At 42.6% G+C, this 72,089-nt stretch overlaps 3 protein-coding genes across 3 annotated transcripts; all 3 read right to left on the reverse strand.

The window, feature by feature from the left end:
* Nucleotides 1–30,179: 30,179 nt before the first annotated feature.
* Nucleotides 30,180–31,173, reverse strand: LOC118937815 (trace amine-associated receptor 13c-like). The gene has a single exon (XM_036939495.1). The coding sequence runs from the start codon at nucleotides 31,122–31,124 to the stop codon at nucleotides 30,180–30,182; it is 945 nt and encodes a 314-aa protein (XP_036795390.1). The 5' UTR covers nucleotides 31,125–31,173.
* Nucleotides 31,174–45,938: 14,765 nt separating this feature from the next.
* LOC118937816 (trace amine-associated receptor 13c-like) lies at nucleotides 45,939–47,317 on the reverse strand. The gene is made up of 3 exons (XM_036939497.1): nucleotides 46,603–47,317; nucleotides 46,112–46,178; nucleotides 45,939–45,968 (listed from the first exon to the last, which is right to left on the reverse strand). The coding sequence occupies exons 1-3, from the start codon at nucleotides 47,013–47,015 to the stop codon at nucleotides 45,939–45,941; spliced, it is 510 nt and encodes a 169-aa protein (XP_036795392.1). The 5' UTR covers nucleotides 47,016–47,317.
* A 2,727-nt stretch (nucleotides 47,318–50,044) lies between these two features.
* Nucleotides 50,045–52,789, reverse strand: LOC110536822 (trace amine-associated receptor 13c-like). The gene is made up of 2 exons (XM_021622498.2): nucleotides 52,283–52,789; nucleotides 50,045–50,050 (listed from the first exon to the last, which is right to left on the reverse strand). Exons 1-2 carry the CDS (start codon nucleotides 52,787–52,789, stop codon nucleotides 50,045–50,047), a joined length of 513 nt encoding a protein of 170 aa, XP_021478173.2.
* Nucleotides 52,790–72,089: the final 19,300 nt, after the last annotated feature.

The following is a 72,089-nucleotide window of genomic DNA, read 5'->3' on the forward strand; positions in this document are numbered from 1 at the left end:
GTTCCCAAGTATGTTGAGCACTTGGTGGCTGCTTTTCCTTCACTCTGCGGTCCAACTTATCCCAAACCATCTCAATTGGGTTGAGGTCGGGTGATTGGGGCCAGGTCATCTGATGCAGCACTCCATCACTCTCCTTCTTGGTCAAATATCCCTTACACAGCCTGGAAGTGTGTTGGGTCATTGTCCTGTTGAAGAGCAAATGATAGTCCCAAGCGCAAACCAGATGGGATGGCATATCGCTGCTGAATGCTGTGGTAGCCTTACTAGTTAAGTGTGCCTTGAATTCTAAATCAATCACAGACAACGACACCAGCAAAGCACCCCAGCAGAATCACACCTCCTCCTCTGTGCTTTATGGTGGGAACCGCACATGCGGAGATCAGCTGTTCACCTACTCTGTCTCACAAAGACACAGCAGTTGGAACCAAAAATCTCAACTTTGTTCTCATCAGACCAAAGCACAGATTTCCACCGGTCTAATGTCCACTGCTCATGTTTCTTGGACCAAGCAAGTCTCTTCTTCTTATTGATGTCATTTAGAAGTGGTTTCATTGCAGCAATTCAACCATGAAGGCCTGATTCACAGTCTCCTCTGAACAGTTGATGTTGACATGCGTCTGTTGAACTCTGTGAAGCATTTATTTGGGCTGCAACTTCTGAGGTGCAGTTAACTAATGAACTTATCCTCTGCAGCAGAGGTAACTCTGGGTATTCCTTTCCTGTGGCGGTCCTCATTAGAGCCGGTTTCATCATAGTGCTTGATGGTTTTGCGACTGCACCAGATTAAGACATGAAGGTCAGTCAAAGTAATGATGGACTGCCAATGAGGACTGCCACAGGAAAGGAAGACCCAGAGTACCTCTGCTGCAGAGGATAACTTCATTAGTTAACTACACCTCAGAAATTCTCTTTGCTTATTTGAGCTTTTCTTGCCATAATATGGACTTGGTCTTTTACCAGATAGGGCTATCTTCTGTATACCAACTCTACCTTGTCACAACACAACTAATTGGCTCAAATGCATTAAGAAATTCCACAAATTAACTTTTAATAATGCACACCTGTTAATTGAAATGCATTCCAGGTGACTACCTCATGAATCTGGTTGAGAGAATGCCAAGAATGTGCAAAGCTGTCATCAAAGCAAAGGGGAGCTACTTTGAAGAATCTCAATTATAAGATATATTTTGATTTTTTTATACTTTTTTGGTTACTACAAGATTCCATGTGTGTTATTTCATACTTTCATAGGTTACCAAACTTTTGACTGGTACTGTGTATATATATATATGTATATGTATATATATATTTGTGTGTGTGAATTTACTGTATGTCGCTATGACCCAGCACTCCAGTCCAGAGTGGTTTCTGAGAGAGTCGTACCGTGCTGCTCCCTCTACTGTATGGCAGATGGGGGTGCTGCTATATTACATGCTGTGTGGCGACCATCCCTTCAACACACAGCGACAGATCATCTTTTTAGCGCCTTTCATACTGTAAGGGACGAGCTGCAACATAGAAAAGACCAGCAAGGGGACCCTCAGCATCACCAGACCTGCCCTCGCTGTGAGCATTCTTATAAATGGACCTGGTCAAAGGTCAAAACAGTTTCAAGTTTTTTTCCCAATTCACCTTCATAACCTAGCCTGGTGGAACCAGCCTGATCGCTGCTTTAACCATTCTATTTCACTTCACATATCATGTTATCTGAAGTGAAATAGAATGTTGAATGCAGCAATCAGGTTGGTTCCACCATGCTAATCATAACCACCATTGATAATGTAATCAGTGCTTCATATGTGTGTTTGTGTGTGACCAACCAGTGTCTTTGATAAAGGGTATTGAGCTGATCTATGCTGCCATTCCCATCAATGGGGCGCTGGCAAAGACCTTACCTCCAGCCTCACCTCTTGCCTGCTCACCAACGGTCATTGATGGGGAGACGAGCATTATGTAGGTTTAGTCCTGACCGACAGACAGGCTTGATACTGACATCTTTGAATGGAGAGTGACCTGGCACTCAATACATCGACAATGTGGGACTGAAGGTGATTACTAATAATACAGTACAGAAGAAGAGTCTAGTATTTGCAACACCCTTTTCATTCCATGCGTCACTGATGAACTCTGCCTCAACTCTGCATATTTCGACAGATGGAGAGGACTTTAGATGCTATTGCCAGATGCCAGGTCGTTTGATGGGGAGACCATAATTGGGTAGGTTTTATGTGATCTGTTCAAACTTCAACGTAGTACCTGTTTGTGTGTAAGATATGACTTACCCTAACTGCCATTGGTAATAGCTTATGCAAAAGCGCATTTTTCACTGGCGGTCCACTGGTTTCAAAAACAATGATTGATAGGCAGCTTAAACTTATTGAATTCAACCATTATTGGGTTCAAATATACATGTATATTTGTAAACAGCCATCCACAACAAACACTATCAGTGAGGCGCAAGTAGCTAAATGAGAGAGCAGCAGTGTGATTCACACCAATGCACTATGTAGATATCAACTATAAGTGATATTTGTATCATCGTAGACTCCACCACTGCTGTCATCCTTACCTCCAAGCGTTTTTTCAAGTTGGATAATCTTTGGATGCCGACAGCAGTCACACCATTGGAAGACATAACTCGGGCTGTAGCCTACTAATGCCCATTCCTGCTCTTTTCCCGTTATCAATCAAACACATTTGGTGTGTCATCATAGTGGTCTCTGACTTGCTATTTTTTTCAATGCTGATTTGAATGTCATTGAGAAAACAGAAGTGTCAAATATTTTTTCACAAACATCCTAACTGAATTTAAAAGTAATCCATGTTACTCCCCGACCCTGCACCCAGGAAACAACCATATCAAACCACACCCCCAAGCCAATTCACCTTTGGCTTCCGCCAGCATTTCTTGAGGAGCAAGCCAAAAACAAGGCCAAATTCAGCAATTACAGTTCCCCTTTAACTCTTGAAATTTACAGAACACATGACTAGGAGATGGTTGAGTCTTGCCAATGTCCAAAAATGGATGGAATGCTGCCTTGTAATGACTTTACTGGTCGGCTGAAATTAGTGCTAGCCTAGCATAGGCATGTGCAAAGAAGTAAAATAAAAGGCTCAGGTAGGAGGCTAACAACAAATAATGACTGCCATCTCACTACTGCCACAATCTTTAGGCTATTATGAGTTTTTCAGTATGTATTATTTCTCAACGTTTGTAACAACTATATAACATCTCCCCTAGCTGGTGTGATTGTTTTGACCCCTTGAATGTTTTTAGCATCATTGAAGCATTATACTGTGTGTCATTGAACCAATTATTTGAAAATTGCACACAGACGAAGTTATAAGGATAATTTAGTTGCTAATGGCAGCCTGCAGTACCCGGTCAGCCTTCAATTTGAGATATTCAATGAGATGGAGCAGCACTTAGCTAGCCTACAACATCACTTCCTAGAGTAGCTCAAACTGCACATGCGATATTTCCAAAAACTCCTCAATGAAGCAAGATGGCGACACGCTTAAACAACACTTCCTGATCTTCAAATGCGCCACTGAGATTTCACATACGAAACAATGGGGTGACATCACCGAGGGCCCCATCCATTTTGTTTTGACAGTCTATGATTATTTCAGCGGAAATGCATTTTATGTACTGCAGATGTGTGGTCTGAATGCTATGTGTGAGTTGAACGTGGTGACGAGCGGTGTTGATTTGCTAAGTGTTGAGTAAGGTGTGAGAGGTGCACCCCATTCCTCTCTCTATCCCCCTTAGGTTCCATTCCCCAGGCCATCGAACAGCATGTCTCTCTCTCTTGCAGCCACTGTCCCAAAACACCCCACTCTCTGTATTCAGGGAAATACGGTTTTAATTGCATTTCCATGTAGGTGTTTTTCTGAGGTTGACCCTCCCCAGGTGGATGGCAAAGTGCTCTGAGACCAGTCCACCAGTCCAGGCAGCTCCATCCAAGTTGAAGGGGGTGGGAGTGGAGGGGAGAGGGCAGCAGCAGGCTGAGCGATCTGTACTGTGGGGACTCCTAAAAATGGCAAACAGCCAGAGTACAAATACATTCATGGGGAGAACATTTCCCTCATGGATGAAATGGTTTTAACCTTTTGCTTAACCTAAGAGCTGGCACAAAGTCCACGTTATCCTTTCATACTATAAAACAGACACCTCATTCTATTTTTGTCTCAATTGATATTGATTTTTATAATTTCAAGGCCCTCTGAGCAATCATACTGTAATCCCATTGGAAGCACAGACAGGGTTGGGGAGTAACGGTTTACATGTAAGGGATTATAAAAACGTTAACTGTTATCCGTTATGTTACCACCACAAATATTGTAATCAGATTACAGATACTTTTGAAAAACTAGATGATTACTTAGAGGATTACTTTTAAATTCAGAAAGGATGTTTGCGAAAAAAAAATATTTGACACTTCTGTTTTCTCAATGACATTCAAATCAGCATTTTAGGTTATAGTTAATATAGTATTTATAGGACTATTTCTCTCTATACCATTTGTATTTCATATACCTTTGACTATTGGTTGTTCTTATAGGCACTTTAGTATTGCCAGTGTAACAGTATAGCTTTCGTCCCTTCCTTGCCCCTACCTGGGCTCGAACCATGAACACATCAACAACAGCCACACTTGAAGCAGCGTTACCCATCGCTCCACAAAAGCCGCGGCCCTTGCAGAGCAAGGGGAACAACCACTCCAAGTCTCAGAGCGAGTGACGTTTGAAACGCTATTAGCGCACATACCGCTAACTAGCTAGCCATTTCACATCGGTTACACCAGCCTAATCTCGGGAGTTGATAGGCTTGAAGTCATAAACAGAGCTGTGCTTGCAAAGAGCTGCTGGCAAAACACACAAAAGTGCTGTTTGAATGAATACTTACGAGCATGCTGCTGCCTACCATCGCTCAGTCAGTCTGCTCTATCAAATATCAAATCATAGACTTAATTATAACATAATAACACACAGAAATACGAGCCTTTGGTCATTAATATGGTCGAATCTGGAAACAAAACATTTGAAAACAAAATGTTTATTATTTCAGTGAAATACAGAACCATTCGGTATTTTATCTAATGGGTGGCATCCCTAAGTCTAAATATTCCTGTTACATTGTACAACCTTCAATGTTATGTGATAATTACGTAAAATTCTGACAAATTAGTTCGCAATGAGCCAGGCTGCCCAACTGTTGCATATACCCTGACTCTGCGTGCAATGAACGCAAGAGAAGTGACACAATTTCACCTGGTTAATATTGCCTGCTAACCTGGATTTATTTTAGCTAAATATGCAGGTTTGAAAATATATACCTCTGTGTATTGATTTTAAGAAAGGCATTGGTGTTTATGGTTAGGTACAGTCGTGCAACGATTGTGCTTTTTTCGCAAATGTGCTTTTGTTAAATCATCTCCCTGCGTTGCATCGATTATATGCAACGCAGGACACGCTAGATAAACTAGTAATATCAACCATGTGTAGTTAAATAGTGATTATGATTGATTGATTGTTTTTTATAAGATAAGTTTAATGCTAGCTAGCAACTTACCTTGGCTTCTACTGCATTCGCGTAACATGCAGGCTCCTCGTGGAGTGCAATGAGAGGCAGGTGGTTAGAGCGTTGGACTAGTTAACCGTAAGGTTGCAAGATTGAATTCCAGAGCTGACAAGGTAAACATCTGTCGTTCTGCCCCTGAACAAGGCAGTTAACTTTTTATGGCTGCACTACTACACTATAAAGTTTCCAAAACTGTCAAATTATTGTCTGTGAGTATAACAGAACTGATATTGCAGGCGAAACCCTGAGGAATATCAAGGGATTTTGAAAACTTCAAAGGCTTCTATTTTGAAAACTCCATGTTCCATAGCCTCCCTTTGCTGGATTGAAAGGGATATGAACCAGATTCCTTTTCCTATCGCTTCCTCAAGGTGTCAACAGTCTTCAGACAGTTTCAGGCTTTTATTTTGAAAAATGAGCCAGAACGATAACATCACGTCAAGTGGTCACATGAGTTTTGCTCGCGCAACAGAGTTTGGACAGCCATTGTTTTCCCCTCTCCTACTGTGAAAGACATTTGCGGTTGATTATATTATCGATTTATATATTTTAAAAACAACCTGAGGTTTGATTATAAAAAATGTTTGACATGTTTCTGTGGACATTATGGAAACTATTTGGAATTTTCGTCTGCGTTTCCGTGACCGCTCTTTCCTGTGGATTTCCAAACCAACAAAGGTATTTTGGATGTAAAAATAATCTTTATGGAACAAAAGCAACATTTGTTGTGTAACTGGGAGCCTCGTGAATGAAAACATCCGAAGATCATCAAAGGTAAACAATTAATTTGATTGCTTTTCTGACTTTCGTGACCAAGCTACCTGATGCTAAGTGTACTTAATGTTTTGTCGTGTGATCGATAAACTTACACAAACGCTTGGATTACTTTCGCTGTAAAGCAATATTTCAAAATCTGACACGACAGGTGGATTAACAAAAGGCTAAGCTGTGTTTTCCTATATTGCACTTGATTTCATGAATATAAATATTTTTAGTAATATTTATTGAATGTAGCGCTATGCTATTCAGCGGTTGTTGATAACACTTATCCCGTTAGTGGGATTGCAGCCATAACAAGTTAAAACCTGTTAAAGATATGGCTGACTACTGCCCCCTTTGGAGAAATTGCGTGCCCATAGTAAACTGAAAAAAAATCTGTCAAAAATTGCTAATATATGCATATAATAATTATTATTGGATAGAAAACACTCTAAAGCTTCTAAAACCGTTGGAATTATGTCTGTAAGTATAGCAGAACTCACAGGGCATGCATTCTTCCAAACTAGTTTTGTGGTCATGAAAGTTGGAGCAACTTTGACATCATCGCCCCCACCCTTCCCAACCAGCTATGGATCTGGGGACACTTTCTATGTCTTCCACTAGATGTCCTTATTCAGTAGAGTGTTTAATCGTTCAAATCCCGCGAGAATTGGCCCTATGGGAGTGAATTGAGTGAGTGCCGCGAGAAAATACCTGTGCGTTAGGGCGCGAATTGGTCCCAGCCATTCCTTTGTTCCAGCACTCCGGAGAAGGACAAACAATGACCGGTTGAATAGAAAATTGTTTTCTATGTTTATAACATCCTAAAGCTTGGTTCTGCACTTAGTTTGACCTGTTTAGTTGACATATAATATGTAATTTTGAAGTTTTGATGCGCAACTTTTCCGGACCAGAGGACATTTTGGGTGCATTTCAGCTGATGTTATTAGCAGTAGCTAATACAAAGACGCAAGACTTGAAACCAAACGATGTTTTGGGTAAGTATGAACCCTTCCAGAACATTCTGAACGAAGACCATCAAAGGTAAGGGAATATTTATGCTGAAATCTGTGTTTCTGTTGACTCCAACATAGCGGAGAAATATAGCTTATATCTGAGCGCCGTCTCAGAATATTGAATAGTGAGCGATTTCTGTAACGTTAAAAATAAATGTAACAAAGCGATTGCATTAAGAAGCAGTGTATCTTTCTAACTATATGTAGAACATGTATATTTAGTCAAAGTTTATGATGTCTATTTACGTTATCTTGCGGCGCTACCTATATTTTCTGCTGACATTTTTGAGTATTTTCTGAACATGAATTCAATGTAAATGGACATTTATGGATATAAATGGCATATTATTGAAAAAAAAATGTACTGTGTAACATGTCCTATTACTGTCACCTGATGAAGATTTTCAAAAGGTTAGTGAATGATTTATTTTTTAATCCTGCTTTTATAATTTTATATTTTCTGCGACAAAATGGCTGCCTCTTGTCTTGGTTTCGGTGGTGGTCTACTATAAATATGTGGTGTGTTTTCGCCGTAAAACATGTAAAAAATCTGACATGCTGGGTAGATGAACAAGGTGTTTATCTTTCATTTGAGCTATTGGACTTGTTAATGCGTGGAGGTTAAATATTTCTAAGAATATTTTTGCGTTCCATGCGCCACGGTTTGAGCTGAACAGGGGGGGGGGGGGGGGCGTCATGGAAAATAAGATTGTGTTCTTAACTGACTTACCTAGTTAAATAAAGGTGTAAAAAAATATATTTAAAAAATCGGCATCCAGAAATACCGATTTCCGATTGTTATGAAAACTTGAAATCGGCCTTAATTAATCGGTCGACCTCTAATATGCATAGTCACTTTAACCATATCTACATGTACATACTACCTCTATCAGCCCAACTAACCGGTGACTATATGTAGCCTTGCTACTCTATATAGCCTCGCTACTGTTATTTTTCACTGTCTTTTTACTGTTTTTTTTCATTTCTTTACTTACCTATTGTTCACCTAATACCTTTTTGGACTGTTGGTTAGAGCCTTTCACTGTAAGATCAACACCTGTTGTATTCGGCACAATTGACAAATACACATTTGATTTGAGGAGTTGTTTTATGGGCTGAACAGGGAAGGGTGTTGCGGGCATAATCCACCCACACCAGCTGTTGGCTCCAGGAGGTGGGGTTGGCTGAGACCAGGCATCACGGAGGGGTTTCGTAGTCCTGGTTGGCTCGCTCTGACTGGCCGTTAGACTGGGGGTGGAACCCGGACGACAGACTGGCTGATAACCCAATGAAGGTGAAGAACGCCTTCCAGAACCGGGACGAGAACTGAGGGCTGCTGTCGGAGACCATGTCCACGTGCAGTCCATGGATCTGGAAGACGTGCTGCACCATGAGCTGGGCCGTCTCTTTGGCAGAGAGTAACTTGGGGAAAGGAATGAAGTGGATGGCCTTGAAAAAGCGATCTAGCATGGTCAGGATGGCCGTGTTCCCATCAGATGGGGGGTGACCCATGAAATAGTCCAGAGAGATGTGAGGCCAATGGAGATGAGGGACGGGCAGAGGTTGGAGGAGGCAAGCCGGTGCTTGTTGAGGGCTCTTGTTCCACGCACAGACATCGCAGTCGGCAATAAAGATGGCGACGTCTGGAACCATGGTAGGCCACCAGAAGCGTTGTCGCACTAAGACGATCGGCGGGCGCCCGGGTGGCAGGCAAGCCTGGCGGAATGGGCCCACTCCAGAACTGTGTGCCGTCACCAAGCACATGGTGGGAAGGATAGTCTCGGGCTCTGGGCTAGTAGCCGTGGGGTTATAGTGGCAAGACAGGGCATCCGGCTTGATGTTTTGGACCCCAGCCAGTAGGAGAGGGAAAAGTTTAACTGGGTAAACAGTAGGGCCCATCTCGCCTGCCTGGAGTTGAGGCACTTGGCGGTGCAGAGATACTCCAGGTTTTTGTGGTCGGTGCACACAATCCCCCTTCGAGCCAGTGCTTCCATTCCCCCAATGCCATCTTCTTCGCGAGAAGCTCCCGATTCCCCACATTGTAAATCCTCTCCCTGTGGTGTTGAGGCTGTGGGAGAAAAAGGTGCAGGGATGCAGCTTAAGGTCAAGGGCAGAATGTTGGGACAGGACAGCTCCCACTCCAACATCCAAAGCATCATTCTCCACCACAAACTGACGGGAAGGGTCCGGATGACCCAAGATTGGAGCTGTGGTGAAGCTGTGTTTAAGGTCCCAGAATTCCCAGTCAGCAGCTATGGACAACATGAACAGAACCTTGGTAGAGGTGAGGGTAGACAGGGGGGATGCCAGGGTGCTGTAACCCCGGATAAAGCATCGATAAATTTGGCGAACCCCAGGAAGCGTTGCGGCAGCACCCTGGATATCGGCTGAGGCCAATGCAATTCACCTTATCGGGATCCCTCTGGACAGCAGAGATGATGTAGCCCAGAAAGGGAATAGTGGAGCGATGGAACTTGCACTTTTCCACCAGAAGGCGCTGGAGAACCGGCCGGACATGGAGCAAGTGTTCTTGGGGGGATCGGGAGTCATCAAGGAAGATGAAGACAAACCAGTTCAGTATGTTGCTGAGAATGTCATTAACCAGAGCCTGTAACACGAAGGGGCATTGAAGGCGGATTTCCATTCCTCCCCATCTCCTTATCCGCACCATGTGGTAGGAGTTTTGTATCCAGCTTGGAGAAGCTCGCGGCCCCCTGGAGCGGTTCGAAGGCCGAGAAAATGAGTGGTAGCGGGTAACGGTTCCTCACTATGATGTCATTGAGGCCCCGGTAGTCAATACACTGGCGCATGGTCTTGTCCTTCTACTCAAAGAAGATCCCTGCGACCAGCGGGAGAGGAGGAGGGAAGGATAAATCCTGTAGCTAGGTAGTCCCCAATGTAGTTCTCCATAGCCTTGTTCTCTGGTCCCGACAGCGAGTACAGACGTCCCCGGGGTGGTATGGTACTAGGGTGAAGGTCAATCCCACAGTCATGGGGCTGTGCGGCGGAAGTGAAGGGGCATGGGCCTTGCTGAACACCTCCCGGAGGTCCTGGTACTCTGCGGGAATGTCAGAGAGGTCTGGAGCCACCTCCGAGGGCCCAGGAAGACGTCCCACGGCAGGTTGTGCCGACTTTAGACAATGGGCGTGGCAGAATAGACTCCAGCCGATGATAGCCCCCGTAGACCAGTTGATGAGTTGAGTTTTATTTATTTATTTATTTATTTATTTCACCTTTATTTAACCAGGTAGGCAAGTTGAGAACAAGTTCTCATTTACAATTGTGATCTGGCCAAGATAAAGCAAGGTAAAGGCAAAAAAAGGCCATGGTGGCGAAGTAAATACAATATAGCAAGTAAAACACTGGAATGGTTGATTTGCAATGGAAGAATGTGCAAAGTAGAGATGGAAAGGAGCAAAATAAATAAATAAATACAGTAGGGAAAGAGGTAGTTGTTTTGGCTAAATTATAGATGGGCTATGTACAGGTGCAGTAATCTGTGAGCTGCTCTGACAGTTGGTGTTTAAAGCTAGTGAGGGAGATAATTGTTTCCAGTTTCAGAGATTTTTGTAGTTCGTTCCAGTCATTGGCAGCAGAGAACTGGAAGGAGAGGCGGCCAAAGGAAGAATTGGTTTTGGGGGTGACCAGAGAGATGTACCTGCATGGGGAGCGTGCTACAGGTGGGTGCTGCTATGGTGACCAGCGAGCTGAGATAAGGGGGGACTTTACCGAGGAGGGTCTTGTAGATGACCTGGAGCCAGTGGGTTTGGCGACGAGTATGAAGCGAGAGCCAGCCAACGAGAGTGTACAGGTCGCAGTGGTGGGTAGTAATAGGGCTTTGGTGACAAAACGGATGGCACTGTGATAGACTGCATCCAATTTATTGAGTAGGGTATTGTAGGCTATTTTGTAAATTACATCGCCGAAGTCGAGGATTTGTAGGATGGTCGGTTTTATGTTTGGCAGCATGAGTGAAGGATGCTTTTTAGTTTTGCTTGTATTCAAGAGCAATTGGAGGCCACGGAAGGAGAGTTGTATGGCATTGAAGCTTCCCTGGAGGGTTGTTAACACAGTGTCCAAAGAAGGGCCAGAAGTATACAGAATGTTGTCGTCTGTGTAGAGGTGGATCAGAGACTCACCAGCAGCAAGAGCGACATCATTGATTTATACAGAGAAGAGAGTCGGTCCAAGAATTGAACCCTGTGGCACCCCCATAGAGACTGCCAGAGGCCCGGACAACAGACCCTCCGATTTGACACACTGAACTCTATCAGAGAAGTAGTTGGTGAACCAGGCAAGGCAATCATTTGAGAAACCAAGGCTGTCGAGTCTGCTGATGAGGATGTGGTGATTGACAGAGTCGAAAGGCTTGGCAAGGTCGATGAATACGGCTGCACAGTATTGTTTCTTATCGATGGCGGTTCAAGATATCGCTTAGGACCTTGAGCGTGGCTGAGGTGCACGCCATGACCAGCTCTGACCAGCTCTGAAACCAGATTGCATAGCGGAGAAGGTATGGTGGGATTTGAAATGGTCGGTAATCTGTTTGTTGGCTTTCGAAGACCTTAGAAAGGTAGGGTAGGATAGATATAGGATAGATAGATATACAGTGGGGCAAAAAAAGTATTTAGTCAGCCACCAATTGTGCAAGTTTTCCCACTTAAAAAGATGAGCGAGGACTGTAATTTTAATCATAGGTACACTTCAACTATGACAGGCAAAATGAGAAAAAAAATCCAGAAAATCACATTGTAGTATTTTTAATGAATTTATTAGCAAATTATGGTGGAAAATAACAACAACACAACAAAACAATAACAAGCTCCTACAAAACACAGTGGGAAATGGCTGCCTAAATATGATCCCCAATCAGAGACAATGATAAACAGCTGCCTCTGATTGGGAACTATACCAGGCCAACATAGAAAAAAACAACCTAGATAGGAACACACCCCTCCCTCCTTGTCACACTCCACCTAACCAAAATAGAGAATAAAAAGGCTCTCTGGTCAGAGCGTGACAGTACCCCCCCCCCCCCCCCCCCTCCCGCAAAACCTGAAAACAACCGGGGAGGTCTAGTGTCGGTGGCGGCTCCGGTGCAGACCACAGGTCCGGCCCATGGAGCCGGGTAGAACGCTGTGCCTGGACAGGGCACCGGCGCCGAGGAAGACTCCGGCCATGGAGCTGAGTTGGTCGCCGTGCCTGGACTGGGCAATGGCGCAGAGGAAGGCTCCGGCCTTGGAGCTGGACTGAACGCCATACCCGGACTGGGCCCCAACACAGAGAAAGGCTCCGGCCTTGGAGCGGGACTGCATGCCATGCCCGGACTGGGCACCGGCGCAGAGGAAGCCTCCTGCCATGGAGCGGGACTGGCCGCCATTGCCTGGCCGCCGTGCCGTGCCTGGCCGCCGTGCCTGGACTGTGCACCGGCGCAGATGACGGCTCCGGCCTTGGAGCAGGACTGAATGCCGTGCTTGGACTGGGCATCGGCGCAGGGGAAGGCTCTGACCATGGAGCTGGAGGTTCCGGACCGTGGACCGTTGTATGAGGTTCCGGGCTGTGGACCATCGCAGGAGGTTCCGGGCTGTGGACCATCGCAGGAGGTTCCGGACTGTGGACCGTCGCAGGAGGTTCCGGACTGTGGACCGTCGCAGGAAGTTCCGGACTGTAGACCGTCGCAGGAGGTTCCGGACTGTGGGCCGTCGCAGGAGGTTCCGGACTGTGGACCGTCGCAGGAGGTTCCGGACTGTGGACCGTCGCAGGAGGTTCCGGACTGTGGACCGTCGAAGGAGGTTCCGGACTGTGGACCGTCGCAGAAGGTTCCGGACTGGGGAGGTGCACTGGAGGCCTGATGCGTGGGGCCGGCACAAGTTGCACCGGACTGGTGACAAGCCCTTCAGGGCGAGTGCGAGGGGCTGGCACAGGATGTACTGGGCTGTGGAGGCGCACAGGAGACCTGGTGCGTAGAGCAGGCACAAATTGTACCGGAACGATGACACACTTCGCACGGCAAGTGCAGGGAGCTGGTACAGGACCTAATGGGCTGTGGATGCGCACTGGAGCCCTGGTGTGTAGAGCCGCCGCACATGGTACCGGAAAGATGACGCGGGGAGATGGCACAGGACCTACTGGGCTGTGGAATGGCACTGAAGACCTGGTGCATGGAGCCGGCACAGATTTGACCAGACTGATAGCAGGCTCCTCAGGACGGGTACGGAGAGCTGACTCAGGTGGCATCAAACTGATAACACGCTCCTTAGAGCGAATGTCGAGCATCATACACCAACACAACAACTCTCTCATTTCTCTCTCCTCCAATTTCTCCAGCAACTCACTGACTGTCTCTGACTCTCTCCGTTCACTCTCCTCCATCTTCTCCCAGACTAGCTCTGGTTCACTCCTCCGCTCCGCCGACCACCCCTTGTGCCCCTCCCTCCAAAAGAAAATTTGGGCTATTTTTAGGGCTTTCTTTGTGGCCGCGAACCCCGGCGTCGTCGCTGTCCTCCCTTATCTAATTGCTTCTGCTTCCAAGGAAGGCTTTTGTGTCCTCCCATGATTTCCTCCCAAGTCCAGGATATCTTTTCCTCCTTGATCTCCTCCTAACCCCAGGATAACTTCTCCTCATGGGCATGCTGCTTGGTCCTGGTTTGGTGGGATCTTCTGTCACGATCGTCGTAAGAACATTCGGCCCAAAGCGCAGCGTGATATCGGTTCCACATGTTTATTCAATGAAATGCACAATAACAATAAAGAACAAACGAAACATGATGTTCTGGAGTGCTCACAAGCAACAACACAAAAACAAGATCCCACAAAACACAGTGGGAAAATGGCTGCCTAAATCTGATCCCCAATCAGAGACAACGATAAACAGCTGCCTCTGATTGGGACCAGGCCAACATAGAAATAAACAACATAGATAGGACCCCCCTCCCCCCTAGTCACACCCCGACCTAACTAAAATAGAGAATAAAAAGGCTCTCTATGGTCAGGGCGTGACAACAACTCCACAGTGTCCCCCTCCCAGAGTGCAAAGAACCTTGGCGTGACCCTGGACAACACCCTGTCGTTCTCTACAAACATCAAAGCAGTGACTCACTCCTGCAGGTTCACGTTCTACAACATCCCCCCCAAAAGGCACTTGTCTTTTCCTACTAGCACTGACTTTTCTGATAAAAACTTTGTTGAGGAAAAATGTACTTTTATATGATTGCGATGTGTTGTTGACTCACCTAGCTATCTTAAGATGAATGCAGTAGTTGTTCGTCACTGGATAAGAGTGTATTCTAATTAACTAAAATGTAATGTAAATGTCAAATTATTCATGGCTCCACATTGAGGGCAATTATGAAGTTTACACCAGACTCACATTTAAAGTCTGAGAGATTGCTGACAGCTGAGACACAGTGTGGGCATTAGTCGAGATAATTACTCATTAAACATTGAGGTGGCGTAACATTCTCACTTCTCAGTGGTGTATGCGTTGCCTGTAATTGCAGACTACAAGGATTCTAAGCGATTGGCGACCTCTACCGCAACCCACAGTCAACAGATCTAGACATGGTCCACTCTGACAACATACAATTAACAAAGCCGAACAACAATGATTATAGTGTCACCAAATAGCCATTTAACTACATAATCATATTAAACTGCTACAGTATATACTGTACCTGTACATCTGGTGTAATAGAAGCAATTATTGGTACCATGATTGTCTTCAAAATGTTTTTTTATTCACACTAATATTCACGACGAAGATTGGCATTTCCCAGTCACTATAATGGGGGACCTTGCTTTCTGGAAACAACCGCCTGTAGTACCACGGTCGGCCTTGAACTTTATGGCTTCAATGAGAGGGGGGAAGTCGTTCTCCTGGAAGTAATATAAACTACGCATTATACACACACTTCACCATACCAGCCACCATTTAGCAGCACCTGCTAAAATATTTTTAAAAGCACAGGATAGGGCTACAATAAAGATATTGCAAACATAGCTAAATGGCCTCACCCTAACCTGTGTTCCTAATTCCTGAAAGCCCCTGTTTGGCCAAGTTTCTATTCAACCCCTTCGTTACACAACCAAACACCCTGACCCTCCTTCAGTTACATTTCTTGCTTGGTGAATTACCGTGGCCTTCCTCTTCACTGTAATTGCTCCAAATGCTAATTGGACTGTGGAAGCAATCCCCTGAAATGCATTGGGGATTTCCACAAGTATGAAGTTAAAAATAACAAGCAAAAAAAGCTTTTAAATTCCAATTGCTACTAGACATCTGGATGGCCTTGCCCTGAATGCATTTTCATAATTAATACAAAGTCTAGAAGAAGGTGCCTTTTTTGATTGAAAGGTCCTTATGCATTCCCCTGGCATAGAAAATGTAAACTTGGCATTCACAGAAGATGACATTTGAAACAGCATGCAATATTAATTTAATTTCAAAGTAAGGGCCTAACACAATATATCTGCAAAGCCTATAGCCGAATGTGAAGGGCCAAATGCCCTTTGGAAGTGCTTTTGCTTTTGTTATGCTTCTAGCACTTCAACCCCATCATGAGGTTGCCACTTCTCTCCTCAGAGTATTTACTCTTGTCTCATCTGGCAGTCCTGCGTTCTCCAAACAATAATAATGACCTTTTAAAATTAAATAGCTGTCTTTTCCCACCTGGATGGTGTACACCTAGATGGTTCAAACTATCTTCATCCACCTTCACATTATATCCATGGCTGTGGAAAGATGTATTGGGTTGGGGGTGCTGTCAAAAAAATTGACGCTCATAGAGGAGTAATAAAGGCCTAGTTCACAAATTTTGAATTGAAAATATATGTTTTATGTATTTATCAGGGGGTGCTGAAGCACCCGCAGCACCCCTACTTCCTGCAAGTATGTTTATGCCACATAATATCAGACTTGGAGAAAATTGCTTTGTTAAAATTCTGTTCAAACAGTAGGGATAAGAGGGCTGAAATTATTTGAATTTGAACCGTTGCACTTCACACATGTCTTTGACCTATGAAGAGAAGACGCTGATATGAAAACAATGGGACATATGTCAGGAAAAAAAAGCCATGGGTTTCAGCATGTGGAAAGTGATGCACCAGGTAAAAGGTCTTTGTGACGCTATCCAAACACAGGGCAGGGAAAGCAGATGCTCAGGCCATTAGGAAAAGGGCATATGGTGCTGCCACTGCCTCTGTTCTTGGAAAGTGTAGCAATATGGTTGCAGTGGCTGCAGTCACTGACTGGCGTAACAGAGAGGCAGAGCAGTCTGATGGCGACTGGGCCTGTCCTTTAAGACACCATCTGCTCCACTGAACAATGCTGCTGGCAGGTTCATCTGTTGGAGGGAGAGCTGAAGATCAGAAGGAAAGGTTTCAATCCCTCTGCTCTCTAAAGGCCTGATTGAACCACTTACTGTACACCTCAGAGATCTGATAGCCCAGACTGAATTATTCTGTGTTGAGAATAGACCTGTCTGTGTAGGCTGAGGCACTGGTGGCCTTCTGCTCACTGGGTGTTCAGACTTCTCAGGCCCGGCTGTTTACAGCTCTGCTGAATGCAAGCATGTCATGTGTGTGCGAACTTGATTGGTCAGTGGAAGCAAAACATTTGAATGTGTTTATTTTTCATCACATTCACTGATATTTCTCATCATTGCAAAGTACAGGAAACAAAAAAGTATTTAAAACAAATTAAGTGTGTGTTAGGGTGATCATTTCTTACAGGGAAAAAAATGAACATGAAAACGTGTAACGGGTTGGACATAATGTGGTGATTTTGGATAAGGATTCAACTGTAAAATCGTGTTACTTCATAAAACATTTATTTATCCTAATTCCTCCAGCAGAAACCTTTGAGCGGTAATAACGTGTTTCTTTCCACTTGGCCGTGCCGGACAAGCGACAGATAGACCGTAGGGCATAATTATCCTGTTTGTTCAGAGGGCCAACGCATTTTATTATATAAATCTCGGGAAAGGAAAGCGCTGAAAGGGAAGCCTTTGTGAGCATTAATGCTACTCTGTGTAATTTGTTGATTATTGGTTTTCTCTGAATTCATCTAGAATGAGAGATTGATGGATTCCCCATGAGAGAGGTAAGTGGTATCATGGACAAAAAAATGTAACTGCTACAAATTGCCTGATGTGGGCAAAAAGAGGGGTGAAGGAGGGACATAACACCACAGTGTTATGGGGAATCAAACCTTGCACGCACACAGAACTGGCAAGCTCTCTAGAACGGATCCCACACTTTCTCCAGGCCCTATGGTGGTGGCATTTCCCTCCTGATATCTCCACCATACAGAGTTGTTTTGTCAACTGTCTCTCTGCCCTACAGCCTGATTTCACTATATTCTCCTCTCTGACATACATGTATCTCTGCCCTACAGCCCTATAGTCATAGCACAGATGAAAAGGGAAGCTATCTAATATAATAATATTTTGTCATAGTCTACGAATAGGACCCAGACTTTGTCATGAGATCATGAAGATCAGGAAAACCTCCAGGCCCCAGAAAAGACACGTACAACTTTTGCCACAACATTTTTGAACCTGTGGTGCCAACTCTGTACTGTATAATTTATTTCAGAATCTTTCCTCCTACAAGGCATTCATTCACATACCTACACACAGAGCCCACTACGTCATTTCAACGTGGATAATGAGGTAATATTTGGTTAAGACGTTATTCAATGAGATTACAACCTACAGTATATCCACCCACTCAAAAATGTGTTATCCCTATGCTTTCAACCATCTAAAAGCAAAACCAAATTCCAATGGAAAATCTGTCTTATTTGTTGTTTAGCTAGTCACCTACTGTAAATGTGATATTAATGAGCTTTCAACCATTTCAAAGCCCAGCAAAGTTCAAATGGGAATACAATGTCAGATGTGTTGTTTATTTATACAGATTCATGTGATATCACTGTGCTTTATCTAAGAGCAGAAGCAAATGAAAAGGATTGCAGTTGACATTACATTAAAAGTACATGCCGTTCGAGATTCTGCAGATTATTAAAGCAATTGTGAAGATCTACACAGACCTGCGATGACCTATGCATGCTCTCTTGAACATGCACACTTTATATGATTACATAAGAAGAAATGTATGGTTACTACAACTATACATTGGCCATGGATGTGTTACTCATTTTAAGGTTGAATGTTACATTAGTTTTTGAGATAACAGAACTTTAGGCTATCTACTGTATTTCAAAAGTGACATTGAATTATGTTTAGTTGTCAACGCAACCACGTATCAACATTTGAAGGAGATTTATCTTCTGCGCTGACTTAGTTATCTTCTGCTTGGATAATTCCATCTGTGCCACTGACTTAGTCTGGTTATAATTTCAGTTTGTCTCCAAATAAATAAAAAAAAGCTAAGTCATAGAAAAGTACTAAATCAAATCAAACTTGAAATACATTTTGATTTGACTTAGTCCTAATCTTTAACTGTGATTTTCGTTTCAGATGAAGACGTGAATCCAACATAAAATGTTTTTATTTGTAGACAAACTGGAATTAAAGCCAGACTAAGTCAGTGGCACAGATGGAAATATCAAAGCAGAAGATGCATCTCCTTCAAATGTTGATATTTGTTGATCTGACAACTAAACACAATTCAACATCACTAAATAACATTATATTGGAAATCAACCAGAGCTTGAATCCCTAGTACTATTATATAGTCTATTTTTAGTTGAATTCTGGGTTGAATACAAACAATTGCTGTTGATGGAATAGGCCCAGTGTTTCAAGCTCTGGTTGATTTAAAATGTAATGTATTTAGTTATATTGAATTGTGTTGAGGCCTAAATAGCATCATTGATGACTGATAAAGTATGGCCACATTTAATTTGCTCTGTTAAACCTTCCCTTTGGACTGACATCAATAGCAACAGTGAATCTCACAACAATCATTCAACAATCAATCAACGTTATATAAAGTTGAAAATCTGACATTGTTTTAAAGGTACAAATTCAACATATTTTATATAATGTTTGGCTACCATGATGACGTAATCCTGTGGTTGAAATTTCACACACAAAAAAAACAGTTGATTACTTTTTCAAATCCAATGTATTTTCCACATAGATTCCACGTCAAAATATGTTGAAAATTACATTTGAAACAACGTTGATTAAACCAGCTTGTGCCCAGTGGGAACATACATTAGCTGTATTCTAGTAACTCAACCCTAATGATTAATTTGAATAACAATAACCAATGAATCTCAGCTTCTCTGCCTCGTTATTTGAAATTATTTCTTCATTTTTTGTGGACATTCCTCAATTCAAAAAAGTGTTTCCTCAACATTAGTATGATACAACCAATTTTGGATATTTTGGCACAAATTCAAGGCATAGGACGATTTAACTTCTTATGGCTGCAGGGGCAGTATTGAGTAGCTTGGATGAAAGGTGCCCATATCAAACGGCCTGCTCCTCAGTCATAGTTGCTAATATTTGCATATTATTATTAGTATTGGATAGAAAACACTGAAGTTTCTAAAACTGTTTGAATAATGTCTGTGAGTACAACAAAACTCTTATAGCAGGCAAAAACCTGAGAAATTCCACTTCCTGTTTCTTTTTTTCTGGAGGTGGCAGATTTTCAACCGAGGTCTCATTGAAATTACAGCGAGATATGGATGAGTTTTCACTTCCTACGCCTTCCACTAGATGTCAGCAGTCAATAGAACTTTGTCTGATGACTCTAATGTGAAGGGGGGTCGATTGACACAGGAAATAGTCACCACAGCCATGAGTGGTGACTATTTCACAGGGGAAGGACGCGTTCACAGGGGAAGGACTTGCGTTCCACCGCTCATATGAAATAATTCAAATTCTTCGGTTGGAACGTTATTCAAGATATTTGTAAACAACATTCTAAAGATTTATTCAGTACATCGTTTGACATGCTTCTACTGACTGTTATGGAACATTTCGTCACGTTATAGTGGACGCGCTTTGTGACTTTGGAATTGTTTACCAAACGCGCTAATCAAAGTAGCTAATTGGACATAAATAAAGGACATTTCTGAACAAATTAAGCATTTATTGTGGACCTTGGATTTCTAGGACTGCATTCTGATGAAGTTCATCAAAGGTAAGGAAACATTTATCATGTATTTTCTGGTTTCTGTTGACTCCAACATGGAGGCTAATTTGGCTACTGTTCTGAGCGCTGTCTCAGACTATTGCAGGGGTTGCTTTTTCCGTAAAAAAAATTGAAATCTGACACAGTGGTTGCATTAAGGAGAGGCATATCTATAATTTCATGTGTATAACTTGTATTATCATCTACATTTATGATGAGTATTTCTGTTGAAACGATGTGGCTATGCAAAATCACTTGATGTTTTTGAAACTAGTGAATCTAACGCGCCAATGTAGACTCAGATTTTTTTATATAAATATGAACTTTATCAAACAAAACATGCATGTATTGTGTAACATGAAGTCATATGAGTGTCATCTGATGAAGATAATTCAAGGTTAGTGATTCATTTAATCTTCATTCATGCTTTTTGTGAATGCTATATTTTGCTGGAAAATGGCTGTGCTTATGGCGGTTTGATGGAGACCTAACATAATCGTTTGTAGTGCTTTCGCTGAAAAGCCTATTTGAAATCAAACACTTTGGTGGGATTAACAACGAGAATAGCTTTAAAATGATATAAGACAAATGTATGTTTTAGGAATTGTAATTACGAGATTTCTGTGGTTTGAATTTAGCGCCCTCTATTTTCACTGGTAGTTGTCATATCGATCCCAATATCGGGATTGCAGCCATAACAAGTTTTAACTGCGATACTTCAAATATGTTTTGAGTTATCCCAATGGCAAATAAATCATATATAACAGCCTCATATATTTTCTATAATGTATCAATATTCATTTTTACTCAGCTTTTTTACCTACTATGTTTAATCCCTCAGAAGATTAAGAAACAAGTGCAAATATTGTACCTGGTGCAAACACTTAGTAAATCGGTCACCTAGTGTCCGGGGGCTGAGCCTGTGGAAATCCCATACATTTTAAACTCATTTCAGAGTTTTTCCCTGTGGTATTACTCTTACCCTCCAGGAAACACAAAACTCTGACAATGTATCATTACACTCATTTGATAGAGTGTAATGGTACATTCAGAGCATACTACTGTTTATAGGGTTATCTCTGAGATAACCCCTCCACCACCACTATATCTGTTGAGCTGTATTTATCAGAGCTCCTTTACCAATGCTCTTTCTACCTCACATTGATGCCGGAAGGCTACAGCTGATTCTGACTTCTCCACTGCCTCCTCGACACTCATCAATGGACATATTGAGTGTTCTAATGATGTCAGAGTGAACGCCTCATAACCTCAACACCTCAACGTGTCATCAGGGTCTCAGTGGTTGTGGATGAGGTGAGTTTGTCCCTTACTTTGTAAAGCACTTTGAGTACCTCAGTTGGTTAAAATCCAATCCATTCCACAGTCAGTGGATAAAGGACTGTGTTATGTTTTGGTTGGGAACTTGGATGCAAAAACATAATTGTTTTTCATGTTGTTTCTTGTGGAGGCTGCTTGCTGATTGCTTTTGTTTTGACGTTAGCCCAACTGGATAAATTCACCCCCTCTGTCAGAACCTCACATTAGCTGAATGTGTTTAACTGTGCTTTGTACTGTATAATGAGCATGATAAGCAAAGTCTTGTCCATGGCCTTATTCCCATAAAATTAGTGCAGGGAAGCTGGCAGCTAGCCAGACACTTGAGCACTGGCCTATCTTGGACTGCCATCTAGTGGCCAGAATAACCTTGCCAACTCCCATCGCTTACCCTAAAAGAAGAAGATTGGAGAGCCTGTTAACAAACATATTATTAGCTACTCATCTATTGTGCACTGCAGTCACAGTAATGATCTGATGCAGGAGTCTATTGATATGCAAATGAGATGATGTTCAACAAAATGTTAAAGCAACTTATTATTCAAAATGTGTGTGTGTGTGTGTATCCATGTCGAAGATCCAGGCCTTCAAATGTCTTACTTAAATATCACAAAGCCTGCCAATTAAATAAAGTGGTGAACATGTTTCTTGACTAGGTAGCTCTGAAAATGTCAGAATCCAACTGCTTTGGGGGATGAGCGAGATGAGGGAAAAGGTCATGTGGGGTTGGAGTAGAAACCAGTTATGTACTATCTGGGTGGACCAACTATACGCCACTGTGTGAGTTAATAGCCCCATTTAAACCTGGTTCTGACATACGTCCTTTCTCTTGATCTTGTCCACATTCTGATTGAGCCCACATTTTTAGACAGGTCTAGTTGTTTAAAAGACTCATTGAGATCTGATAGTTGTTTAAAAGACACATTGAGATCTGATTATGGTCAGATCTTCCTGACCACCTCTGGAGGTAGTCAGGGACCCATTGTATCTGGACGGTCAAACCATTTAAATCATAATTATACCGGTCTCTAAAATCATGGACAGGTAGCACCATTGACCTATGGTATCAATAATTGCCTTAAAATCAATAAATTCATATTATTTTGAAAGAATATCTGTTTTGCATACAGGAAGGCACCAGGAAATATGGTCACAATTTGGACACAGTAGACAGATAAGAGACACATTTTACTACCATGGGTAGATGCAACCGCTACAATGTGGGCACAATCAGAATCTGGAAAAGATCAGGACAAAGGAAATATGTTAGCACCTGGTGTAAACGAGGCTACTGACACTTCCCATGCAGAAATGGAGAAACACCATTAACCATAAATGACAGAAAGCACTTACTTTACAAGTTACTCAACATGATCCTAAAATATAAAACGACATTTAGTGATACTTTGAAACCACTGCCTTGACTCATGTGTTTCATCATTGGTACTCAACCACACTACAACATAGCACAGTACAGCATATCTGTGGATCCATTGAATCTGTCTGGGTGGACTGACAGGAGAGTCCCAGAGAGTATGTATCCCACAAGGCAGTGGGGCTCTTCGTGGTGCTGTGCAATTCTCCCTGACATTTCCCTCTCTGTTTGTTCTGTCATCACTCCTGGTGTGAGGGGTCCTCTCGCTGACCTGGGTGCCTGAGGCCCTCACTGAAATGTCACTCTCCCTGGGTTCCAACCAAGCGTGAGACAGAGTCAGGACATCAGCACAGGCCTGGAGAGAGGACCAGGTTTCAGGTCAGCGCCTAATAGAGTGCTGTACTGTCGATTTATCTAACCCAGTCCTGCCTGGCAAACTGGCACAACTATCAGCTGGTCCTTGACAATGACTTTAATGAACATCAATATCCCACTCCTTTCACTCCTTAAGTGGCCAAGAAATATGATTCCTGTTCCGTGCTGTTTAATCAAATTTAGTTAGATCGAAAAAGCCCTTTAGGTGATTCCATTATAAAATAACATTTCAATCAAGTTAGCCCGCCTCAACAGCTTCAACTACAGCCTCCAAACCTCTTTAGGAAATAATTGGATGGCCTTTTTCATCATCTAGATATCAGCAAGATATTCTATCCAACTTTGGCACAAGGAACATCTATAATGCAACTTTTGTGACGATAACCAGATCAATCCTGTGATTGTTTATATACTGTATCTCTTTTGGGGCATGAATATTTCTGTCATTTCATACTCTACAGATAGCCATCAAATACTAACACATATCATTGAGTTAGATTCAACTTGGTCCTCAAAATGTACTATTTGAATACTGTTCATTACACAACAGGGTTATCAGAGGATTTGATAATTGAAAATAAAGTAGTCTGTGTGACTCAAGTTGAATGTGTAATTTTGAAAATATCTTTGGTGACCTTGCCTGCCAAATTGTTCTGAATCAACACAACATGTATCTACGATGACAACAGTTAACTGATGTAATTTCAGTTTATTGCTACGTGAAAGAAGCAATTACATCAACAATATACTGTAGTTGAACATAACAATGACAAACCCTTGTCAAATTTAGGAATACAAATGTAGGAACTGTGAACGCCTCAACTTCAGAGTTAAAATATGTTTAGCTGTCACTTTGAATCATAGTTAAAAGAAAGCAGAAATAATTGTTTTTCTAAAAGAAATAACAACTGGCAGAAAGCTTAAGAAATATGATTAATCAAAATTTTGCTAAAGAACAAAAACAAAATGGAATCTAACAATTTAGATAGGTGAAAAAAACAATAGCTAGAGTCGTTGCTTTTCTCTCAGTCTTATTTGCCTGTACTATTGCGCTATATTCTACTACATTCCTTTCAAATGGTACCAATAATATACATATCCATGCTTCAGTGTCATGTACTGTCATGTTGTCTTGTCTCTGTCCTTTCCCTTCACCCTGTCTCCCTCTGCTGGTCGTGTTAGGTTACCTTTTCTCCCCCGCTTTCCCCCAGCTGTCCCTTGTCTCCTCTAACTACCCATTCACCCCGTTCCCCACCTGTTCCCTTTTTCCCTCTGATTAGGTCCCTATATCTCTCTCTGTTTCTGCTCCTGTCCTTGTCGGATTCTTGTTTGTTTGTGTCATTCATGCCTGAACCAGACTGCCGTCATGTTTGCTGTAACCTTGTCCTGTCCTGTCGGAATCTGCCGGTCCATCTGAGCCTACCTATGTTTGGTAATTAAAGAAGCTCTGTTTAAGTTGATTCGCTTTTGGGTCCTCATTCACGCACCGTAACAGAAGAATCCGACCAAGAATGGACCCAGCGACTTCGGATCCTCTCCACTCAGCCGTCGAGATCCAGGGAGCGATGCTAGGCAGACACGAGCAGGAATTGTCTGCTGCTCGACATGCCGTTGAGACCCTGGCCACCCAAGTCTCCAACCTCACAGAACAGGTTCACCATCTCCGCCTCGATCCACCGGCCACTTCCAGGGCTTTCGAATCTCCGGAGCCCAGAATCAATAACCCGCCGTGTTACTCTGGGGAGCCCACTGAATGCCGCTCGTTCCTCACCCAGTGTGATATTGTGTTTTCTCTCCAGCCCAACACTTACTCCAGGAGCACTGCTCGTGTCGCCTACGTCATATCTCTCCTTATTGGACGGGCTCGTGAGTGGGGCACGGCAATCTGGGAGGCAAGGGCTGAGTGTACTAACCAGTATCAAGACTTTAAGGAGGAGATGATACGGGTTTTTGATCGATCTGTTTTTGGGGAGGAGGCTTCCAGGGCCCTGTCTTCCCTATGTCAAGGCAATCGATCCATAACAGACTACTCTATTGAGTTTCGCACTCTTGCTGTCTCCAGTGGCTGGAACGAGCCGGCCTTGCTCGCTCGTCTTCTGGAGGGTTTCCGCGCAGAGGTAAAGGATGAGATTCTCTCCCGGGAGGTTCCTTCCAGCGTGGATTCCTTGATTGAACTCGCTATTCGCATTGAGCGACGGGTTGATCTTCGTCACCGAGCTCGTGGAAAGGAGCTCGCGCTCTCCGTCGCCTCCCTCTCCGCATCACTACCATCTTCCTCTGCCGGCTCGGGTGCTGAGCCCATGCAGCTGGGAGGTATCCGCATCTCGACTAAGGAGAGGGAACGGAGAATCACCAACCGCCTCTGTCTCTATTGCGGTTCCGCTGGTCATTTTGTCACTTCATGTCCAGTAAAAGGCCAGAGCTCGTCAGTAAGCGGAGGGCTACTGGTGAGCGCTACTACTCCTGTCTCTCCTTCAAGATCCTGCACTACCTTGTCGGTCCATCTACGCTGGACCGGTTCGTCAGCTTCCTGCAGTGCCTTAATAGACTCTGGGGCGGAGGGCTGTTTTATGGACGAGACCTGGGCTCGGGAACATGACATTCCTCTCAGACAGTTAAAGGAGCCCACGGCCTTGTTCGCCCTGGATGGTAGTCCTCTCCCCAGGATTCAGCGTGAGACGCTACCTTTAACCCTCACTGTTTCTGGTAATCATAGTGAAACCATTTCTTTTTTAATTTTTCGTTCACCTTTTACACCTGTTGTTTTGGGCCATCCCTGGCTAGTTTGTCATAATCCTTCCATTAATTGGTCTAGTAATTCTATCCTCTCCTGGAACGTCTCTTGTCATGTGAAATGTTTAATGTCTGCTATCCCTCCTGTTTCCTCTGTCTCTTCTTCACAGGAGGAGCCTGGTGATTTGACAGGGGTGCCGGAGGAATATCACGATCTGCGCACGGTGTTCAGTCGGTCCAGGGCCACCTCTCTTCCTCCACACCGGTCGTATGATTGTAGTATTGATCTCCTTCCGGGAACCACCCCCCCCCGGGGTAGACTATACTCTCTGTCGGCTCCCGAACGTAAGGCTCTCGAAGATTATTTGTCTGTAGCTCTTGACGCCGGTACCATAGTCCCCTCCTCCTCTCCCGCCGGAGCGGGGTTTTTTTTTGTCAAGAAGAAGGACGGGTCTCTGCGCCCCTGCATAGATTATCGAGGGCTGAATGACATAACAGTGAAGAATCGTTATCCGCTTCCTCTTATGTCTTCAGCCTTCGAGATCCTGCAGGGAGCCAGGTTTTTCACTAAGTTGGACCTTCGTAACGCTTACCATCTCGTGCGCATCAGGGAGGGGGACGAGTGGAAGACGGCGTTTAACACTCCGTTAGGGCACTTTGAATACCGGGTTCTTCCTTTCGGCCTCGCTAACGCTCCAGCTGTCTTTCAGGCATTAGTCAATGATGTCCTGAGAGACATGCTGAACATCTTTGTTTTCGTTTACCTTGACGATATCCTGATTTTTTCACCGTCACTCCAGATTCATGTTCAGCACGTTCGACGTGTCCTCCAGCGCCTTTTAGAGAATTGTCTTTTTGTGAAGGCTGAGAAGTGCACTTTTCATGCCTCCTCCGTCACATTTCTCGGTTCTGTTATTTCCGCTGAAGGCATTAAGATGGATCCCGCTAAGGTCCAAGCTGTCATTGATTGGCCCGTCCCTAAGTCACGCGTCGAGCTGCAGCGCTTTCTCGGCTTCGCGAACTTCTATCGTCGTTTCATCCGTAATTTCGGTCAGGTGGCAGCTCCTCTCACAGCCCTTACTTCTGTCAAGACGTGCTTTAAGTGGTCCGTTTCCGCCCAGGGAGCTTTTGATCTCCTCAAGAATCGTTTTACATCCGCTCCTATCCTTGTTACACCTGACGTCTCTAGACAGTTCGTTGTCGAGGTTGACGCGTCAGAGGTGGGAGTGGGAGCCATCCTTTCTCAGCGCTCCCTCTCTGACGACAAGGTCCACCCATGCGCGTATTTTTCTCATCGCCTGTCGCCGTCGGAACGTAACTATGATGTGGGTAACCGCGAACTGCTCGCCATCCGGTTAGCCCTAGGCGAATGGCGACAGTGGTTGGAGGGGGCGACCGTTCCTTTTGTCGTTTGGACTGACCATAGGAACCTTGAGTACATCCGTTCTGCCAAACGACTTAATGCGCGTCAGGCGCGTTGGGCGCTGTTTTTCGCTCGTTTCGAGTTCGTGATTTCTTATCGTCCGGGCTCTAAGAACACCAAGCCTGATGCTTTGTCTCGTCTCTTCAGTTCTTCAGTAGCCTCCACTGACCCCGAGGGGATTCTCCCTGAGGGGCGTGTTGTCGGGTTGACTGTCTGGGGAATTGAGAGGCAGGTAAAGCAAGCACTCACTCAAACTCCGTCGCCGCGCGCTTGTCCTAGGAACCTTCTTTTCGTTCCCGTTCCTACTCGTCTGGCCGTTCTTCAGTGGGCTCACTCTGCCAAGTTAGCCGGCCACCCTGGCGTTCGGGGTACGCTTGCTTCCATTCGCCAGCGTTTCTGGTGGCCCACCCGGGAGCATGACACGCGTCGTTTCGTGGCTGCTTGTTCGGTCTGCGCGCAGACTAAGTCCGGTAACTCTCCTCCTGCCGGCCGTCTCAGGCCGCTTCCTATTCCCTCTCGACCGTGGTCTCACATCGCCTTAGATTTTGTCACCGGACTGCCTTCGTCAGCGGGGAAGACTGTTATTCTTACGGTTGTCGATAGGTTCTCTAAGGCGGCTCATTTCATTCCCCTTGCTAAGCTTCCTTCTGCTAAAGAGACGGCACAAATCATCATCGAGAATGTTTTCAGAATTCATGGCCTTCCGTCAGACGTCGTTTCGGACAGAGGTCCGCAATTCACGTCTCAATTTTGGAGGGAGTTTTGCCGTTTGATTGGGGCTTCCGTCAGTCTCTCTTCCGGCTTTCACCCCCAGTCTAACGGTCAAGCAGAACGGGCCAATCAGACTATTGGTCGCATCTTACGCAGTCTTTCGTTTCGCAACCCTGCGTCTTGGTCAGAACAGCTCCCCTGGGCAGAATACGCCCACAACTCGCTTCCTTCGTCTGCGACCGGGCTATCTCCTTTTCAGAGTAGCCTCGGGTACCAGCCTCCGTTGTTCTCATCTCAGTTCGCCGAGTCCAGCGTCCCCTCCGCTCAGGCTTTTGTCCAACGTTGCGAGCGCACCTGGAAGAGGGTCAGGTCTGCACTTTGCCGTTATAGGGCGCAGACTGTGAGAGCTGCCAATAAGCGTAGAACGAAGAGCCCTAGATATTGTCGCGGTCAGAGAGTTTGGCTCTCCACTCAGAACCTTCCCCTTAAGACGGCTTCTCGCAAGTTGACCCCGCGGTTCATTGGTCCATTCCGTATCTCTCAGGTCATTAATCCTGTCGCAGTGCGACTTCTTCTTCCGCGATATCTTCGTCGCGTCCACCCGGTCTTCCATGTCTCCTGTGTTAAGCCCGTTCTTCGCGCCCCCGCTCGTCTTCCCCCCCCCCCCATCCTTGTCGAGGGCGCACCTATCTACAGGGTCCGTAAAATCTTGGACATGCGTCCTCGGGGCCGTGGTCATCAGTACCTAGTTGACTGGGAGGGGTACGGTCCTGAGGAGAGGAGTTGGGTTCCCTCTCGGGACGTGCTGGACCGTGCGCTGATTGATGATTTCCTCCGTTGCCGCCAGGTTTCCTCCTCGAGTGCGCCAGGAGGCGCTCGGTGAGTGGGGGGGTACTGTCATGTACTGTCATGTTGTCTTGTCTCTGTCCTTTCCCTTCACCCTGTCTCCCTCTGCTGGTCGTGTTAGGTTACCTTTTCTCCCCCGCTTTCCCCCAGCTGTCCCTTGTCTCCTCTAACTACCCATTCACCCCGTTCCCCACCTGTTCCCTTTTTCCCTCTGATTAGGTCCCTATATCTCTCTCTGTTTCTGCTCCTGTCCTTGTCGGATTCTTGTTTGTTTGTGTCATTCATGCCTGAACCAGACTGCCGTCATGTTTGCTGTAACCTTGTCCTGTCCTGTCGGAATCTGCCGGTCCATCTGAGCCTACCTATGTTTGGTAATTAAAGAAGCTCTGTTTAAGTTGATTCGCTTTTGGGTCCTCATTCACGCACCGTAACATTCAGGGCCTGAGCTACAGGCAGTTAGATTTGGGTATGTCATTTTAGGCGAAAACTGGGAAAAAAGGGGGCTAATCCTTAAGAGGTGTTACCCATAATTGCACATTCTTACATTAACCCTCAACGTCTTACACGATACACCATTAACTTAGACCTGAACATAATCTGATATTATGGAATCATTTAACTACACTTTCTAAACAACATATAAAATGATTCATGAAGTTCTCATTGCACTATACTTTTACATAACATGGAACTACAATCAATTAATAACAAGCTTATGCATTCTGCAATGAATCAGTCATTCCAATCCTTCCAAATCAAACTGTATCAACATCAAATTCTGAATCAATACCACATGTACCTATAATGACAGCTGTTAACTGAACCTTTCTCAGAATGAAATTCTACGTCAGTGTATTGTTACATTAAATAAGTAATCTATATTTGTCAAATTTAGGAATAAAAATGCAGGAACTATGACCGCCTTAACTTCAGAGTTAAAATATGTTTAGTTGTCACTTTGAACCATGGATAAAAGAAAGCATAAATTATTGGATTAATTAAGGAATTAACACATGGCAGAAAGCTTAAGGAAACTGATGATTGGTGAGAAAACTGGATAAAAAAAATTGGAATCCAACAAGTGAGATAGGTGAAAACTACAATAGATAGAGTTTTTGCTGCTTTTCTCTCAGACTTATTTGACTGTACAGTTTTAACACCAGACTTGGTGGCAGGCTCTTTTATAAATACCTTTCTGGCCTGTGATCTGGCGACAACAAATATTTTCAAATAAAGTGTTATAATAATTGAGCACGGGATAACACTTGAAAATAGAATGTCAATGATGCTCCTCCAGATAAATCCTACAACAACAAAACATTCTTCCAAACACTGTCTGGGTACCTTCATATTAACATAGTTATTTAAAATAACAGCATTGTATATGATACAACAACACCAGGTTATTGATATACAACTAATTATTCTTGTTATTGTTATTTTTGAGTGGTACTTCAAGGGATCACACACAGCAACATAGCGGTCAATAGATATCAAGATCAAATTGCCCATAGATAAAGAGAGACATAAATAATTGATATATAGAGAAATCACACAGAAATATTTCCCATAGAACCAACATGATTCCATTACTGTTACAGCCACTACTGGTATCACAATCAGTCCCACGAGGAAATCTGCCACCGCCAGAGAAAGGATGAGCAGGTTGGTTGGAGTGTGGAGCTTCTTGAAGTGAGAGACGGAGATGATCACCAGTACGTTCAAAAATACTGTAACCGCTGAAGTCAATGAGATGAAGACGTACAGTGTTATGTAAATAGATGTCGATAGCAAAGCCTTTCTGCAAGAAGAGTTTTGGTCTGGAAAACAGTATTGAGCATCTTCGTGTTCCTCCATTTGTAATGGGTAAAAATGGGCGAGTTCTTGCTTGGTCCTGTGTGTGACACTGTCAGGTCAACTTTCTGACAAACTCTGAGCTCTGTCTCTCTATTTATCCCAGACTGACTGACAGACACTCCCCTCCTCAGAGTCTCTCTGCACACACACCACGAAAACATAAACACGTGAGCACACTACTGCTCGAACGGTCTGATTAGCAAATTTGTGAATCCGTGATGTGATGCATGACAGGAGTGGATGTTGTTGTGTCCACACAGCCTGTCCTTCAGCCTTACTGATTAGTTTAGATTAAATAGTTTAATAGCCACATGTACAGTGTACAGTGAAATTATTGAGCTCCGAGCTCCAACATTGCAGGACAAAGTTAAGTAAAACAATGTAAATGATAAAAAATAACATTTGTTATGTTTTAACTGTACTTATTAACAACTGTAGCGATGATACATGTCCACTGGGATGGGGGCATGGTAAAACGTCTGTTGATGGCGGGGGGAACAGCAGAGGGGGTGGAGGAAGACTGGGGTTGGGGGAATGGTAAATGTCCATGGAGAAGCAGCAGAGGGGGTGAGACAGAGGGACAAGGTAGCTGACGAGTGACCTCTATTCAGCAGCCTGATGGTCTGTATTTAGAAGATTTTTGCCAGTCTTACAGTTTTTGCATGGTACTCCTATACTGCCAGTGTCTTATTGATGGAAACAGGGAGAACAGGCCATGGCTCGGGTGGCTGGAGTCCCTGGTGATCTTCTTGGGCTTCCTGCGACACCTGGTGTTGTAGGTGTCTTGGATGGAAGGCAGTGTGCACCCAATTGCGCATATTTGGCTGAGCGTACCATTGTCTGTATCGCCTGTATCGCCTGTAGTGCACTTGCTGAAGAAGACACCACAGCAATTCTTCAACCTCAGGATTCTGAAGAAATTTGGCCTGTTCCCGAGGGCCCTCACAGTTTTCTACAGGAGCACCAACGACGGCATACTGCATCACAGCCTGGTACGGCTGTCTATGTGGTTTGAATACTTTCAGAATATACTGTATGAACAAATTAGGGGCAAGAACAGCTCAAATAAGCAAAGAGAAATGACAGTCCATCATTAATTTAAGACATGAAGGTCCAAAAAAATGTCAAGAACTTTTAAAGTTTCTTCATGTGCAGTCACAAAAACCATCAAGTGCTATGATGGAACTGGCCCTCATGAGGACCGCCACAGGAAAGGGAAGACCCAGATTTACCTCTGCTGCAAAGAATAAGTTCATTAAAGTTACCAGCCTCAGAAATTGCAGCCCAAATAAATGCTTCACAGAGTTCAAGTAACAGACACATCTCAACATCAACTGTTCAGAAGAGACTCCATGAATCAAGCCTTCATGGTCGAATTTCTGCAAAGAAAGTACTGCTTAAGGACAACAATAATAAGGAGAGACTTGCTTGGGCCAAGAAACACAAGCAATGGACATTAGAACAGTGGAAATCTGTTCTATGGTCTGATGAGTCCAAATTTGAGATTTTTGGTTCCAACCACCACCATACACCCCACATGTGTATTTCCCACCGGGAAGCATGGAGGAGGAAGTGTGGTGGTGTTCAAAGCACATCATTCTGCAGTAATACACCATCCCATCTGGTTTGCGCTTGGGACTATAATTTGCTCTTCAACAGGACAATGACCTAACACACCTCCAGGCTGTGTAAGGGCTATTTTACCAAGAAGGAGATTAATGGAGTGATGCATCAGATTACCTTGCCACAATCACCCGACCTCAACCCAATTGAGATGGTTTAGGATAGGTTGGGCCGCAGAGTGAAGGAAAAGCAGCCACCAAGTGCTCAGCATATGTGGGAACTCCTTCAATACTTTTGGAAGAGCATTCCAGGTGAAGCTGGTTGAGAGAATGCCAAGAGTGTGCAAAGCTTTCACCAAGGCAAAGGGTGGCTACTTTGAAGAATCTCAAATGTTAAATATATTTTGATTTAACCCTTTTTTGGTTACTACATGATTCCATATATGTTATTTCATAGTTGTGATGTTTTCACTATTATTCTACAATGTAGAAAATAGTACAAATAAAGAAAAACCCTGGAATGAGTAGGTGTGTCCAAACTTTTGCCTGGTACTGTATATTGTCACGCCTTGGAGCTTGTGGTTACACCCACCGCTCGTCCCGTTGAAGGAAATAGAGCGTGTCTACTGTTTATGTCCAGCATGTGTCGGGCCCATTTGCTTTGATGAAAGCGAGAGTATTGCGCTAGAGCGGAGACTAACTCTGTGTTTTTGGACACCTCCCTGCAAGTGGAGGCCCCGGCATCTGGGAAACTAAGTAAAACACCATCCTGTGTAGATAACCAAGGTGGCTTGTGGGAGGTAAGAAATTACCGACTAAGCAATCTTGGTATCAGCGATACAAAAATGGTGCATTGTCTTTAAAGGCTGCTCATCTCAACAGTCAAGACTGTTGGGCTGACTGGGTTCATTACTGCAATAATTAATCAAAATTAAATAAGATGATTGTTTGAAGAAATGACCAAGTCTCTCTCAGTGCTGAATATCCACGACAGATGTGTCACCGCTTTTCCCTGCTCACAAGAGCACAAGGAAGAGAGGCATGCTCAAGAATGACCAGTTGGCGGGTGAATGGATCCCTCGACCTGTTGGACTCCAACTGACACTATGTAATTGGATATTTAGAGCTTGTGATTCTCCGATAAGTGTAACTCATATTCGCATAGAACCGGGGCTGCGCAAGTAACCCAATGTTTTGGGTCCACTTCTGAATTAAAGATACACTGAACAGTGTTACTTGAGATTCCGTGCATTTTAGAGGCTTTCATCTCACCTTGCATCTCAGTCATCAATTATGCTTGTAGTTCCTTCTTCCATTGCTCCATGAAAGTGGGCATGGGGGTTGCCCCTCTCTGGGGTGGATGCTATACAGCCCCAGCACACTGGGCCTCCCCATGGATGTCCGACCACCTCCTTCCATGGCGCTCCTTCGTTGCATCTGCAAATGACATGTTACGGTTATGACGAAGTTCTTGACTAACTGGCCTGCCACTAACCCATGTAACCAGGTTTCTAGTAGGACTACCTCTGAAGTCGATGTCCGCATCCGCCTGGAAACCCAATTAGGGTAATAAAAAAATCCCCATCAAAATCTGTCTGTTTAAGCTAGAGGTATCTTTAAAAATTGGAAAGTCAACTATAAAAAAGTGCAGAATTCCCGCCACATGTTATGAATATTTCACCAAAAATGTGATACACATCAAATCAGTTTACTTGGCTCATCGAGCTCTAGCGACTCCTTGTGGTGGACTTGACCTGCACTTCCCGAGCCTGTTGGGGAGTTGCAGCGATGAGACAAGATTGAAATTGGGGAGAAAAGGGGGGTAAAAGAAATACAATTAAAATAAGCACATTGGGTGCAGAATTCATTCATCTGTGGCTACTTTGAAAAAAGAAAAAGAAAAACCCTTGAATGAGTATGTGTCTCCAAAGTTTTGACTGGTACTGTATATGTATAGGAAGTAGAGGCAAGCACGTCTTAGGAAAACCCTGGAATGAGTAGGTGTGTCCAAACTTTTGACTGGTACTGACTGCAAGATATATCATCAAATTGAGGAGTGTGTTTTTCTTTATTTTCTATGACACTGGCTGTTTGTAAGGTCAGAATGGAAGTGCAATTATGTTGTGGCAATGGATGCAAATGCAATGTTCCTCATTTCATGCCATTAAAGATAGAGTGATTATACTGTAGGTCGTTAGTACATTATTGTTTTAAGCTATTACACCATTGATACTTTTTTAACCACTTTATAATGTAATAATCAACAAATAATGTAATGGTTTTTATTTCATTATGCATGAAGCATATTTTTAATCCTACAGATCTGTCCATGCCATAAAGCCAAGGTAGGTGATTTAGTTCCACCTGCAGTTATGAAATGTTTGCTCAGGAGTATAATTCATTGGCTGACTCCTCCAACTGACCTGAATTGACTTCTATGAATCTTCTTTAACCCTTATCAAGTCCCACCCAGTTGACTACTTAAAAATGGTGAACGTCCTGAATAGTGCTACCGATGCTAAAACATGCTTTGGGCCAAGATAGTCCTCTATCCACCTTGATAATTAGCTCAGACACCGGAGTTCCAGAAAACAGAGGGGGCAACAAGCTAGCGGTGATAGGATACAAAATTAACAGTGAATGATAGCAACCCTCCCATAACAACCCTCCCATAAAATACCACACTGAAGTTCTCCAGACTTTCCATAATAGAATTAACCAAACAAGATTTGGAAAGATGGCCCTGCGAGACTACAGGAGTCACCATCAACATGTCAATATGTCATGGAATATGTGCAAAGGGAAATTGAAAGTCAGGAAGTTGATAAGATGGAATAACGTTATGGTGTGTGCTCTTATGGCATGCCATAAGAACATTCCATAGACTTGTAAAATGTTCCATTTGAACTAAATTATGAAATAATTACTGAAGTTGAGGGAGACAGTTACATCATAGGAACAAATATTATTTGACAGACATCATCCTGTGATATTCTGACCCAATCATAATTTTCTGGTTTGTTGTTGTTCTCTCAGATTCCAGAGGGTCCTGCAAGACTCTGAAATAATAACACATAGCACTCAACCAATTAAATGTGTCAAGCACACACGCACACACACACACAATTTCACCCCTGTAGACCTCATGAATCCCAAAGAGCATATTACACCAACAACCTTTGCTCTGTGACTGATGTCACTATGACCATAGCATCTCTAATGGGTAGGTGAACAACTCCTTAATGATGTTCGCTTGACTTTAAGTTTCTCACACCAGAGGATAATGGTATAAGCTGTATGGAAGGCTCTGGCATAATGAGGTCCAAAACTCACTGGAATTATTCCAATTAAAGGTGTTGGAGACAAACTCAAATGCTATACTCCGAGGCATAAACATTCAGAGTTAACCTGACAATGAACCCCAGTGCACCTTTGTAGTTTCATTTGTGGGCATGCACAAGAGTACAACTTTCATTAGGACACTCTCAGTACAACCCCTAAAAAAAAGTCTGCACAGGTCAAACATCCCACCTCTGAATCATGCCTCTGTCACAGATGGGATCTGAACCTTGGTCTCCTGCATGGAAAATGAACATCTTAGCCATTAGGCATAGAGGAAATTTCCACTGATTTTGAAACCACATGCAGGGATACCTCATCACCATCACGAGAGGGTGAGTCTGACTCAACTCTGCTTAACCTCCCCCTTATAGAGGTTTATAAAGGTTTATAAAATCAGGTAACTTTCCCGAATATTCCAGGTTTCCAGCATTCCAGTTTGGATAATTGTGGAAGATCCTGCTTCTACCCTCCTGATTTCGGGAATTTTCCTACCAGGTTTTCTGGAAAACCAGGGAATTATGTGAAAGTTAGACGATTTTTGCAACCCTACCCTTACCTCACTCAAATCTCAATCATACACGCCTCTCTATAGTTACTTTATTTAATAATACGTTATTTTCATTTCATGGATCATTGTTTATCAACACAGCTAAACAATGATCCAGGATCATCACTGCTAAATTATTATCCAGTGTCAACACAGCTAAATTACAATCCACTATCAATATAGACACATCTAATATGCTAACTGCTTGTTTCAGAAATGTTGCATTGAATTTAAAATTCAAATCAGGCCTTTGATAAGACCTTCCTAAGATGTGAACTGAAAAGAATAGGTGTTATGGCACCATACAACCTTGATACTGTAACGGCAACTTATTTATCTATCACCTTCTCCGAAGGGCCCATTGTTTCTATGATAAATAGTCGGGCAACAAGTAAGTGTTCAATAGTTTAATCTGTCCAAATAGCAGCCGCACAAACTTTAATGGCATAAAAAGTTCCAACTCCATCTTTCACGTGAATCCCTCCTCACGTGCAGGGGATTCTGGGAACAGTATTCTCCCAAAAAATGGCCCAACAAGATCTCTACGGCGATGCCATAATAAAAGTCACAGATCTTATTCTGCATCTTATTGCAAAAGAAGAGCTACAGTCGCCCCCTCCTAGAAAACAAAATGTTCCTTTTTCTATTACCTCAACAGAAGCAGCTAGATTGTGCAGGAGAAATAACTGTCTACTTGGTAAAAATGTAAACAACATATAAAAACAATACCAGTAACATACACATTACAACAATAATGAAATTGTATGCAAGAACAGCCCAAACTCTAGTGGATCATGTGCTGTGTAGCCTTATTTAGAATGGTGAAGATATAGGAGATGTTGTACCCACTGTGACTATTAAAACCTACCCTAACCAAAAACCGTGGATAGATGGCAGAATTCGCACAAAACTGAAAGTGCAAACCACCGCATTTAACCATGGCAAGGTGACTGGGAGTATGGCAGAATACAAACAGTGTAGATATTCCATATTACAACCGAGTATTAAGGTGTCAAAACCGGCCCTTCTCCCCTTCCCCTAATGTCTTACTGACATCGGCCACGGAGAAGGAGATCCCACAGTCCTTGGAAGCGGGCCGCATCGGTGGCATTAAGAGGCATTCGCTCTTTTCACAAAGGCCTGGGTCCAACAGAGATACCAGAAGAAGACCTTCAACACGTAAATACATGTATTACTTCTTACCCAAAAGAGCGGCAGTTTGGGGCAAGGTATTAGGGTTACTGTGAAAGTAGTTCCCAAAAGTATCCAATTGTTACTTCTCTCTCGCTCTTGAACTCTCCATCTTGTGTAACGAGTGTCATATTGTGTTAGTCCGCTAGGGACCTGTCATCGTATTAAGTTTCTAACCAATAACCTATACCGTGTGTGTGTATCCTGTGTTATCATTTAGTTTGTTCGTAAATAAATAATCAAAATCAATTTGTGTGGAATGGAACGATGAGTAAGACTCGGGTTTGTGCAGATTCAAAAAGTATGCGACGTTCAGAATGAGACTGATATGAGGTAATTCATTAATAAGTGACTGTTATCGATATACAGTTGAAGTCGGACGTTTACATACACTTAGGTTGGAATCATTAAAACTTTCTTTTCAACCACTTCACAAATTTCTTGTTGACACACAAGTTTTGGCAAGACCGTTAGGACATCTACTTTGGGCATGATTCAAGTCATTTTTCCAATAGATTATTTAACTTAGAATTTACTGTATCACAATTCCAGTGGGTCAGAAGTTTACATACATTAAGTTGACTGTGCCTTTAAACAGCTTGGAAAATTACCCAAAATTATGTCATGTCTCCCCAGCTTCTCCTTCACCCAAATCCAGATAGTAGATGTTCTGAAAGAGTTGCAAAACCTGGACCCGTACAAATCAGCTGGGCTAGACAATCTGGACCCTCTGTTCCTAAAATTAACCGCCGCCATTGTTGCAAACCCTATTACCAGTCTGTTCAACCTCTCTTTCGCATTGCCCGAGATCCCTAAAGATTGGAATGCTGCCGTGGTCATCCCCATCTTCAAAGGGGGTGACACTCTAGACCCAAACTGTTATAGACCTATATCCATCCTGCCCTGCCTTCTAAAGTCTTCCAGTGCCAAGTTAATAAACAGATCACTGACCATTTCGAATACCCACCGTACCTTCTCCGCTGTGCAGTCCAGTTTTTGAGCTGGTCACGGGTACACCTCAGCAAAGCTCAAGGTACTAAACGATATAATAACCGCCATGGATAAAAGACAGTACTGTGCAACTGTCTTCATCGACCTGGCCAAGGCTTTCGACTCTGTCAATCTTATTGACAGACTCAACAGCCTTGGTTTCTCAAATGACTAACTCGCCTGGTTCACCAACTACTTCTCAGACAGAGTTCAGTCTGTCAAATCAGAGGGCCTGTTGTCCGGACATCTGGCAGTCTCTATGGGTGTGCCAGAGTGTTCAATTCTCGGGCCAACTCTTTTCTCTGTATATGTCAATGTGTCGCTCTTGCGGAGGGTGATTCCTTGATCCACCTTTACGCAGACAACACCATTCTGTATACATCTTGCCCTTCTTTGGACACTGTGTTAATTAATTAACCTCCAAACAAGCTTCAATGCCATACAACACTCCTTCCGTGGCCTCCAACTGCTCTTAAACGCTAGTAAAACCAAATGCATGCTTTTCAACCGTTCGCCTACTGCACCTGCATGCCTGACCAGCATCACCACCCTGGATGGTTCCGACCTTGAATATGTGGACATCTATAAGTACCTAGGTGTCTGGCTAGACTGCAAACTCTCCTTCCAGACTCATATCAAACATCTCCAATCGAAAATCAAATCAAGAGTCGGCTTTCTATTCCGCAACAAAGCCCCTTCACTCACGCCGCCAAACTTACCCTAGTAAAACTGACTATCCTACCGATCCTCGACTTCGGCGATGTCATCTACAAAATTGCTTCCAACACTCTACTCAGCAAACTGGATGCAGTTTATCACAGTGCCATCCGTTTTGTCACTAAAGCACCTAATACCACCCACCACTGCGACTTGTATGCTCTAGTCGGCTGGCCCTCGCTACATATTCGTCTCCAGACCCACTGGCTCCAGGTCATCTACAAGTCCATGATAGGTAAAGCTCCGCCTTATCTCAGTTCACTGGTCACGATGGCAACACCCACCCGTAGCACGCGCTCCAGCAGGTGTATCTCACTGATCATCCCTAAAGCCAACACCTCATTTGGCCGCCTTTCGTTCCAGTTCTCTGCTGCCTGTGACTGGAACGAATTGCAAAAATCGCTGAAGTTGGAGACTTTTATCTCCCTCACCAACTTCAAACATCTGCTATCTGAGCAGCTAACCGAGCGCTGCAGCTGTACATAGTCTATCGGTTAACAGCCCATCCATTTTTACCTACCTCATCCCCATACTGTTTTTATTTATTTACTTTTCTGCTCTTTTGCACACCAATATCTCTACCTGTACATGACCATCTGATCGTTCATCACTCCAGTGTTAATCTGCAAAATTGTAATTATTCGCCTACCTCCTCATGCCTTTTGCACACAATGTGTATAGACTCCCCTTTTTTTCTACTGTGTTACTGACTTGTTAATTGTTTACTCCATGTGTAACTCTGTGTTGTCTGTTCACACTGCTATGCTTTACCTTGGCCAGGTCGCAGTTGTAAATGAGAACTTGTTCTCAACTAGCCTACCTGGTTAAATAAAGGTGAGAAAAAAGAATAATAAAATAAAAATGTGGGGCTTATGTCGTGCCACTACAGGTGTGAATGGCTAGGTAGCAATTGGAAATACTGTTAAGTATACTGTCAAAAAACAGATTGTTTGGACTGTGTAGAGCAAGGCTCTCCAACCATGTTCCTGGAGAGCTACATGTTGCAATTTGCAACATCAACTACTTAGTTAAAGTACCTGAACTACTACCCATTAAAAAACATGTAATAATATAACTAGCTGTAATTTTACTGTAGCTTGCAAATTTTCCTTTTTTTCACAGCTGTCACAAATCCTGTTATGCCACAGCAACCTTGACTTAACTTCTATTTGATCCATTTAATTGAAATTGTTGTTTTTTGGCAAGTTGTTGTTATTATAATGTGTCTTTTTATCTGGATGTGGTACACTTTGTACAACTCTCGTTTGCCCATGTTTCTTTGAGAGCCTATGACTTGTAAAATGTTGTGATACTCAACTCATCCTGTGCTATACACTTTTTTCTAACACCTCAAATTCATGTCACTTTACTTAAAGGTAAATTGCAGCAGTTTTATCGCAATATCAAATCATTTCTAGATAACAATTAAGTACCTTAATAGCCTAGTGGTTAGAGCATTGTGTTGCTGGATTGAATCCCCGAGCTGACAAAGTAAAAATCTGTCGTTCTGCCCCTGAACAAGGTAGTTAACCCACTGTTCCTAGACTGTCATTGTAAATAGTACTTTTTTTCTGAACTGACATGCCTAGTTAAATAAAGGATAAATAAAACCTTACAGTGATTGTTTTCAATTAAAATAGTCAAAAATAAACAAAAATAGCTTCTTAGCAAAGAGAAATGTCACAAGCAAGAATTTATCTAGGACTACCTGGGAGGGATCTGAGTGGGGAGTGGATACCTGAAAATGAGCTGTTATTGGCTTCCTTATTGGTCTATTAACTAATTTACCCTCTTATCCCAACAAAACAGGCTGACATTTCAGGTGGTCTTTTCAGACAGTTCTTACACTAAAATATTGCATTTTCATAATTTTCACAATTTCACAGTACTATTCCAACCTCATTTTACAGTATTATCTCTGTGTTGTGTGCTTATTCTTCCATTTATATATTCCAGGTCATTTTATGAATCATAAATAAATAATAGTTATATATATAATTTTAGTAACACTGACAAATGTGTGGACTAATGAGTCATAAATGGTTAACAGCTAAACGTTATTATAAAGTGTTTGCCATAATTTCATATTCTTACACTTTACACTCAACTTCTTGCACTACACAAATGAGTTAGACCTAGAAGTTATCTGATATAATTGAGTAACTTTACTACATTTGTTAAAAGCGTTGTGTCCCCATTGGGCCACTAAAGGCCTAAACAATATATGAAGTGATTCATGAAGTCCTCAAAATGTACTTTATTTTACAGTACTTAAATACCTTACATGTCTGGACAGGAGTTGGCACCTCTCAGTTTTGGACCGTTTCGTTCATAAACCCATTTACCAGGATCCGGTACCTCGCAAGCATGAAATACAATTGTCCTTGTTTACAATGGAAAAATTCTAAAACAAAAAAGCAATCATAGTTCAAGGAATTGATTTGTGTTGGGCAGGATCAGGTTCATGGTTTGCCAACATTGTAGCCTATATAGACTAACACGTGGCCATTGTTGTGGAGAGAGTGAGTATATCTCTCACATACAGTGCATTCAGAAAGTATTCAGACTCCTTGAATTTATTTACATTTTTTTACGTTACATTTTTTTACGTTATTCTAAAATGTATTAATTAAATGTTTTTCCTCATCAATCTACACACAATAGCCAATAATGACAAAGCAAAAGCAGGTTTTTAGAAATGTATTAAGTATTAAATATCTTACTTTTAAATAAGGTTTGCTTGAAATTTAGCTCATGTGCATCCTGTTTCCATTGATCATCCTTCAGATGTTTCTACAACTTGATTGGAGTCCACCTGTGGTAAATTCAAGTGATTGGACATGATTTGGAAAGGCACACACCTGTCTATATGAAGTCCAACAGTTGACAGTGCATGTCAGAGCAAAAACCAAGCCATGAGGTCGAAAGAATTGTCCTAGTGTGCCGAGACAGCATTGTGTCGAGGCACAGATCTGGGGATAGGTACCAAAACATTTCTGCAGCATTGAAGGTCCCCAAAAACACAGTGGCCTCCATCATTCTTAAATGGAATAAGTTTGGAACCACCAATACTCTTCCTAGAGCTGGCTGCCTGGCATAACGAGGGAGAAGGGCCTTGGTCAGGGAGGTGACCAAGAACCCGATGGTCACTCTGACAGAGCTCTAGAGTTCCCCTGTGGAGATGGGAGAAACTTCCAGAAGGACAACCATCTCTGCAGCACTCCACCAATCAAGCCTTTATGGTAGAGTGGCCAGACGGAAGCCGCTCCTCAACGACACATGACAGCCCGCTTGGAGATTGCCAAAAGGCACCTAAAGGACTCTCAGACCATGAAAAACAAAAGTATCTGATCTTATGAAACCAAGGTTGAACCCATTGGCCTGAATGCCTAGCGTCACGTCTGGAGGAAACCTGGCACCATCCCTATGGTGAAGCATGGTGGTGGTAGCATCATGCTGTGGGGATGTTTTTCAGTAGCAGGGACTGGGAGACTAGTCAGGATCGAGGGAAAGAGAAAAGTACAGAGAGATCCTTGATGAAACCCTGCTCCAGAGCACTCAGGACCTCAGACAGGGGCAAAGGTTCACCTTCCAACAGGAGAACGACCTCAAGCACAATGACAAAACAACAAAGGAGTGTCTTCGGGACTAGTCTCTGAATGTCCTGGAGTGGCCCAGCCATAGCCCAAACTTGAACCCGATCGAATAGCTGTGCAGCGACACTCCCCATCCAACTTGACAGAGCTTGAGAGGATCTCCAAGAAGACTGTGAAAATCACACCAAATACAGGTGTGCCAAGCTTGTAGCTTCATACCCATGATGACTCGAGGCTCTAATCGCTGCCAAGGGTGCTTCAACAAGTACTGAATCAATGGTCTGAATGCTTATGTACTTTTTTTTTTTTTTTGCAAAAGTTTTTAAAAACCTCTTTTTGCTTTGCCATTATGGGGTATAGTGTGTAGATTGATGAGGGGGAAAAAAACAATTTAATACATTTTTGGATAAGGCTGTGACTAAGCAAAATGTTGAAAAAGTCAAGGCCTCCGAATACTTTCAGAATGCACTGTAACTAGAATGAGATTCATTTCATATCATCTCTCTCCCTCTTTGCTCTGATAGACATGAAAATGCAACTCTCATCTCTCCAGTGTTGAGCTTCATCACGTATTTCCTTATAGAATCCTTACAGAATTCCCTGATTAATTGAAATAGGCTACATTTGACAGTTGTACTGTATAATTTCTGCTTCCTGTTCAGAAACAATTTCAATCATTCCCAATACTAAACCAGCAAGTGGCCTATAATTTAGCCACAGAGGATCAAGAGCTTTTAAAAAAAAATTAGACTAGCTATGGATTGTCTGTAGTCCAACCACAGGTCATGCCTTAAGGCCTTTTGCAATATTGGAAAGCAAATGGATCCTCTTGAAAAGAGTAGACTAATCTGTCTGTAGGCTACAAAGTTATTAACTTCCAAATTGAGCTAAAAGCATTGTTTTACAAAGTAAAACAAGAGAGAGATAAGCTTTTGGCATGAGCACATTGCCCGTCGCTGGTCAATGAGTTTGAACATCATTTGGTGAGTCAGTGAAACTCAAAAGCTTTTTTAGGACTATCATTTCCTCCTCATATTGTACATTATGTGTGTCTCCACACACCTAGGCCTAGGCCATTGATGAATTCAAGACAAGGTCGTTTTTATTTATCTCAGATTCTCAGTTTGTCAGTGTCAAAGTAGCCTGTCATTTAGATCATTTGGGAGGTGTTAAAAAGTATTCTAAAATTATGTAGAATTTGAAATGTGCTTATAAAACGTCACATTTTCCACAGACCCCTAGGCTACAAAAATTATCCCCATGTGTGCAACTTCTCCAAGCCTTCGACTCTACTGCTTATATGCCAGTACTCAAAATCGATGGTTATGCATACAATGCAGGTCACCCCCCTGTCGGGCTCACTTTTTGCTCCGGCACCTCCTAATTTACAAATGAAACAATACACAATCCTGTAACCATAAAATGTTCTTCATAACACCTACGACATAACTTTTGCTTATTTAGGGAGCCATTTATCATAACAGCATTGTATATGATAAAACAACACCAGGTAATGGATATACAACAAATTATTCTTATTATTGTTATTTTAGAGTAGTACAATAACGGATCAACAACAGAAACATAGAGGTCAATAGATGTATGACGGGATTGAATGTTTCTGAGCTCATCTAGCCTGTCACTCAGCATGTCAGTTGGCCAGTTTCTTCTTCGATTTAAGGGAGACTTTGATTCAGTTATATCATGGGGACAAATACTATTTGTCAGACATCAGAACAACCACACTGTACTCTGAACCAATCACCCTATTACAAAAAAAGTGACTTAGAAATGTGATTTTCAGTTCAGTTATATCAATAAAATCACGTGATTACCTTGTAAAATAACATTTCACCCCAAAAAATATAGATATTTTGAATAATTCACTATAACCCATTTAATCAAATTTGCCCTCCTCAACAGCTTCAACGGTAGCTCCCAAACCCTTGGCACTAGGAACATTTATAATGCAAGTCTAACTACTGCACTGTGACATTTAACATGCCTTGCACAAACTCCTGTCATTGTGTACATTTCTATTTTAGGGCATTATTATTTATGTCATCATTGCATGTAGTTACATTTTACCATCAAATTCTTACACAATACACCATTGAGTTAGACCTGGACGTTGTATTGTATCATGCAGTATTGTACAGGTAACTGACAAAATAATGGAAACACTTTATTATACCTTTATTTCAACAAGGAACACAGACTGAGACCAAGGTCTCTTTTACAGCTGGGCCCTGCGTATACATGTTTACACATACAGTTTATGTACAATGATTAAAAAACTAAACAAGACAAACAAAACGATCACAGACAACACAAAACAAACAGATTACATTTACTAACAGCACAATAACTTGCATTACCCGAAACAGTTACAAGCAATATAAAAAAAAAATGCTCCAATAAATATTTAAAATGAGCAAGGGGGACAAGAGTCTCAAGTTTAAGTTTAGTCTGCAGGTTATTCCATAAGCAAGGAGCGTAACAGGAAAAGGCAGCCAAACCCAACTCTGTGGAAGTCACATGGGCCTCAAGTGCAATCCATGTTTGAGACCTGGTTTTAGGAATTCTAATTCTAATATTGATAAGTGATGATAAATAAGAAGGTAACTTTTTCAGAAGTGCTTTATAGACAAACGCGAGAGCATGTTGTTCTCGTCTCATGGACAGCGAAGTCCAATCCACATTTTGATATTAAACACAGTGGTGAGTTCTGTAGCTAGCACCCGTAATAAACCTAAGTGTGCAATGATAAGTAGCATCCAGAGATTTAAGTGTTGATGCCGTAGCATGCATGTAAATAATATCCCCATAATCTATAACAGACATAAAAGTAGCTTGCACAATTTGTCTTCTATTTGTAGAGGACAAACATGTCCTGTTTCTATAGAGACATATTCATTTTGGAAATAAGCAATTACAACAACAATATAGTTTCAAATAACATTATCAAATTTGTCAAATTTAGGAATAAAAACAGAATTATAAACGCCTTAACTTGAGAGTTAAAATATGTTTAGCTGTCACTTTGAACCATGGATAAAAGAAAGCATAAATTATTGGATTAATTAAGGAATTAACAAATGGCAGAAAGCTTAAGTAATTTGATGTTTGGTGAGAAAAAAACTGGATAAAAAAAATTGGAGTCCAACAAGATAGATAGGTGAAAACTACAATAGATAGAGTTTTTGCTGCTTTTCTCTCAGTCTTATTCACCTGTACAGTTTTAACACCAGACTGGATGGCAGCCTCTTTTGAAAATATCTTTCTGGCCTGTGATCTGGCAACCACAAATATTTTCAAATAAAGTGTTATAATAATAGAGCACGGGACAACCATTGTAATTACAAGGTCAATGATGCTACTCGAGTCATACACTTCAACAATAAAACATTCTTCAAAACACCTTCTAGGTACTTCTAAATTTACAGTTAATTTTATAAAAGCAGCATTGTATATGATACAACAAAACCATATAATGGATATACAACATGTAATTCTTGTTATTGTTATTTTAGAGTGGTAAAATAAGGGAACCCCCACCATCAACATAGCGGTCAATAGATATCAATACCAAATTGCCGAGAGATAAGGATAGAATGAAATAACTGATGTAGACATAAAACACACAGAAATATTTCCCCAAAAACCAACATGATTCCATTATTGCTACGGTCCCTACTGGTATCACAATCAGTCCCACCAGGAGATCTGCCACAGCCAGAGAAAGGATGAGCAGATTGGTTGGAGTGTGGAGCTGCTTGAAGTGAAAGATAGAGATGACCACCAATATGTTCAAAAAGACTGTAACCGCTCCAATTGATAAGAAGAATATGTACAGTGTTATGTAAATCGATGTTGATAGCAAAACCTTTCTGCAAGAAGAGTTATGTTCTGGAAAACAGTTCTGAGCATCTTCGTGTTCCTCCATTTGTAATAAAGGTTCAAAATACTGAGGTCCTGCTCTTGCTTAGTCCTGTGTGTGACTCTGTCAGGTCAGCCTTCTGACAAACTCTGAGCTCTGCCTCTCTATTTATACCTGAGTGACAAACATACACTCCCCCTCCTCAGAGTATCACGGCACACAAAAACACCACCAAAGCATTTAGTGTTAGGAAATGTAAAACTTGTATTGGAGGTTTGAAAAAGCTTCTGAAGTTTGTAATTTGTAATTACAAATGCTGATGCTCCAGATACTCAACTAGTCTAAAGAAGGCCAGTTTTATTGCTTCTTTAATCAGAACAACAGTTTTCAGCTGTGCTAACATAATTGCAAAAGGGTTTTCTAATGATCAACTAGCCATTTACAATGATAAACTTGGATTAGCTAGTTCAACGTGCCATTGGAACACAGGAGAGATGGTTGCAGATAATGGGCCTCTGTACACCTATGTAGATATTTCATAAAAAATCAGCCATTTCCAGCTACAATAGTAATTTACAACATTAACAATGTCTACACTGTATTTCTGATCAATTGCATGTTATTTTAATGGACAAAGAATGTGATTTTCTTTCAAAAACAAGGACATTTCTAAGTGACCCCAAACTCATGAACTGTACTGTATATTTGGGCTCTCGAGTGGTGCAGCGGTCTAAGGCACTGCGTCTCAGTGCTAGAGGCGTCACTACAGACCTTCGATTCCAGGCTGTATCACAACCGGCTGTGATTGAGAGTCACATAGGGCGGCAAACATTTGGCCCAGCATCTTACTTGTTAGTTTTTAGCCTTGGTAGGCCGTCATTGTAAAGAAGAATTTGTTCTTAACTGACTTGTCTTGTTAAATAAAGGTTAAATAAATAAACAGTGTTGGAAAAAGTACTCAATTGCCATACTTGGGTAAGAGTGAAGATACCTTGATAAAAATGACTCACCTAAAATTGAAAGTCCCCCAGTAAAATACTACTTGAGTAAAATAAAAAATATATATTTGGTTTTAAATATACTTAAGTATCAAAAGTAAATGGAATTGCACAAATATACTGAAGTAAAAGTATAAATATTTTCAAATTCCCTGTATTAACAAAAACCAAACGGCACAATTTTCTTATTTTTTGTTATTGATGGATAGCCAGGGGCACACACCAACACTCAGACATAATTTCCAACCGAAGCATTTTTGTTTAGTGAGTCCACCAGATCAGAGGCAGTAGAGATTACCAGGGATGTTCTCCTGATAAGTGTGTGAATTGGACCATTTTCCTGTCAAAATGTAACAAGTCCTTTTGGGTGTCAGGGAAAATGTATGGAGTAAAAAGTACATACTTTTCTTTAGGAATGTAAATAGATAGTAAATAAAGATAATAAATGATAGATAATAAATAGTAAAATACAGATATCCCCAAAAACTACTTAAGTACTTTACACCACTGTAAATAAATAAAACAATTAAAAATTAAATACAGTATATTAGTGAATTGGGTCGTCAGGTCTTGTTTGTCATTTGTGATCTTCTGAAGTCCCTTCCGTACAGATGAGCAGTTGTTGGTGGATAATTGTTTTTCTAGCAGCTCCTTATATTGTCGTTTGACTTCCATTATGTTTGTTCAGTAGGTGTTTTGCCACCATGTATTGGTCATTGTTGCTGCTCCTATGTGCCCCTTACTTGGCAGAGTGAAGGCCTCTCACCTCTGCATTGAACCAGGATTTATGATTGTTGGATGTGACAAAAGTGCTGGTTGGAATGCAGTTTTCCTCGCAGACACTGATGTAAGATGTTTCCCTGTCTGTGTAGTCATGTATGTTGGTATTGTCTTCTTTGAAATTGTCCTAATCGTTGGAGTCCAGGCAGTCCTCTAAAACCTTGTGGCTAACATCCTTGTAGGGATTTTCACCTAAACTGTATTTGCTATGCCCAGCTAAAAGACAGTATAATGAGGGCCATGAAGATTAGGCTAGTAAACCTTTATATCCATGTAAAGGTGGAGAACTGCAGAATATAGTGGACTGGTACATATTTGTGTGATACTTAATGAATTTTCACAGCACAGGCTCATCACACACATCTGTTATTGTTTTTCATCTGGCTGTTCACCCTTTGAATCCTTTAAAATTATTGTTTCAAACAGAGGGTTCAGGGTTATTTGTCTTATTATGAAGTTATGTAGAGCAATTGTAAAATAAAAAACAACATCCTCGTATTTTCAGGCACTAGTTTCATGACTTTCACTGTAGTGTTTTCCCCCGCCGGCGGACACGGACAACTCCCGAGAGCCAGGCACTTATTTTGGTACAACTTGTGTCCATCTAAGACAAACAAACACATCTCTATTGAAAATGTTCTTGCATTTGACCTTTTAAGATGTGTAGTGGGATTGCCTCGCTCAAGACGCATTCAATGGTACAGTTCACTCTGCATTACACGGAAGTCAAGTTTATGAAACAAGCTGGTATACTACCGCTTTCATCCATCGGATTGGAAGCAGCTAACTGAATCCAGCCATATGTCAAACATATGTCAGACTTTTTGTTTTGTTTAAACAGCTTATTCGTTTTTGCCAGCGCAAGAGGTTTAACTCCCCAAAGGCCTCAATGGTCCATTTCTTCACTGTATGTTTGACAGGCTTGCAGGTTTTTCGTTCCTGTCTGTATGAGGGAATGAGTTGGATCATCACATACTCATACTTTCCGAGAGTGGCATGGAGTGCCCCTTTAATGATGCTATAACAATGGTCCAGATTTTCCCATTCTCTTGTGGGGCATTTTGCCCGTTTTTTAAAATCTGGGCAGATCGTAGCTCAGACTTTTGTGGTTGGAAACCCCTAGAATGATGAATGCAGAATTCAGGTATTTCCTTTCCTCCTCTGTAACTTTGACATCCAGAAGCTGTCGTGTCATCTGCGCACAGGCTTGCTGTGGTATGTACACACCAGCCAGTGTGCTGCAAAGTAAGTTTTATAATTCTGAATTCCTCCTGTAGATAGCTGGCTATGCATCGATGGGGGCACAGTGAGCTCATGTCATGCCTATGTAGCAGACATGAGCCGTTCATGATCACGTGAGGAGGTAGCCTCGCCTGCGAACTTCAAAACCTGTGTCTGCCCTCAGTCCAAGGGGGAATTTCCTGAATTTCCTAAAGATGTTGGTTGCTCACATGGGAGACCCGGGTTCATATCCTGCCTATTACAATGGCACCCCATGTTGGGCACTCTCTCATGGGGGAGGAGGTCAAAGGGGGGGTAAATATAGCGGACATGAGTCGGTCATTATCACGTGATGAGATAGCCCTGCCTGCAAACTTCAAAACCAGTGTCTACCCTCAGACCGGGTTCATATCCTCCATGTTACGTCACTAAAGGTGTGAATGGCTAGCTAGCTAGTGGCAGTATTGTCAAGTATACTGTCATCAAAACACATTGTTTGGACTGTATGAAGCAGGGCTCTCCAACACTGTTCCTGGAGAGCTACATGTTGCAATTGCAACATCAACTACTTAGTTACCTGACCAACTACCAATCAAAAAAACATAATAATAATATAGCTCGCTGTTACCGTAGTCTGCACACATTGAGGAGTGACAATAATGATGAATCCTTGATTTTGGTTAAATGTATTTTGTATTAAATAATTGTAAGATTTTGGTTGGTTCCATTGAAACATTGTTAAAGTACAGTATTTCTCACATGTTGGTATTTTGAGTTTATCTCTATAATTATATTGTTTATATTTTTTTAAGTATTGTTTGTGCATTGCCAGTCAGGGGTGCCAGTCATTTTGGAGCACACTGTATCATAAGGCTTTATATAAATGGCCTGGACTTCATAGTTTACAGGCCACATCAGGCCTGCAAGTAGGGTTAAAAAATTCCCCCAACTTTCCCGAAAAAATCTTCCAACCAGGATTTCTGTAGGACCTTGGAAATTTACCAGAATTTTGCAAGACTAACTATAAGTGATGTGTAATTCGTATTGGAATCTAGCCAGCCTATCCAACAGTTGAAATGTTTTATTCACTCACAACCTGCATTTAAAATGACTACCAGGGTTAATAACAGTGAGAGGAAACTACCTAAGCCATTTAAACTGGAACAACCATTTCAGTTGCACAAATTCAATGATTAGATTAGTTTAGAATTTCTTTAAATCTTTGTGTAACATAAAATTTAATCAATCAATTACTCAATGTGCATGCACCCAGAACCACAACAAACATCTATGTTGTAAGTCTAATGACTTTACCTTGCAAAAAGTCCTGTGATTGTGCGAATCTCTCTTTTGGGGCATTATTATTTGTCATTTTTTTCACATTGTTACATTTTAACATCAAATTCTTACAAAATACACCATTGATATAGACCTGGACAGTATATGTTATCAAGCAGTATTGTACATTACTACACTTGTTAAAGACATTGTGTCGCTATTGAGCCACTAGAGGGTGGTGTTAAATAACATCTGGATTGATTCATGACGTCCTCAAAATGTACTTTACTTTTAGAATACTTACATACTATTTATCATTAAATAACATGGAACAAACACAGACTTTGGTCTTTGGAATGTACATCCCAAAATGACTAAAATGTCTTTATAACAAGCTTATGCCTTTGGCAATTAACATGTCATTATACAATCCAATACGGCCAAATCATGCTGTATCAACACCACATTCTGAATCAACACCAAATGTATCTTTAATAACAACAGCTAACTGAGATAAGTAATGTAAGTGTATTATGAAAGAAACAATTACAACAACAGTATAGTTTGAAAATAACATTATCAAATCTGTGTTTGACAAACTTTTGAATAAAAATGTAGGAACTATAAACGCCTTAACTTTAGAGTTAAAACATGTTTAGCTATCGCTTTGAACCATGGATAAAAGAAAGCATAAATTATTGGATTAATTAAGGAATTAAGAAATGGCAGTAAGAGTAAGTAAATTAATGACTGTAGAAAAAAAAAATGTAGAAAAAAAATTGAAATCCAACAAGATAGATAGGTGAAAACTACAATAGATAGAGTTTTTGCTGCTTTTCTCTCAGTCTTATTCACCAGTACAGTTTTAACACCAGACTTGGTGGCAGCCTCTTTTGAAAATATCTTTCTGGCCTGTGATCTGGCGACAACAAATATTTTGAAATAAAGTGTTATAATAATATAGCATGGGACAACCATTATAATTACAAAATCAATGGTTTTACTCCAGTTAAATCCTTCGAAAATAAAACATTCTTCAAAACACATTTTGGGTACCTGTAGAGTTACAGAGTTATTTGAAATAGCAGCATTGTATATGCTACACCAACACCAGGTAATCAATATCCAACAGATAATTCTTGGTATTGTTATTTTTGAGTGGTACAACAAGGGATAACACACAGCTACATAACGGTCAATAGATATCAAAACCAAATTGCCCAGAGATAAAGAAATAATTAAGTAACCGATGAAGAGAAAAAACACACAGAAATATTTCCCAAAAACCCAGCATGATTCCATTACTGCCACAGTCACTACTGGTATCGCAATTAGTCCTACCAGGAAATCTGTCACAGCCAGAGAGAGGATGAGCAGGTTGGTTGGAGTGTGGAGCTGCTTGAAGTGATAGATCGAGATGATCACCAGTATGTTCAAAAATACTGTAACCGCTGAAATTAATGAGAACAAAATGTACAGTGTTATGTATATAGATGTCGATAGCGAAGCCTTCCTGCAAGAAGAGTTATGAAAACAGTGTTTAGCATCTTTGTGTTCCTCCATTTGTAAGAAAGGGTAAAAATTCTGAGGTTCTGCTCCTGTTTGATCCTTTGTATGACCCTGTCAGGTCACCCTTCTGACAGACTATGAGCTCTGCCTCTCTATTTATCCCTGCGTGACTGAGGGAAACTCCCCCTCCTCAGAGTTTCTCGACACACACACCACTAAAACATACATACTGTAAGTGAGCACAAAATAATTACAAACGGTCAGAAAAACAAATAATTTGTGGAACCATATTGAGATCAAACACAGCAATATAGTGGTGAATAGATGCATGACAAGTCTGATGATTTTAATCTGGAAAAAAATAGTATGGTCTATGTTTTGGTGACTCAAAGGCTATTTGACATGGGAAATAGGATGACTGTTTTGGGTGATGTCAGTGGTCAGCTTGGACTTCACACTACTTCACAACCTCAAAAGACATGACGGGACGGCATGTCAGTTAGCCAGTGTATAGGAATGTTGACAGTAGGGATGTTAATAAGATGGCATAACCTCATGGTATATGCACTAATGAGCACGTAAAATCTAAATTAATAGTGCCATTATAGGAAAATTCAACATACAGTGCATTCGGAAAGTATTCAGACCGCTTCCCATTTTCCACATTTGTTACGTTACCGACTTATTCTAAAATTGATAAAACACATTTTACACACAATACCCCATAATGACAAAGTGAAAACAGGTTTGTATTAATTTCTGCAAATTTACTACAAATACCTTATTCACGTAAGTATTTAGAAAATTTGCTATGAGACTGGAGACTGGGCTTAGGTGCATCCCGTTTCCATTGATCATCCTTCAGATGTGTCTACAACTTGGGAGTCCATCTGTGGTAAATTCAAATGATTGGACATGATTTGGAAAGGCACACATCTCTCTATATAAGGTCCCACAGTTGACAGTGCATGTCAGAGCAAAAACCAAGTCATGAGTTTGAAGGAATTGTCCGTAGAGCTCAGAGACAGGATTGTGTCAAGGCACAGATCTGGGGAAGGGTACCAAAACATTTATGCAGCATTGAAGGTCCCCAAGAAAACAGTGGCCTCTATCATTCTTAAATGGAAGAAGTTTGTAAACACCAAGACTCTTCCTAGAGCTGGTCGCCTGGCCAAACTGAGCAATCGGGGGAAAATGGCCTTGGTCAGGGAGAGTCTTGGTGACCCAATGGTCACTGACAGAGTTCCAGTGTTCCTCCGTGGAGATGGGAGAACCTTCCAAATCGACAACCATCTCTGCAGAACTCCATCAATCAGGCCTTTATGGTATATTGACCAGACGGAACTAGGAAATATGGCTAGGAAATATCCCCATCGAAAGGCCAGACAGAACCTATGAAGAAACCTAGAGAGGAACCGATGAGGGGTGGCCAGTCCTCTTCTGGCTGTGACCGGTGGAGATTATAACAGAACATGGCCAAGATGTTCAAATGTTCATAGATGACCAGCAGGGTCAAATAATAACAATCACAGTTGTTGTCGAGGGTGCAACAGGTCAGCACCTCAGGAGTAAATGTCAGTTGGCTTTTCATAGCCGATCATTCAGACGATGAGAAACAAGATGCTCTGGTCTGATGAAACCAAGATTGAACTCTTTAGCCTGAAAGCCAAGCGTCACGTGTGGAGGAAACCTGGCACAATCCCTACAGTGAAGTATGGTGATGGCAGCATCATGGGGTGGGGATGTTTTTCAGTGGCAGGGAATGGGAGACTAGTCACGATCAAGGGAAAGAAAAGATGTACGGAGCAAAGTATAGAGAGATCCTTGATGAAAACCTGCTCCAGCGTGCTCAGGACCTCAGACTGGGGCATAAGTTCACATTCCAATAGGACAACAGCCAAGGCAACACAGGAGTGCAGTGTTGCAGGTTAGTAACAACATGATTAGGGACTATGTTCATTGTTGTTTAGGGGAAGGGGAAAGGTCAGTTGTACAACTGAATGTGTCTTCCGCATTTAACCCAACCCCTCTGAATCAGAGAGGTGCGGGGGGATGCCTTAATCAACATCCACAGCGCCTGGGGAACAGTGGGTTAACTGTCTTGCTCAGGGGCAGAACAACATATTTTTACATTGTCAGCTCAGGGATTCGATCCAGTAACCGGCCCAATGCTCTAACCCAGGGGTGTCAAACTCAAATACCCAGTGGGCCAAAATGTAAAACCTGAACAAAGTCACGGGCCAACATTGAACAAATTAACCTTTTAATATGGACCCAAACAAGTTTTGCTTTAACATTGAATATGGAACAAGCATCGCTTATTACCATACAATATATAATTTCATAGTGGAGACATGCAAAATCGAATTTCAAATGAAAAAACACATCAATGGCATTCATTTATTAAATAAATACAATTTAAATAAAAATTGTATGCCTCTTTTCTATTTGCAGCCTTCTGATTTAAATACCAAAATAAACTTTTTCCACTGGCTAATAATTTTACAAATAAAATGATAATAAATCAATCAACCATTCAAGCCCATGCCTTGTAGCAAGAAAAAGTGCGTAAAGAAAACGTTAATTTCGGGGCCTCCTCAAAGATTTCATTTCCTGTGGTTGTGCCATGCATTGATTTGAATCCTAATAGCTCCTCCGTAACACACAGATTTGAGTCCACTCCACGGATGAAGACTGACAGCTGAGCAGTATCAGATGCGTCGCAGCTCTCATCCACAGCGAGGGAGAACGCAACAAAATCTTTTCCCTTTTCCATCAGCTGGTCATACAGATTGGTGGCAAGATCACATGTGCGATCAGCTACTGTGTTCCTGCTCAGGCTCATGTTTGAAAATGCTTGTTTTTTCTCTGGGCATACGAGGTCACAAACCTTCATCATGCACTTTTTCATGAACTCTCCCTCATTAAAGGGCCGGGCTGATTTTGCGATCTCTGCTGCCACTATATAACTAGCCTTTACAGCAGCCTCGCTTTGTGATGTGGCTTTTTTAAACATATTCTGTTGTGAAACCAAACTTCTTTTCATCTCCTCTACTTTCTGGCTCCTTTGAGTCATGTCCAGGTCCTTGTATTTGTCATGGTGTTTCGTTTCATAGTGTCGTCTAATGTTGTACTCCTTACTTACAGCCACGTTGACTCCACAAACAAGATAAACAGGTTTGTCTTTTACATATGTAAACAGATATTCTGCCTCCCACTTGTCCAGAAAGCTCCTGTTTTCTGCCTTTCTTTTCGCCATTTTTGGGAAGGGTTAGCTCGCTGACAGTTGTAGCGTCTATGTTGCTATGACTACTGTCACAGAGGAGAGAGCGTTTCTGGGTCCTGTCCTGATTGGCGCGCGAAAACAGCAGAGCATTATGGGATTCGTAGTATTAGTGGTGAATGCGCTGTATAATACCTGCGGGCCAGCTCTAGTAGTAATTTGGTATTGTCTCGCGGGCCAAATATAATTACCCCGCGGGCCAAATTTGGCCTACGGGCCTAAAACAATGTGGTAATAGTCTGAACAAAAACCTTATAAGAACGAACAGCGTTTTAGCATCATTAAATCTAATTAAAATATGCTTATTTAGAATATGGTGAATTATTAAAAATTTTGTGAGAAGCATACACATGGATACGGTCATTTCACATTTTCATATATTCATAGAATGTTTGGGAATTAATTTTTATATTAATGTGAATGGGAAAGCGGCCGTGTGTTTGGACAATTAATAAACACCACAGTCGATTATAAATTAATAAAAACACGTCAATCTTGTCCATGCGCAGACTTTAAACAGACTGGTGCACCATAACCAATCAGAGCTACAGTTGGTGTATATGGAAATAAGCCGTTGCAATATAAGGACATGCAATTCACTTTGAACTGTGTTTTCACAGGGAGCTGCAACAGCACGAATGAAATCTAGTCAGGGATAAACGACAGACAAAAGGGCAAACCAGTATCTTTGGATAAACTCTGTCAAACTTTTTCAGCGAGTAATTGCATTGATACGATGGTGAATAGTAGCCTGCTCGCTAGCCCTGTTGCAGCCTGCCCTCAAATAACTGCTTATGTCCCATAACCCACGTTTTTGACAACTGAGTAGGATTAACCAGCTTTCGTGCCTGACAATTTGATCAATGCCAAATACATTTGATTGACAACTAAGACATATGCTAACCGTGGATAACATTAGTTCAAGAGGTGTGTCACATTTATTGTTAGCTAGCTAACAAATGACGAAATTACATCTTATTTAGCTTTAGCCATTCGTCCAAGCGATGACATTACATCCTCCCAGCAGCCAGCTAGCGAGCTACAACATGTTTCTCTGTTTTTAGTGTACGCAAGAAATACATTAAAACTGTTGATATGATAGCCTATTAGCCACGGTATGACTTATGATCATTGCCCATGCTAGTTTGATTGTGTTGAGATTCCCGCCTTACTTTCGCACATATTTGTCCAAAATATTGAATGACTGAAACTTAAACATCAGGCAGCAAACAATGTACGAGCTGTGATTTACAACCTGATCAAGTCTCCTTTTCAGCTCATTTATCACCCTGTTTACTTATAAAAAAAAACGCACAATAGGTTGTCCAGGAGTTCTCTGACATGGCACAAGTGGGGGGGATGGGCCACGGCCGGCTACAGGCATAAGCGACATAAGCGGTTGCTTAGGGCCCCCGGCCAGTCTCAACTCGTCTCCGACGATACAGGGTCAATCAGGCAGGATATAACCCTACCCACTTTGCCGAAGCACAGCCCCCCATACCACTAGAGCAGTGTTTCCCAAATTTTGTATAATCCCGTACCCCTTCAAACATTCAATCTCCAGCTGCGTACCCCATTTACTTTTATAAAACATAAGAATGAGTGTGAGTTTTTTGTCACAACCCGGCTCGTGGGAAGTGACCAAGAGCTCTTATACGACCAGGGCACAAATAATAATCATCAATAATGTTGCTCTTTATTTAACCGTCTTACATATAAAACCTGATTTGTTCACCAAAAATTGTGAATAACTCAACACATGTTAATGAGAAGAGTGTGCTTGAAAGGATGCTCATAACTCTGCAAAGTTGGGTTGTATTGGAGAGAGTCTCAGTCAATTTTCTACACACAGTCTGTGCCTGTATTTAGTTTTCATGCTAGTGAGGGCCAAGAATCCACTCTCACATAGGTACTTGGTTGCAAAGGGCATCAGTGTCTTAACAGCACGATTTGCCAAGGCAGGATACTCTGAGCACAGCCCAATCCAGAAATCTGGCAGTGGCTTCTGATTAAATTCAATTTTCACAGAACCGCTTGTTACAATTTGGATGAGGATCTCTTGGTCAGATAGTAAGTGGGCTAGAGGCAGGGCATGAAAGGCATAAGGAAACCAGTTGTTTGCATCATCCGTTTTGGGAATGTACCTGCATAATTGCATACCCAACTCACTCAGGTGCTCAACTATATCACATTTGACATTGTCTGTGAAATCATACAATGATGGAAAGACCTGTGGGTTCTCCAGACAGAGAAGAGCTCCAACTTCTTAATCATAGCTTCAATTTTGTCCTGCACATTGAATATAGTTGTGTAGCGTCCCTGTAATCCTAGATTCAGAACATTCAGGTGAGAAAAAACATCGCCCAGATAGGCCAGTTGTGTCAGAAACTTGTCATCGGTCAGACAAGAGAATATCATGGTCAAAGGATAGGCGGGACGCAAATGTCTCAACTGGTCAATTGCCAGGGGAAATGCAGAATGCCAGATTCAAATAAAATGCAATAAAATTCAAACTTTCATTAAATCACACAATGTAAGATACTCAATTAAAGCTACACTCGTTGTGAATCCAGCCAACATGTCAGATTTAAAAAATGCTTTTCGGCGAAAGCATAAGAAGCTATTATCTGATAGCCTGCACCGTCTACACCAGCAGTGAACAAAGGAGCTAGCATTTTACAACCCTGCAGGCGCTACACACAAAAGAAAACATGCATTACCTTTGACGAGCTTCTTTTGTTGGCACTCCAATATGTCCCATAAACATCATAATTGGTCCTTTTGTTTGATTAATTCCGTCCATATATATCCAAAATGTCCATTTATAAAGCGCGTTTGATCCAGAAAAAAACAGCTTACAAAAAACGCTTTCTTACTACAAAATATTTCAAAAGTTGCCTATAAACTTTGCGAAAATATTTCAAACTGCTTTTGTGTCACGTTCTGACCTCTATTTCCTTTGTTTTTGTATTTATTTAGTATGGTCAGGGCGTGAGTTGGGTGGGCAGTCTATGTTTGTTTTTCTATGTTTTGGGGCAGTTCTATGTTTTCGGCCTAGTATGGTTCTCAATCAGAGGCAGGTGTCATTAGTTGTCTCTGATTGAGGATCATACTTAGGTAGCCTGGGTTTCACTGTGTGTTTGTGGGTGATTGTTCCTGTCTTTGTGTAGTATTCACCAGATAGGCTGTATTAGGTTTTGAGTTCTCACGTTTCTTGTTTTTTCGTTAGTTTGTTCATGTATAGTGTCGTGAATAAAATACAATGAACAACCACCACGCTGCGCTTTGGTCCGCCTCTACTTCACAAGAAGAGAATCGTTACAGAATCACCCACCACAACAGGACCAAGCGGTGTGGTAATGGGCAAAGGAAAAAGCAGCAGCAGGAGCAGCGCGAGGAGGTATGGACATGGGAGGACGAATTAGACGGAAGAGGACCCTGGGCTCAGCCAGGAGAATATCGCCGTCCCAAAGAAGAACTGGAGGCGGCGAAAGCGGAGAGGCGCTGGTATGAGGAGGCAGCGCGGCGTCGTGGATGGAAGCCCGGGAGTCAGCCCCAAAAATGTCTTGGGGGGGGGTCTAACAGGGAGTATGGCTACGCCAGGTAGGAGACCTGAGCCAACTTCCTGTGGTTACCGGGGGGCTAGAGAGACCGGGCAGGCACCGTGTTATGCTGTGGAGCGCACGGTGTCCCCAGTGCGGGTGCACAGCCCGGTGCGGTACATTCCAGCTCCGCGTATCGGCCGGGCTAGAGTGGGCATCGAGCCAAGTGCCATGAAGCCGGCTCTACGCATCTGGTCTCCAGTGCGTCTCCTTGGGCCGGCTTACATGGCACCAGCCTTGCGCACGGTGTCCCCGGTTCGCCTGCATAGCCCAGTGCGGGCTATTCCACCTCGCCGCACTGGCAGGGCGACCGGGACCATTCAACCGGGTAAGGTTGGGCAGGCTCGGTGCTCAAGAGCTCCAGTGCGCCTGCACGGCCCGGTCTATCCGTCACCACCTCCACACCCCAGCCCTCCGGTGGCAGCTCCCCGTACCAGGCTGTCTCTCCGGCCCATCCGTCCAGAGCCTTCCTCCTCTCCAGCGCTGCCGGAGTCTCCCGCCTCTCCGGCGCTACCAGAGCCTTCCTCCTCTCCAGCGCTGCCGGAGTCTCCCGTCTGTCCGGCGCCTCTGCCGGAGCCTCCCGCCTGTCCGGCGCCTCTGCCGGAGCCTCCCGCCTGTCCGGCGCCTCTGCCGGAGCCTCCCGCCTGTCCGGCGCCGCTGCCGGAGCCTCCCGCCTGTCCGGCGCCTCTGCCGGAGCCTCCCGCCTGTCCGGCGCCTCTGCCGGAGCCTCCCGTCTGTCCGGCGCCTCTGCCGGAGCCTCCCGTCTGCCCAGCGCTGCCAGCGCCGCCCGTCTGCCCAGCGCCGCCAGCGCCGCCCGTCTGCCCAGTGCCGCCAGTCAGCCAGGGGCCGCCAGTGCCGCCAGTCAGCCAGGGGCCGCCAGTGCCGCCAGTCAACCAGGGGCCGCCAGTGCCGCCAGTCAGCCCAGCGCCAGCGCCGCCAGTCAACCAGGGGCCGCCAGCGCCGCCAGTCAGCCAGGGGCCGCCAGTCAGCCAGGGGCCGCCAGTGCCGCCAGTCAGCCAGGGGCCGCTAGAGCCCCTCCGCCCGGAGCAGCTGTCCCTCTGTCCCGAGCAGCTGTCCCTCTGTCCCGAGCAGCTGTCCCTCTGTCCCGAGCAGCTGTCCCTCTGTCCCGAGAAGCTGCCCCTCTGTCCCAAGCAGCCCCTTTGTCCAGTGGGGTCATTGAGAGGGGTGGGCATGGTGAGTAAGCCACGGAGGCGGACTATAAGGCCGACTGAGACAATGGCGAAGTGGGGTCCGCGTCCCGCGCCAGAGCCGCCACCGCGGACAGACGCCCACCCAGACCCTCCCCTATAGGTCAAGGTTTTGCGGCCGGAGTCCGCACCTTTGGGGGGGGGTACTGTCACGTTCTGACCTCTATTTCCTTTGTTTTTGTATTTATTTAGTATGGTCAGGGCGTGAGTTGGGTGGGCAGTCTATGTTTGTTTTTCTATGTTTTGGGGCAGTTCTATGTTTTCGGCCTAGTATGGTTCTCAATCAGAGGCAGGTGTCATTAGTTGTCTCTGATTGAGGATCATACTTAGGTAGCCTGGGTTTCACTGTGTGTTTGTGGGTGATTGTTCCTGTCTTTGTGTAGTATTCACCAGATAGGCTGTATTAGGTTTTGAGTTCTCACGTTTCTTGTTTTTTCGTTAGTTTGTTCATGTATAGTGTCGTGAATAAAATACAATGAACAACCACCACGCTGCGCTTTGGTCCGCCTCTACTTCACAAGAAGAGAATCGTTACATTTTGTAATACAATGTTAGGTATTTTTAAACGTTAATAATCGATCAAATTGCAGACAGGGCAATCTGTATTCAATACAGGAAAGATAATAAACCAGCGCTGCATTTCACGTCTTGTGCAACTCACAAAAGTGTCCCCAGTTCCGAGTTGGCCTATTTCTTCATTGCACAAAGGAATAAGCTTAACCAAATTCCAAAGACTGGCGACATCCGGTGGAAGCGGTAGGAACTGAAAATAGGTTCCTATGAAATATCTCATGGCAAAGACAATAGAGGGAACAGAGAGGGGGAAAGAAAAAAATCTGAACAGTTAGTCCTCTGGGTTTTGCCTGCTACATACGTTTTGTTATACTCACAGACATGATTCAAACAGTTTTAGAAACTTCAGAGTGTTTCTATCCAAATCTCTGAATAATATGCATATCTTATATTCTTGGCATGAGTAGCAGGAAGTTGAAATTGGGCACGCTATTTATCCAAAAGTGAAAATTCTGCCCCCTAGCTTTATTAAAGAAAACTTGAAGCTTGTCTCTCAATTTAAAATAAAAAACATGTCAATACTTTATCCCTTGATAACCTGCGCACTTCTGTATGTTGTAAAAGCGATACATTGCATAGGGCAGAAAATACACAAGAGTTCAGGGGCATTGCTTTAATAAAGTTAACCACTTTCACTGTAGTGTCCAAAATGCATTTTAAGCTGTCAGGCATTTCCTTGGCAGCAAGAACCTCTCGGTGGATGCTGCAGTGCACCCAAGTTGCTTCGGGAGCAACTGCTTGCACGCGCGTTACCACTCCACTATGTCTCCCTGTCATGGCTTTTGTGCCATCTGTATAGATACCAACACATTTTGACCACCAAAGTCCATTTGATATCACAAAGCTGTCGAGTACTTTCAAAATATCCTCTGTATGCAAAGCGTTAATATTTTAAAATATCTCCTGCCATGTCACTGATGTGTTGTGAAAAAGTGTTGTTTGATTGAGGCGTTGTCTGTATTGTTTTTTGGCTTTTCCCCCAGCATTGTCCCAGTCATATCCGCCGCAGCAGGAAGAATGAAGTCCTCCACAATAGTTTGGGGCATGCCTGTCCTAGCCACTCTGTAGCTCATCATTTAAGACACTTCTAGCAACTTCTTCTTAATGGTATCTTTTGCTTTTATACTTCTTACTACTCAAAAGTCATCTTAATTCTCACTCAAAAAACTCCTGTGGCTTGTTTTTCAAATTGGCATGTTTTGTTTCTAAATATCTGCGCAAAAGTAATGGTTTAATTCAGCTGTGAGATAGTACTTGATAGTACCAGTTGTGAGATAGTACTTTGCACATGTAACACACTGTGGCTGAGGAAAGGCAGTTTGCATCTTGTTAGCGCCTCTTCGATGGTGCAACGTCCCTATCTGTTGTTCAGTGCTTTCCCGGATAAGGGGGCTGTAGCTCTTCGGCTGCATCAGATTCACAACTGCCAGTTTCCATGCTAGCTGGGCGAACACCAAATGTAGAATTACTGATGCTAGCATTGGATGTGCTCGTGGAAGCAGAACAACTTGTGTCGTCGACAGGTGCAGGTGTTCTACTGCTGGTAGTAGAGCTGGTATGTGTCTCTATGGATGCGGGCCTCACTAAATGGACTGTTCGAAAATGTGTTGATTTTTTATAAAATAATTTAAATAAAGAAAGGATATTTTTTTTAAATTTGATTCACATTTTTATGTGGCGTACCCCCGACGGTACCCATACCCCCGTTTGGGAATACCTGCACTAGGGGATATCAACAGACAAGAGTATATATATATATTTTACCTTTATTTAACTAGGCAAGTCAGTTAAGAACAAATTCTTATTTTCAATGAAGGCCTAGGAACAGTAGGTTAACTGCCTTGTTCAGGGGCAGAACCACATATTTTTTACCATGTCTGCTCGGGGATTCGGTCATGTAACCTTTCGGTTACTAGTACAACACTCTAACCACTAGGCCACCTGCTGCCCATAAAGATCTCCTCCACCACACAAGCCCGAGGGCAGGCTGGCTAACAGTCTGCTGCCTGGCCTGCACCCTATCTCATTGTGGAGCTAGATGAATTAGAGCCCTGTCTATGTTGATAGAAAAGATGAGAATACCCAGCCAGTTTGGATGGAGTGCGTCACTCCTCAGCAGGCCAGGCATGGTCCTGTTTGTGTTGAAGTCCCAGAAAGAGGGCCAGTTATCTACAAATTCTATATTTTGGGAGAGGCAAAAAAACAGTTTTCAACCAGCAATTTAGTTGTGTGTGTCTGCTGTAGAGCTCATCAATCCCCCTAACTGCGTGGGGGCCAGAGACAATTACTTGATGCCAAAACATCTTTCTAGCTAAGTTACACGCTGAAGTTATGTTGCGTTTGGTGACCTCTGACTGTTTCATCCTAACATCGTTGGTGTCAACGTGGATAACAATATCCATATACCATCTATACTCACTAGTTTTAGCCTCAGCCAGCAGCATCTTCAGATTAACCTTTACGTCGGTAGCCCTGCCCCCTGGTAAACAATTTATGATCGCTGGATGATTATTTTTAGGTCTAATATTGCAGGTAATAGAGTCCTCAATGACATGGGGTTTTCAATTTGTCAGAGCTAATGGTGGGAAGCTTCGGCAGCTCAGACCCTGTAATGGGTGGAGGAGAGACTTGAGAAGGCTCTGACTCTGACTCATTGCTTAGCGGGGAAAACCGATTGAAAGTGTATGTCGGCTGAATGCGTGACACCGGTTGTGCATTAAAGCATTTATTTCCAGAAGACATGAGAACATTGTCTGGCTGAGGAGACAATGCAGGGGATTAACTCTACTAGCTGTAATAACTGGTGGCACAGATGCTTGCCTACTGTAACTATTGCGTCTGAAGCCGATCTTGCAACTCGGCAATCTTCACCCTAAGGTGATAGTTCTCCTGTACATTAAGAGTACAGTGACTGCAATGAGAAGGCATAATATTACTTTATTTTTTTGGGCTGGAGGAGGTCCTGCAGATATATGTCCAGGTAAAGTGTTCGGGGTGAAATAGTTGTATGTGGACAAAACTAAAACCTTGGTAAACTTGTTAAATACAGAGTTTGTTGAAATAGTTATTAAGATTGGCAGGTATCCAAGTAGCAACAAACAGTACAATAGTTTGTTCTCTATTGCTTCTAGATTCTATTGTTCCTCAAGCAAGGGGGTGGCCGATGACATCAGCAGGCACCACCAACTGCTTGAATTGCCTACTCCATGAAGTTTCGCTCATATATTTTTGTTACCCTTAAGTGTGATTACATTACTGTATTTATATGTGGGACAATGTGTTATTTTGTAGTTTTGATGTCTTCTCTATTATTCTACAATGTAGAAAATAGTACAAATAAAGAAAAACCCTTGAATGAGTAGATGTGTCCCAACATTTGACTGGTACTGTATTTGAGCATTTGGTCATTGCTGTTCTGCAATAGCTACGTTTCAACACAGATCAAAAAAAATAAGATTTTACGCAATTGAGAAAAACTGTTCTTCTCTGCAACTTTGAATATAACTAATGTTGTGAAAAATCATACACATTTGCCATACAAAAGCCATAAAATTGTATTTAACTAGGCAAGTCAGTTAAGAAAAAATTCTTATTTTCAATGACGGCCTAGGAACAGTGGGTTAACTGCCTATTCAGGGGCAGAACGACAGATTCTATACGACACCTTGTGAGCTTGGGGATTTGATCTTGCAAGCTTCTGGTTACTAGTCCAACGCTCAAACCACTAGGCTACCCTGCCGCCCCAAATGATCAAATGTTCGATTTGATTACTGTTCTGCTTCAGGTACGCTTGACCACAGTTCCAAAAAATGCTTGTTCAAAATTGAGAGAACATGTGAACAGCATTAGACCAGGTATGTTAGGCATTACAGTAGATGCATCAGCTCCACACCTATCTTTGCATTGACTGTTTCTGTGACAGCATTGGCATTTCCATTTTCAATTCGTCAATTTCTTCTTCTTCTACTTCTGAGTGTATTGGCAGTTTGTAAATACATTGAAACGGTACACATCACCTACTGTGCTGGAGTGTACATAGTCTGAAAAGGTATAAATTAGAAAAATCACCGGACTGATTGTCGGTTTGTACATTCGTTCACTGTTCATTCGTTTGCTGTCTGCGTGATGTGTTAGAGGTTCCACACATCAGTGGGAAACTGACAGCAATAATGTTCACCCATTTGTAGATGTAGAATTGGTTTGTACTTGGTTTGCAAATTAGGTCTGGCACTCTGTTTAAGTCATCTCGGCCGGCAGACACTCGACAATTCTACTTGGTATGGAATGTTTGCTCAGCAGTCAAATTTACTGGCTGACACCTCCTGTTGACCTGGATGGACTTCCGTGATTCTCCCTTAACCTTTAGCAAGTCCCACCCAGTTGACAACGTAACAATGTTGAAAGCCCTCAAAGCTGTTGCCCATGCTAAAACAGGCTTTGGGCGAAGAGGTCCCTCTATCCGGCTCAATGGTCAACTCAGAAACCTGAGTACCAGAAATACTTTGTATATGTGGAGCTCCAAACATGAAAATGTTTCTGGCTTGCAACAAGCTATCATGAGATACAAAACTAGTAATGGGTGTTAACCTCAGCCAGCCCTCCCATTCAAACGCAAAGTCCCATACTGAAGTTTCCCAGACTTCTAATAATCGAGTCAACAAAACAAGATTTGGAAGGATGGCATTGCGAGACTACACGAGTCATCATGGCATATGACATTTTCACTGTGCATATCAAATTGAGAGTCAGGAAGTTGATAAGATGACAGAACTTTATTTTGTATGCTCTAATGGACATTCCAGAGAGTTGTCCATCTGAACTGAATGATGAAATAATGATTCAAGTTGAGGGAGACTGCTACATCATGGGAACAAATCAAATTTATACCCTGCAGTATTCTGACCCAATCATAATTTTCTGGTTTGTTGTTGTTCTCTCAGATTCCAGAGGGTCCTGTTAGAATTTACATGCAAGGCTTTGTAAAAGTGACACATAGCACTCAACCAAGTATAGGCCTCACACACACACACTGACACACAACTACTACATAGTGATTTCGCCTCGGTAGACCTCATGATTCCCAAAGAGCATATTTCATCAGCAAAACAACCTGTGCTCTGTGACTGATGACACAGCATCATAGCATCTCTACTGGGTAAGTGAACAACTCCTTAATGATGTTTGTTTGACTTTAATTTTCTCTCACCAGAGGATACCGTTATAACCTGTATTCAAGGCTCTGACATAATGAGGTCCAAAACTCATAGGAATTCTACCAATTAAAGGTGTTGGAGACGCATACAAACACTATACTCCAAGGCCCCGATAAGGCCCTAATACAGCATAAACATTTGGAGTGAACCTGGCAATGAACCTTAGTACATGAGTACAACTTTCATTAGTCCTTACCCCTAAACAAGTCCACTGTGCCCAAGTCAAGAAACCCACCTCTGAATCAGGCCTCTGTCACAGGTGGGATCTGAACCTCAGTCTCCTCCGTGGAAAACCAACATCTTAACCAAAAGGCCAAGAGGTCATTTCCTTTTGGACCGATGGTGACACTGATTTTAAAGTCACAGGCAGGGCTACCTCATCACCATCACGAGAATGTGAGTCCGACTCACGTCTGCTACGTCTCCCCTTACCCGTGGTTACAAAAATCTGGTAACTTTTCTGATTTCTTGCTTATTCCATCCTGATTCCAGGAATCTTCCTACCAGATTTTCTGGAAAACCAAGGAATTTGGGGAAAATGACCAGATTACTGCAACCCTACTGTAGCCTTACCTCACTCAGATTTCAATCCTACACCATTCTCTATAGTCAAAAAAAATATATATATGTTTTTTGGATTTTATGGGATGAACTGGATCAACACAGCTAAACAACAATCCAGGATCAACACACTAAATGATGATCCAGGATCAACACAGCTAAATAATGATCCACGATCAACACAGCTAAATGATGATCCAGGATCAAAACAACTAAACGACGATCCAGGATTGACACAGCTAAACGACGATCCAGGATCGACACAGCTAAACGACGATCCAGGATCGACACAGCTAAACGACAATCCAGGATCGACACAGCTAAACGACGATCCAGGATCGACACAACTAAATGATGATCCATGATCAACACAGCTAAATTACAGTCCAAAATCTATCAAATCAAATTGTATTAGTCACATGCGCCTAATACAACAGGTGAAATGCTTAATTGCAAGCCCTTAAACAACAATGCAGTTTTAAGATTTTTTTTAACTAAATAAACTAAAGTAAAAAATAGAAGAGCAACAATAAAATAACAATAACAAGGCTATAAACAGGGGGTACCGCTACCAAGTCAATGTGTGAGGTTACAGGTTAGTCGAGGTAATTGAGGTATTATGTACATGTAGGTAGTGGTGAAGTGACTATGCATAGATAATAGATAATAAACAGCGAGTAGCAGCAGTGTATAAAAAGGAGAGGGGGGTTCAATGCAAATAGTCTGCGTAGCCATTTGATTAGCTGTTCAGCAATGGGGGTAGAAGCAGTTTAGAAGCCTTTTGGACCTAGACTTGGCGCTCCAGTACCGCTTGCCATGTGGTAGCACAGAGAACAGTCTATGACTAGGGAGGCTGAGGTCTTTTACAATTTTTAGGGCCTTCCTCTGACCGCCTTGTATCGAGGTCCTGGATGACCTCTCTCTCTCTCTCTTACTTGCTCATTCTCTCTCAGGTTTACTCTCTCTCCTCAACAATGTTGTTCATGGGTAGCAAGGGCAGTAGCCTGCATTCAAAAGAGAAAAATCATAGGAAATATGCAGGGAAGGTAATGGAGAATGATCTTCAATATTTATCCTCTCTCCCTCGCTGCTTCTCTCTTTTCACACCCCTCACTTTAACTCTCTCCTCCTTGTGGTGGAATTTACAGCAGTTGTCTTGACATGGTACTTACTGTGGATGGATGGGGGGGCGGGTCATTTTCTGTTTTGAACCTGGCAGGTTTGGGACAGGTAAGACAACAACCAGCGTTTGTAGAATATCTTCCTTCCTAGCTATTGTCAGCTGGCACTGTCATTAACTGACAAGAGGAAAAGTGATTTGTTTCTTGTTCTTAACAAAAAAACTGTGTTATAATCCCAGTCAGAGAGCTGCTGTGACAAGAAGCGTTGGGCGGTAGCATGACTTCATAAGAGATGGAGGGGCCACACCCCAAAGCGGGCAGGTCACACACGTATAACTTGGTGTATAGAATATTTTAGGTTGAGGTTCTATTTCCAAGGACAACAGTGCAGACTGACCATGGACGTTTTTGTAATGTCATCTGAACTGATACAAAGTACAATGTTTCAAATCATTACTCAATATGCAGCTGTCACCAGCAAACTATAGCACTGTTCATTTAGTTGTTTTCTGTAAATGGCCCTCCAGATAGAGAAAACAAAATGAAATATAGATCTAGAGAGATAGTGACATAGAGAGTGTATTTATAGCAGGGTCTGAAAAAGAGAAAGGAATGTCCAGCTTGCAGGGGTGTTAATAGCTGCTCTCTATCATTCTGTCTATAATAGTCGCTGTGCTTCTCTGTCCTCCTGTAATAGGCAAGCAATGCATTATAAAGTAAAAAGCTTTCGATTGGTCATTCGGCTCTTTTGCCATGTTATTGAGGGTGACTGAGTGGGACGTAGACAGTTAATATAAAGGCACTTAGCAGGTACTTAGGTGCTTGATGCTCTCCTCTGTGCACAACATAATTACACATAAAAGCAGGCCACAAATTAAAAGGTGTCCAGCTATCTGATGGCCATGGTCTCACTCTTTGCATTATCCTCTCCACTGTATGTGGGTCAAAGGATTCAGTAATGTACTGTATGTAATGTTCCATTACAGAGCTATTAACACTTCTCCAAGCACATCCTTCCAAGTGAAAGTGTGACTGAAGTTGCCACATGTAAAACAGTATGTGGAGAAGGCTGTGCCTATTCTCTAAATGTTGGTCATAAATGCGTGCACAATGATTTTGCATAATATTCCATTTCAGTTGAATGTGACTTGAGTTTGCAGGAATGGTGTAACTGTTCTCCTTGTCATCTGAGAAAGAGTAGTCAAGATCGGACCAAAATGCAGCGTGGTACGTGTCCATGTTAATATTTATTTAAACTCAGAACACTAAGACAAAATAACAAAATTAGACCAACACGAAACAGTTCTGTCTGGTGCAGACACAGATACAAAATAAAAAAAATTAAAAAAACAACTACCCACAAACCCAGGTGGGAACGGGCTACCTAAGTATGGTTCTCAATCAGAGACAACGATTGACAGCTGCCTCTGATTGGGAACCATACCAGGCCAAACACATAGAAATACACCACACAGAACAAAACATAGAATGAACAACATAGAATGCCCACCCCAACTCACACCCTGACCAAACCGAAATAGAGACATAAAAAAGGAACTAAGGTCAGGACGTGACAAATGGCCATAAAACTGTAAAGCTATGCTTATTGATTTAGCAGCTGCATGACGTTACCATCCAGCAGAGGACATGGTGGTCAGCAGGATTTTAATAGCTGCACAACTCTCTCATTGTATTTCAGATGAGGTCAGTTTCATCACTTAGCTTCTTGTTGGGAGATGGCTCTGTCTCAACATGGCACCGTTTTATCACCACTAGCACTTAACCTGAAAAATAAACCAGAAGTCACTGTCAGAGATGTTCTCAAAACATGTATGTTGTTAACTAGACTACTTGTGATTACTTGTTATTACAGATGCCCATTGTGTGACTATGGACAACCAGGAAAGAGCAAGACCATTCTCCTCTCAATCTATAATGTCCTCCTCTCTGCTACTCCTCCTCTTCCTCCACATCATAGAGATTCTCCATGGCCAAGGCAAGACATCACATGTGACTACCTGGCTAGGGTTGGGGCAAGTGTTTTGAAGAATATACTTGCCAAACAGGGCCGGGATTCAATCTGATTGCGGATTTGGACAGTGTGCCATTTAAAGGTACTTTCTGATTGAAGCGTTGACCTTGAATCCGCGAACACGGAAACATTGGCTTTAAAACGTGCTTTGCCGACAAAGCGCTATCGGGTTGGAGCCCAGCCTAAATCTAAGCAGGGATACCAACTGCAGTACACAGTAAGTAATTGAGAACTAAAGGTATTGTAAATTGTCTATGTCTTCAAGCTGAATTGCACAATAATGTTAGAGGGTAAGAGAAAAATATGGTTAACCTTACAGCTGCACAATATTCAAGCTACTGTGGGGCCTTATCCTGATGTTATTAGAGTGGTTTGTAATGAACACATTGTGATACAAATACACACACACACACACACACAGCAGCACAGTGTGTGAGAGTGAGGCAGCCCAAGGTGAATGTGTCCTCAGTGTGGTGAGTGTTTAGGCTGGACAGGGCCTGATGAATGGATTGGCACTGTGTGCCAGCGCTCAAACACACACCAGGGAGAGGGGAGCATGGGACAGATGGAGCTCCTTAGGAGGGCTCTGACTCTGCCTGTCTTAATGGGACAGCATGAAGGGGAGGAAGGAGAACAGTTGACAAGGACAGGAGGAAAAGTTGGAGACTGTTTGCAAGACCCATAGCCCATAACAACATATTTATATTTGCAAAAAAAAATATTTTTAAAGCATGAAGACATCAGATTTGTATAACAATCTTTGTGACCACAATATGTCTATTCATAGCAAAGCAGTTGGCGTTCTTTTCACTGTGAAATAAATCTGAATGTCTGGGGAATTATTGTCCTTTTGTTGCAAGTTTGCAGTAGCAGGTCAAAGCCACAAGATGGAAGCACTATTCAGCACTAGAAACAGTGGACAGCTTCCTCTATTTTTTACACCAGAAGGCACTGAGGATGTTTTTTGCCGTCTAGTGCGGTGGGTTTGGTGGAATGATGGTGTATGTACTTAATCATTGTCACATGCAGATTTTGTGGTCTTTAGATCTTGGTTAAGGTGTTATAATTGATGGCTTTACAAGGAACACTATACTCTCATTTTCATAGCATACAATTATCTGGCATACTACATTTTGTGATAATTAAGTTGCTCAAGCGTCTGACTGATTGTTGCAAAATAAGCTGTCTGCAAAGCTGCCAACATTGCCAAAATCAATGCGGCTCATTGTAGTCCTCATTCAGACTCTTTCCTGAATTTATACAGTTTTGTACATTCCTGGCAGGGATTTTGTAGTTGTCCTAGCTCTCAACTTTCGAAGGCTTGTTGGTATTTTATTTTTATTTATTTTTATTTCACCTTTATTTAACCAGGTAGGCTAGTTCAGAACAAGTTCTTATTTGCAACTGCGACCTGGCCAAAACAAACGCATAGCAATACGACACATACAACAACACAGAGTTACACATGGAATAAACAAAACATACAGTCAATAATACAGTAGAACTAAAGAAAACAAAAAGTCTACATACAGTGAGTGCAAATGAGGTAAGTTAAGGCAATAAATAGGCCATGCTGGCGAAATAGTTACAATTTAGCAATTGAACACTGGAATGGTAGATGTGCAGAAGATGAATGTGCAAGTAGAGATACTGGGGTGCAAAGCAGCAAGATAAATAAATAAATACAGTATGGGGTTGAGGTAGGTAGATAGATGGGCTGTTTACAAATTGGCTATGTACAGGTGCAGTGATCTGTGAACT

This window comes from Oncorhynchus mykiss, chromosome 12 (assembly GCF_013265735.2).
Source record: "Oncorhynchus mykiss isolate Arlee chromosome 12, USDA_OmykA_1.1, whole genome shotgun sequence".
Classification (NCBI taxonomy): Eukaryota; Metazoa; Chordata; class Actinopteri; order Salmoniformes; family Salmonidae; genus Oncorhynchus; species Oncorhynchus mykiss.

Bases quoted from the DNA above. Each gene is read 5' to 3' on its own strand.
- LOC118937816 (XM_036939497.1), bottom strand. From the start codon at position 47,015: ATGGAGGAACACGAAGATGCTCAGAACTGTTTTCCAGAACATAACTCT. The intron at 46,179-46,602 runs CTAAAATAACAA...AAATTACTTAAG, and splicing joins GGTTCCCTTATTTTACCACT to CTTTCTGCCATTTGTTAATT. The intron at 45,969-46,111 runs GTGACAGCTAAA...ATGTCTCTATAG, and splicing joins TCTTTTATCCATGGTTCAAA to AAACAGGACATGTTTGTCCT.
- LOC118937815 (XM_036939495.1), bottom strand. From the start codon at position 31,124: ATGGAGGAACACGAAGATGCTCAATACTGTTTTCCAGACCAAAACTCT.
- LOC110536822 (XM_021622498.2), bottom strand. From the start codon at position 52,789: ATGGAGGAACACAAAGATGCTAAACACTGTTTTCATAACTCTTCTTGC.